The sequence below is a fragment of the Trachurus japonicus genome, chromosome 17 (assembly GCF_045865225.1).
Source record: "Trachurus japonicus isolate A0001 chromosome 17, Traja_1.0".
NCBI lineage: Eukaryota > Metazoa > Chordata > Actinopteri > Carangiformes > Carangidae > Trachurus > Trachurus japonicus.
Window position 1 is genome coordinate 31,235,538 of NC_140923.1, and position 71,058 is coordinate 31,306,595.

General features: G+C 43.8%; 4 protein-coding genes across 8 annotated transcripts in view; 2 read left to right on the forward strand and 2 right to left on the reverse strand.

Annotated features, from left to right (window-relative positions):
* Positions 1–5,483: 5,483 nt before the first annotated feature.
* On the forward strand, positions 5,484–9,952 carry LOC146971081 (protocadherin-8-like). Its single transcript, XM_085805057.1, has 3 exons — positions 5,484–8,194; positions 8,345–8,570; positions 9,096–9,952. Exons 1-3 carry the CDS (start codon positions 5,729–5,731, stop codon positions 9,446–9,448), a joined length of 3,045 nt encoding a protein of 1,014 aa, XP_085661183.1. The 5' UTR covers positions 5,484–5,728; the 3' UTR covers positions 9,449–9,952.
* A 1,406-nt stretch (positions 9,953–11,358) lies between these two features.
* Positions 11,359–21,756, forward strand: LOC146971082 (leukocyte cell-derived chemotaxin 1-like). Its single transcript, XM_085805115.1, has 7 exons — positions 11,359–11,491; positions 11,740–11,880; positions 13,365–13,505; positions 14,035–14,148; positions 17,031–17,181; positions 18,651–18,745; positions 20,729–21,756. The coding sequence occupies exons 1-7, from the start codon at positions 11,420–11,422 to the stop codon at positions 20,951–20,953; spliced, it is 939 nt and encodes a 312-aa protein (XP_085661241.1). The 5' UTR covers positions 11,359–11,419; the 3' UTR covers positions 20,954–21,756.
* Positions 21,757–22,852: 1,096 nt separating this feature from the next.
* Positions 22,853–53,189, reverse strand: sugt1 (SGT1 homolog, MIS12 kinetochore complex assembly cochaperone). Of its 4 annotated transcripts, none has more exons than XM_085805111.1 (13): positions 53,092–53,189; positions 52,930–52,975; positions 52,221–52,311; positions 51,930–51,999; positions 51,430–51,500; positions 45,332–45,385; positions 42,599–42,627; positions 42,368–42,390; positions 41,880–41,976; positions 38,481–38,588; positions 27,784–27,874; positions 26,766–26,938; positions 22,853–23,521 (listed from the first exon to the last, which is right to left on the reverse strand). In XM_085805111.1, exons 1-13 carry the CDS (start codon positions 53,103–53,105, stop codon positions 23,420–23,422), a joined length of 969 nt encoding a protein of 322 aa, XP_085661237.1. In that variant the 5' UTR covers positions 53,106–53,189; the 3' UTR covers positions 22,853–23,419. The 4 variants fall into 4 exon arrangements, with proteins under 4 accessions (XP_085661237.1, XP_085661236.1, XP_085661235.1 ...); XM_085805110.1 differs by having other exon boundaries at positions 42,368–42,393; XM_085805109.1 differs by having other exon boundaries at positions 52,930–52,978.
* A 1,556-nt stretch (positions 53,190–54,745) lies between these two features.
* LOC146971084 (ETS-related transcription factor Elf-1-like) overlaps positions 54,746–71,058 on the reverse strand; it is a 16,642-nt gene continuing 329 nt past the window's right edge. Inside the window, exons 3-9 of one of the 2 annotated variants that reach the window (XM_085805058.1) lie at positions 67,248–67,679; positions 67,006–67,135; positions 60,411–60,518; positions 60,077–60,232; positions 59,908–59,982; positions 57,767–57,962; positions 54,746–56,888 (exon numbers count right to left, since the gene is read on the reverse strand). In XM_085805058.1, coding sequence (XP_085661184.1) covers positions 56,294–56,888; positions 57,767–57,962; positions 59,908–59,982; positions 60,077–60,232; positions 60,411–60,518; positions 67,006–67,135; positions 67,248–67,304 — 1,317 coding nt within the window. In that variant the 5' untranslated portion in view covers positions 67,305–67,679 and the 3' untranslated portion in view covers positions 54,746–56,293. Of the gene's footprint in view, positions 56,889–57,766; positions 57,963–59,907; positions 59,983–60,076; positions 60,233–60,410; positions 60,519–65,842; positions 66,011–67,005; positions 67,136–67,247; positions 67,680–71,058 lie in introns of those variants that run through there. The other variant, XM_085805059.1, reaches the window with a different exon arrangement.

Consider the following 71,058-nt stretch of genomic DNA (forward strand, 5'->3'; position numbering starts at 1 on the left):
TTTACATGTTTACTAATTTCTCATCACCAAGATGTTAAGTGAACCATTTGGCCGGTTAGACTCCTCCCTATGGATCCATATAAGCCTCAGACAATGTCCCATTGATTGATGGATTATCAGAGAGACTTATGGCTATACCAACCTGCGCTTTGGCTACATCAACTCTTGCACATCAAATGCAGCTCATCAACATGCTGATGCCTACTTTTGAATGCACACGGAGGGCCATGCGCTGGGAGAGAAGAAGGGGAGACATAACTTCACATGAGTGATATCCAGACGTCTGCCATTCCCTCCCTCCATGCTTCTCTTAACTCATCCACCCCCATCTGTTCATCCAAAGCACACACAATCTGCCAGAGTGCAACCATCAGGTGTGCTCACACTCCCACACACACACACACACACACACACACACACACACACACACACACACACACACACACACACACACGCACACACACACACACACACACATGCACAGAGCCCCCAAGCCTTTCATTAACTTGCTGCTAACTTTAAGTTCCTGTTTATCTTTAAAATGGGAAGATGAGGCATTTGGAGACACTTGTATTCACTAAACATCCTGCAGACCAGACACAATTAAGAGTCTCAATTCTTTCCCCCCACATTTTTCCACACCGGAGCGAGGGGCCAAACTTGGTCCCATGCAACTCTCCTTATATATGGTTCCTTTATTCAGGCCTGATGTGTGAATCTTTATGTGCGCTCTCGCTGACCTCCCCTGAATCCCGCTCCAGCCAGAGAGCAGTGATGGAAACAGCTCGAGACAAAAGCAGTTGAGATTCAAAAGCGGTGAAAGGAAGAATGAGATGGGAGGTGGGCGGAGTTTTTTTGAGGGAGGAAAGGTCCGTGCGAGCCTTTAAATCATCATCGGAAACTCATTAGAAAGCTGGCCGGGCTTGGCGGAGACGGCCGCACAGATTGCGCGCTCCCGAGCACAATACTGGTAATGAAGTGGAAGCAAAGAGGGAGTGTCGTCGGACAGATTTCTTTGCACTAGTTACTGCACTGGCCCTAAAGTTCCCCCACAATCAGTGTGTGGTGTAAAAAAGCTGTATTCATGAGATGTTAACCGTTTTGTTTGTCGGGAGGAATTTATTCAAAGTGTTGCAGCTATCAGCGACAGATGGGCTGGAAGGTGATGGGTCGGAGCAGAAGTTAACTAAGAGAAAAAGAGATGGAGACAGGAGAATAAATGTTTAATGTAACTGGACGTTATCAATCTGGCCGCATTCTGGTGCCAGTCCGTGCCTGCTGCTCTATTCAGAGGCTCACATGCACTCCACTGCCTGTTGCAGCGCTGCAGACTACTGGTCGCCTCTTGGCACAATCAGAATGCAAAGCAGCGTGCAGACATGCCCACTGAATCCAGCACCGTTATTTTCCTTAGAGCATATTTACTGTGTCATTTAGTAGCGTGTTTGATAAGTTTTAATTATGTCACTTATTGCATCTTCTATAAAAGTAGATGTTTCACAGTGAGCTGCTGTGATCTGAGCATGTCAGACTCGAAGCTTTAATCTACTGCCTTTATATTTTTTCTTCCCATGTTCGGGCCACACATACAAAAGAGCCTTAATTAGAGAGCGCACCACTTTATCATGTATTCAATCCAATTCAATCAATGATTGTTTAGGGATAATAGGAGCTGAATGAGCGCATGTGTCAGTAAAGAGCCACCTTGTCTTTAAGACCGCTACACACAGAGGCCGCGACACAACTTTCTCAAGTGTTGCACTCTGGCGCTGATGGGCGCATTCACTCCTAATCATTTTCATCAATAGTGTAGAGGATGAGGCCATTACCCAGACGAGCCCCGGAGTGAGCTTCTCTGGTGCAGAGGCGATAATTGGATAATTAGTGCTGGGAACCAATTAGGGCTCTGTGCTTGTGATGGCACGCGAGTTAAGCAAAGGTTAGCTGAGAGGGGAAGGGGAGGGGGAGGGAGGTGAAGTGGGGGGTTCAGCGCTCTGATCGATTATCTAAGAGACCCCCCCCCTCCTCCTCCTCTCCCCCATCCCCTCACACACACACACACACACGAGACTACACATCTCCCCTTTCTCACCCTCCTGCTCTCTCTCCCCACTTTCTCCCTCCACCGCTTATCTGCTGGACAAAAGACACCAAATCGCCTATTTCCATCTCAATGAGTTAAGCCCCAACAAGAGGCAGGGATCAGGCGACCAGCTTCAGACCCCGAATACCCGGCGATCACTAGAGCAAATGGGAGCACAATGCAGAAGAAAAGACAGGAGGGAGGGTGGAGGGGGCGAGGAGAGGGCGCTCCTCTAAAGATATATTTATATATGTTAAAGAAAATGCTAATATGTCCCGTGAAGAATAGAAGGGATTTTGGAGACTCACTCTAATTCTGCTATTGTTGAACTCGCGTGCAGACGGGCGAGATTGACACGGTGGTCACGTGAGAGAATTATATTCTGAGGTGTGTCTGTGTGTGTGTGTGTCTGTGTGTGTGTGTGTGCTTCAAGTGACGGTTTTTCTTTTTCTGGGGGGGATAAGGATGCAAAAGTCTGTCCAACACTGCAAGAAAAGAAAAAGCCCCCCCATACCCCACACCACCCTGCCTTTCTATATCTTTCCAGTGCACGCGCACACGCACGTGCAGGGATTTTAATCCGCGAGGCGAGACTCAGCACAGTGTAATTTGCTTTTGATTGCTCTTGTCTTTCTGTGTGTGAGAGAATGCTGAGCGCAGTCCTGTGTACTGTGAACACACAAAGAGACGAGACGGAGCAGGATGATTCTCTCACGGAGGAATAAAAAAAACAAAAAAAACAACGGCCCCACAGTGAACACATGTGGATACACAGACACCCACTCCCCCACTCAGCCCTATGGTGAATGAAACATCTTTAGGATCAGACACTTGCAACTCCAACACGCCAATCAGTTGCATCTTATATTATTGATACCATTGCTGTTATTGACCTTTCTATCTAAGTTGGGCTGCATTATTAAAGGCTCAGTCACTGTTAATATCCAGAAGGTAAGAGACTTATTTCAACTCAGTTCCCTCCACATCTTTGATTTGAAAGACATCAATAAATGAAATGCTTTCTTGTAGCCTATCACTCCTCTTGTGGTACAGAGGAAACAAAACTCATTTCCACAATGATGTCAAAGTAACTTGTTTAATAATGTATCTGAGTTTAAACCTTAACATCTTGACGGACCTCCTAATGTTGTGCACATTAATAACATCCTGATACAGAGGCAGGACTGTGATTCTCTGCATGTGGCACAGCGCACCATCAGGAACCATATGGCAATAGAAAGTTTGATGTCAGTATTAGCTTTGTTAAAGCTGCAGTCAAATGTAAATAAATATATAAAGTATAAAGTCGGTCTCTGAAGAGCCTCTATTCCTCTCCCAAAAAAGATCAGCATAGTGATCCGGTCAGTTAACAGGGATTTTCCACAACCTGGCAACCCAAAATGTCTTCTCATTAATGGATTAAGCTGCAGCTCACTGATCTATAAAGTAGCCTATTAGTCAATTAATTATTAACCATTTATAAGCCTATTACTTACAGTTTATACACTCTATAGAAGGATGATTGGAAAGTGTTTCTATAAAAGCTGATGCTGTAGTTTAATCACAGAGTGATGTCTACTTATGCTTCAGGACAGGCCTGACTGTGTCTAACTATGCAAGCTGCTTGACTGGGTGTTGTCCATTCAGGTGTCTCCTATTTGACTTTCTGTGGCAGATGGGTTCTTTATAGAACATGCCAACTGATATTAGCCTCTACTGCAAGGCAAGTGTTGCCCCTGAAAGAAAAAAAAAGCTGCTTGTGTGCGTGAGGAGGGGGTGGGGGGTGAGGAAGGAGGAGAGGCAAAGAAAGAGAGAGAGAGGGAGAGAGAGTCCAATGGGAAGAATGAGAAAATCTCTTAAAGAGCCGTGACGGGGCCCCGCTCGTTCTCTAAATGTATTTTAATAGGAGAGACCCTGATGTCCGGGGCAATTCATCTCCCATCTCCCTGTAATGAAAGGAGTCGTGGTCGGGACCGGGGGCAGGCCTGTGGAAGGGGTGAGGTGGGGTGGGGTGGGGGGGTGATACAAAAGCTGCATGTGGCTGTGGCTCATTATGCTGCAGTTAGGCAGAGGGCTGCATGGAGGCAGCGGGGGTTAGGGTCCCCACAGACCGGCTCAGAGGCCACAATACCGGCATGGACGGCTGTAAAGGGAGACCCTGCCATGCCATTATCCCGCCGCTACTAACGAGGGCTTCATACGCCTTTGATATAATCTCACTATTGAAATCCCGATAAATCCCCCCTGCGTTTACAGCCAAATCCCATTTGTAACGGGTTCGTGGAAGGCTGTGTGAGTGCGTGCGTGACCGCCAGTGCGTGTGTATGTGTGTGTGTGTGTGTGTGTGTGTGTGCGCGCGTGCAGATGAGTGTGCATGCGTGTATATATACTATCGTCTTCACCTGCGCCTCTTGTTCTGTCAGCCGAGGCCAAGGAGAGTCGCATGTTAAACCGGGCCGTTACACTGGCTTTAATTAAAAAATCCCCTCTCTCTCTCTCTCGCGCGCGCACAAGACATCTCGTGAGCCGATCTGAGCCGAGACCGAATTAGAATAAAATCAATGTTTAAGTGGGTCTAGTCCTTTTTCTTGCCTCAGATATGATCTGATAGGCAAACAATTACTGGAATACAACACACTGGGGGGATGAATAATAGAAGACAGAGCAAATTTATGGAATTTATTAATGAGAATAAAACGAGAACCAATGTGATGATATTACCACCAGTTACACCACTTTTTTTTGGAATCTCATGGCACTGCAATTATTCAGCACGCTGAGCTGCCTCAGCATTATGTCTCTATCACAGTGCATTATATGAAATGTTATCTGTCTGTCTGAGTGGATCAAGGCACCGTGGGCTTGGAGGAAAAGGACAAAACACCTCATCTTGTTGCATCACCCATATTCTCCTATCAGAGGGGGAGAGAGGTCACTGACAGTTGAGCCCGCGCCCGTGACTATACTTTTACCCGGGTGGGTTACACGGGACACGCGCGTGGGGATCCAAGCAGCCCGTGTTTAAGCATAAATCTCTATACACTATGCGCCTATAGGGGAAAGCATCCCGAACAGACACTCCTATTCAAATGCTTTGTCCTCTATCTCAGGGACACTGCGCATCTCTGTGCTTCCCCCCGTGTGTCGGTGCGCAGACTCATTTAACTGCCCGAGGAACATAAACAAGCAACGGAAACTATAGCAGTATTAAATCAAGCCCCGCGTTTAGCCCACATATCGAGTGCCAAGTTTCTCCGCACAGTCCAGGAATCTCTAAACAGGGTTTAGAGGTCTTTCAGAAGTCCCCCTTTTTTTCCCTCTCAAAGCCCGGATTGGTCACAGTGCGGCTCATTTGCATGCCTCGCCGTATAAACCCTCCTGCAGACACTGCAGCCCTCTTGCGCTGAGAGCAGCACACCTCCAGTAGAGAGAGAGCGGAGCGCATCCAGAGCGCGCACTGAAAGACATATGGAATATTTATTACAGGCTTTATTATAATAAAAAACAAAACAACAACAAGAGTCGACAGGAGCCGAGAAGAACTTGTTTTTTTCCCCCTAGGTGCGGTTTTGTTCAAACTTTAAACTGGACTCATTTCGGACACTTTGCTGAATCTCAGATTTATTTTGGAGTGAAGGTGTCAAGATGGGAGAAACAGGGTGGAACGGGCTGTCGGTGCTCGTGTGCGTCTCTGTGCTGAGCCTTTCTGCTGTCACACAGGGAAAGACGGTGAAATATCAGACGTTTGAGGAAGACGCGCCAGGGACAGTGATTGGAAACTTGGCCAAGGACATCTCCTCGTCGGGAGGCTCCAGGACCAATTTCAGGATGATGAAACAGTTCAACTCCTCTTTCATCCGTCTGAGGGAGAGCGACGGGCAGCTGAGCATAGGAGAGAGGATAGACAGAGAGCGCGTCTGCAAACACACCCTGCACTGCCTCATCGCTTTCGACGTGGTCAGTTTCTCCAAAGAGCAGTTTAAACTCATCCACGTCGAGGTGGAGGTCAAGGACATCAACGACAACTCCCCCGAGTTTCCCCGGAAAGAGTCGAGTCTCGAGATCTCCGAGAACACGGCGGTGGGCACGCGGATCCCGCTGGACTTCGCCGTGGACGAGGACGTCGGGGTGAACTACATCCAAAGCTACCAGATCTCCGTCAACAGCCACTTTTCCATCGACGTGCTCAGCAGGGCCGACGGGGTTAAATATGCGGAGCTGGTGCTGATGAAGGAGCTGGACCGGGAGACGCAGGCTTCTTACGCGCTGGAGCTCGTGGCCATGGACGGCGGCAACCCGTCCCGCACCGGAACCACGCGCATAAACGTCAAGGTGAAAGACTACAACGACAACAGCCCGGTGTTCGACAGGAACAGCTTCTCCGTGGACCTGCCCGAGGACGCGCCGGTGGGCTCGCTCCTGCTGGACCTGAACGCCGAGGACCCGGACGAGGGGCTGAACGGCGAGGTGGTCTACGGGTTCGGTAACCAGGTGCCCTCAGAAATACGGCAACTCTTCAGAGTGGACAGGAAGACCGGGCGGCTCACCCTGGAGAGCCCGATTGACTTTGAAAGTAAGAACACGTACGAGTTTGACGTCCAGGCCACCGACCTGGGTCCGAACCCGAGCCCGGCCATCTGTAAAATAGTAGTGCAGGTGCAGGATGTTAACGACAACGCACCGGAGATCTCGATCACCCCCATGACGTCTATCACAGCCGGGATAGCCTACATCACCGAGGCGGCGGCCAGAGAGAGCTTCGTGGCTCTGGTCAGCACCTCGGACAGAGACTCCGGCGCCAACGGACAGGTGCACTGCACTCTGTACGGACACGACCACTTCAGACTGCAGCAGGCCTACGAGGACAGCTTCATGATAGTCAGCACCAACCCGCTGGACCGGGAGAAGATCCCCGAGTACAACCTGACGGTGGTGGCGGAGGACCTGGGCTCGCCCCCCTTCAGGACCATCACCCAGTACACCATCAGGCTGACCGACGAGAACGACAACGCTCCGGTGTTCAGTAAGCCCGTGTACGAGGTGTCGGTGGTGGAGAACAACGCGCCCGGTGCGTACATCACCACCGTGGTGGCGCGCGACATGGACATGGGGTCAAACGGGAAGGTCAGCTACAAACTGGCGGACACCTACTTCATGGGCTCTCCCATCTCCACCTTCGTGTCCCTGGACCCGGCCAGCGGCTCGCTGTACGCGCTGCGCAGCTTCAACTACGAGGTGATGAAGCAGCTGGAGCTGCGCATCACGGCCAGCGACGGCGGCTCTCCGCCTCTGTCCGGCAGCGCCAACGTCTACGTGAGGGTCGTGGACCAGAACGACAACGCGCCGCTCATCACGCAGCCCGCGCTCCACAACGGCTCCGCCGAGGTCCTGCTGCCCCGGGACGCACCGAGCGGCTACGTCATCACCCGCGTGGAGGCGCGCGACGCGGACGAGGGCGTGAACTCTGATCTGTCCTACGGACTGGCCACCGGCGAGCCCTCCGTGTTCTCCGTGAACAAAGCCACGGGGGAGATTTACCTGAACCAGGTGCTGAGCCACGACGTGGACGAGACTCTCAGCGTGACCGTGACGGTGAGCGACAACGGGAGGCCCGCGCTCACCTCCACGGCCACGCTCCACTTCCTCATCATCGCGGGCTCCCCGCCCAGCGACAGGACCGTGTACCAGCCGAGCGGCGGCGGGGACGAGGTGCACGCGCAGTGGGACCTGTCCGTGGTGATTATCGTAGTCCTCGCGGGGAGCTGCACGCTCCTGCTGCTCGCCATCATCCTCATCGCCACCACCTGCAACCGGCGCAAGCAGCAGGACAAAGGCGGAGAAGACAGCGACTCGTACGGGGAGAAGGGCACGTTGGAGCGGGGCAGGAGCCACGTGGCGGACAACCCGCTGCTGCCCCTCCACGCGACCGGGGGCGAGGCCGGGTTTGACGGACACTCGTACAGCAGCCAGCCCGGCGGCTTCCAGCCCAGCGGCTTCAGCTCGGCTCACCCCGGGGGCAGCGACATGTGCTCGGCCTCGGAGGACGGCAGCGAGGTGCCCTGCGTGTATGACTCAGACAGCAACAACAAGCCCCGAGGGAATAAACACGAGGTGAGGCGCACCTTTGGGACACTGTGCTTTGTAGAGAGTGGGGAGGGGGGTGGGGAGGGGGTGGGGGGTGGCATACAGCTGTCAGCACTCTGTGACATGTTCATCCAGCAGCTCATTAACCTGTGTTGTTTGTCCTCTCTCCTCCTGCAGGGCTACTCCACTCTGCCTGGCTACGGGAACGGGAAGGAGGCTGTGAGGCCCATCACCATCTGGAAGGGAAACTCCTACACCACCATCTCCGCCCGGGACCCGGCCTTCAGCGGCAAAGACAGTGGCAAGGGGGACAGCGACTTCAATGACAGCGACAGTGACGTCAGTGGGGACACTGGGCTGAAGAAGGACGGAGCAGTGGTTCCTCCCATGGGGGGGCAGAATGGTAAAGACCAAACACTTTGACAGCACCTGGATATAAACACCTGGGTAACACTTTAGGTATTCAGAAGATTGACATAAAACTGTCATAACCATGACATAACAGCTGTCATAAACATCAATGAATACTTATGACAGCTGTCCTTAAGTGTCATTCGGTAAGTTATGTCACTTTTGATGCAAAGTTGACATTATTTGAGATGTCCTTGTTATGAGAACTTGACATAATTTTTAAAGTTTGGCAATTAGGTCTGCTATGACAGTTTAAATTGTCTTCATGTCAAGTTATCAGAACAAAAACATCTCAAACAATGTCAACTTTGCATTAAAAGTGACATAACTTACCGAATGACACTTAACGACAGCTGTCGTAAGTGTTCATTGATGTTTATGACAGCTGTTATGTCATGGTTATGACAGTGTTATGTCAATCTGATGAATACCTATTCAAGTAAAGTGTTAACAACACCTGTGTCAGTTTGACTCTGAGTTTGAGTCTAACCCCCCCCCCCCCTCTCTCCACCTGTAGGTCTGTGGGCGTGCACCAGTGAGTGTAAAGTCCTGGGTCACTCTGACCGCTGCTGGAGCCCCTCGGCCGTCCGAGCCAACGCGGCCCCCTCCCCGGCCCCCACCCTCTCCTCCTTCAACAGCCTCTCCAAGACGGCCTCGCTGCCCCGGGACCCCCACCGCAGGGACAACTACTACCAGGCCCACATCCCCAAAACCACGGGGCTGCAGAGCGTGTACGAGAAGGTCCTGCACCGAGAGTACGACTACGTCCTGGTCACCCCACCCAGACCCGTGAGGGTGCAGGAGATCAGTGACATCACCATCCCAGTCTACACCCCCACCCCGACACACTGCCCCAACAACGACATCTAAGAGACAATTGCACGCACACACACGCACACACAGACACTTAAGCTCACTCTCAAAGAAAATGTATAGTGTAATTCAGATTCTTAATTTATTCATCGCCCAGGAGAATGATGTAACTATTGGAGGTTGTGGAGAGTGTGCACATATAAGTTTATATCCTAATATTTGTGTGTTTTTGTTTGATTGTACAAGCAGCATTTGAAGTCCATTCAATCATTCATTTTTGTTGGACATGAAGTGTACCATATGCAAGTTTTGTACATACAGAGATTTTATTTTTTATAAGAGTAATAATTAAGCAAAGATGTGTAAATATGAATTGTAATTATTGATCTTTAAGCATGCTGACTATTTAAAAATGGCCCCAGAAAACTGTTCAGTTTGAGGGCAGGTGACCCACAGTGTATCAAGTTGATAACAGTGTATGAAATTATTTGAATGCAATAATAAGTAAATGTACAGATTTTTTTATCATCACAATATGAGAGAAAAATAAACTTTGAAATACTGTTCTGAGCACGTGACTCGTGTGTTGCTCCTGAGATCCACGAGGTGAGGCAGCCAGTCAGAGCATCGGTACAGTGGAAGCCAACAGGCGTCGCTGTTATTGCAGCAGTGAGCCTCTGTCCTTGCAGTCCACTGAAGAAGGTCAGTTTAGGTTTTTCTTTTTTTCTTTTTTGTTTTGTGAATGTGGTTTTGTTGGGGAGACGCCAAGGTTTTCTAGCAAATCACTCACGCACAACAAGAGCGAAAACCTTCACAGCGATTCTTTTTCATCCTCCTGCGCTTAATAGATGCGTTTTACTGCCGGAGACTTGCATGTAAATACAGAGAATTAAAGATGTGCTCAGGTCTCCATGAATCATTTCCACCTGATGTGTGGAGCAGACAAGTTAGGAGAGAGAGAGACAGAGAGAGAGAGAGAGAGAAAGAAAGAGGGTATAAAGGCGCTTTATGTTTCCTGACAAAAGAAGCTGAGGCTACACACACACACACACACACACACACACACACACACACACACACACACACACACACACACACACACACACACACACACACACACACACACACAAGAGGAGGTCTGACTGTAACAGTCACACAATCACGGCTGGTTTCTGTTTAAGAACGTGACGTGCTATGAATAAACCGTCCTGCTCCATCCTGTCCGGATGCTTTTTGTCCACCTGCCAAATGCGCACGGTGCGCGCCTTACGTAATCCCCCTCCCCTATTACCAAGGATCCACAGCGTTTTAATGATGGTCCTGAACTCAGACACAGCAGATATCTGGCTAATGGAATAAGATCGAGGTCTTTCGCCCTTTTTGCAACCCGTCGTGTAAAACACAACCTCACCGTCTGCAGCGTGGAGGAAACATGCGACATTCCGCCGGAGTCACCTCTGACCCGCGACAGTCTGCTGAGGCACCGGGAGGAGGAGGAGGAGGAGGGAGGAGGAAGGAGGAGGGAGGTGTGCGAAGGTGATTCGAGGAGACAGCCTCACCCTTCCTTCATCATTTCCTTAATTGCTGAATAGATCTCAGTCTACCCACAGAGGTTGTCATAAAGCTTAATGATAAGAAATTCCAAGGATCATAGCAGGAATCAAACTCATGTAAGTTACATGAGCAGCCTATGTGATCTTCAAAGGGAAAAAATGATGAATGCTTTTCTGAAAGAAAGCAGAACTAACTTTTGGCTTAAATTAGCGGTTGTTCATAATGTGGTGATCATGAGCTGGAGGTTATATTTCACCTTTTTTTTTTTTTTTTTTAATTTAAAGTCACAAAAAGTAGAAAAACTTATGCGGTTTTTCAAAAGGGAAAAAAAAGAGGGGGGGGGGGGCGACCTGCAGGGTGAGCGGGAGTGACCATCCTCCTCCTCCTCCTCCTCAATGAAAGAGAGAGAGAGAGAGAGAGCGCAGTGAGTGGAGTGGAGTGGAGTGGGCTTTCCTCAGGTGTTTGGCTCCAGTCATGGCCGGGAGCTCAGAGAAAGTACCGATCGCCTCAGCGGGACCGGAGGACCTGCAGCAGTTTCTGCCTCCGGTGAGTGTTGGTGCAGATTACTGCCTCATCCCAGCTGCTGGGCGCGAGCAACGAGCCTCTCTGAGGGACCAGCTGCACCACAACACCTCACACTGTCACACTTCATGACCTTTGCAAAGTTACATACAGGGCTCTTTCAGCCAACGCCTCTGTTTAATGAGCTCATTCTAGGCTATATGGTTGATGTGGACTGTTCCTGTAGTCTATATGTGACAGTCTAGTCTTGTTTGTGTTTGTTTTACCTTCAGGCCTACTCCGCCGTGGCGGTCAAGCCCGCCGCCACCGGCCGCCTCCTGAAGGCCGGCATCGCGGTGCTGATCGCCGGAGCCCTGCTGCTCCTGCTGGGGGCGGTGGGAGCTTTCTACTTCTGGAACAACAATGAAAAACACGTAAGAACAAGTTATTTGACTTTTTCCACTATCACAGCTTCTATTCAAGTTCATGTTTGTATCTGCATGGTTGTAAGTTTGTCCTTGTAGGGACTGCCTCAAAATTGTTATTCTTTCTTTCTCCTTTTTTCTTTTTCTTTTATTATTGTGATGGGCCAGGAAGAAGGAAGTTATTTAGAAAACCATCCATGGCTCATTTTAGCCTTTATTATTCCAATGTTTTATTCTACCTCCCTTTGCTTTGTTCACCTAAAAGTTACATAAATATCTCCCTCTTGCACTGTGGACCAGTGTTCATAGTGCAGTCTGCCACATGCAGAGGGAACAGCTGTGTCTGTGTGCCAGGGTCTTACAGTAGGACACCGGTGATCCACATTACAAGTACTAATGAGACGTGAAGCTTTAAATCAAAGCACATGATTAAACAAGCAGTACCAATTTACCACTGTTATATTATTTCGACATATCGCTGGGAGGCTGTTGCAATTTTCATGTCAAGCGGTGAGTTCTGAGGAAACAGTAAAAGCCCCGCAGAGCTGCTGCCTTTTTTTTTTTTTTTTTTACAGTGGAACACGAGATCCAGCCCCTGTCACCACCCCAGAAAGTTTTACACGGCCCCTTAAGGCATTCAATCGAAAATCAAATCAAAGTCAAAAGTCTGATCTGCTAGATAATTCCCTCTTTTCTCAAAGCAGTTTTCTCTACTTTCAAAAAACTTTTCTGAAATAAGCGGAAGTACCACAGAAGAAAACAGCTCCCATACTCAGACCCCATAAAACATGATGTCACTTGATTGAAGAAATTGTTGAAACAAGCTCTTTTGAATTGGAAACATGTAAAATTATGTCGTCCAGTAGTAGGGTGTGTGTTTTTTTTAAACTTGTGTGAATTCAAATGAGTCAATAGACTAAAGCAGCTCTTCAAGACAGTTTTTTCGCTGTGTAAGCAAACAGTAAAATGTAAATGAAACACTCCGTTTTCATGGTAGGTAAAGCTTGGTGAATGGACTCCTTGTGTGTATGTGGTGTGTGTTGGAGGCTCGTGGCAGGGTGCAGAGGGGTGAGGGGGGGTGAGGAGGGGGGCTCTGGTCCGGCTGATGCTCCAGGGGCAAGAGGTGCAAGAGATGAGAGGGGGAAATACAGTTTTCCTGGTGTTTTTGTTTCTAATATACAGTTTGAAAATGCCATTAAGTCATGATGAAAAGGCTCTGCAGAAGGGTCATCGTCACCCAGAGGTGTAAGGATTGTATTCTTCTAAACAAGTTGGAATGAATGTGCGTCTGAAAGAGAAAACTGAGAAAAGAGAGGTTGTATGTGTGAGGAGAAGTCATGGGGTAAGACTGGAGAAGGAAGGAGGGAGGGAGGGAGGGAGAAAGGGAGAGGGCTGGGGGTGGGGTGACTCTCAGGACTCTCATACCTTACATGCCAGTCTGAAACCTTGTGTGTGCTTTGTGTGTGTGTGTGTGTGTGTGTGTGTGTGTGCAGGTCTACAATGTCCACTACAGCATGAGCATCAATGGCAAAGTGGAGGAGGGTTCGATGGAGATCGACACAGCCAGCAACATGGAGAGATTCAGCACGGGCAGCGGGGCGGACGAGGCCGTGGAGGTCCACGACTTTGAGATTGTGAGTTGAAGTGAAAATAATCAAACAATACCGGGAGGCTGGGGAAAGCGGACTCATCAACATGGAGATTGGCTCTCTCCGAGCAATCTGGACAGGAAGCTGATCAGATTTGCTGAAACTTTAAAGAGCCTTGTGGGGAGATTGGCTCGGTGCAGCCGAGGAAGAGCTCGAAACAAGTAGACATGTTATCCCCCCTTCAGGCCAATCAGTGTCAAGATGCCGTGCCCCTGCAATTTTCATTAAATTCGGACTGGTGGATTTTGACCTTTAATTAAAGTGCCCAATCAGGCCAATCAGGCCAGTGAAGCAGCAGTTTTGGCCTTTTAACAATTAAAATCTTGACCTTTATTCATACTGTCCATCATCTTTTAATCTTCAATCAAATGCTAAAATACACGCTGTCCGCTCCATGGTCAGACAGATGTTAGCTGTGATGTCACATCTAATGTGCAGATGTGTAGTCCCAGACACCTGCAGGATAATAGAAGAAGTGATGAATGTTAAACGACAGCTTTTTGTGACACTGCAGGGCATCACAGGGATCCGCTTCTCAGGAGGAGAGAAGTGCTACATCAAGACCCAGGTGAAGGCTCGTCTGCCTGACGTGGAGGCTCTCAACAAGGAGTCCATGACATTTGATCTGGTGGGTTGGTCCAGTCCGTCTTATATGTCCAGAGAAAGTATTATATCCTCTCTACACACTATGATGTGATTATCAGGGAGTTCATCAGAACCTCTTCTTCTGGAGGAGCACAACAATCCTCATCGAGTATCTTTGGAAAGAGGTCCTTCGTTTTGTTGTATTTTGCAAATTAGTTTGAGTAGTTAGATATTCTTCCAGTGGTTTCATAGATTTTTGATGTACTCCGCTGTTGCAGTCGTCCTGAATGATTAACCATTCTGCCAGAGGGTAAAAGAATCAGGATGCAGCATTACCTCATGATACGAGTCCGGGAACTTGTCCCCAAACTGGCTGGTGAAGAGGAACCAGTGATGGTTCATTTTTTTTGTTGGGCTCCTGCAGTGGAAAAAGGATATGGGTGTTAGTTTTTATTTGGTACTGGTACTGGTATTACAACATTAATGTCTAGCAAACAGCTTGTTACTCCTTTATAGATAGATAAGAAGCTATTTCAAGGAAGAACTTTTGATAGGTACATAACATGCTTTGTCTTTTGCAACATGCCAGTGTCCCTCCTGCTGGTCCTCTACCTTTAGTCCAGGTTGAAGCATCTCAACTCCTGTTGGACAGATTGTCCTGCATGATCCCCAGAGGTCAACCTCTTTATTTTGGTGATTTCCTGGCATTTTCTCAAAGGATCAGCAGAAGATAGCAAACATTCCTTACCCAGTGAAATCATCATCATCATCTATGGGATCAAATGGCACAAAACACAACTTAGACATTATTAATGTTCTCTATAAGATAAACAGATCAACAGTTCATCCAGAGCCCTCATCAGGTCTCAGTATTATTGACTAAACTGATGCTAATCTCTAATGACATTTAATAATAATGACACTCTGCAGCATATCTTTTTATTTAATGCTAATTAGCAAAATGTTATGCTAACACACTAAACTAAGAAGGTAAAGGTCTGGAAAACATAGTCTGCCTATTAAACACTAGCATATTAGCATTGTCACTGTGAGCATGTTTAGCATGGCCATACGCTTTAGCTCAACTTGCATCTGTGGTTATGCAGTTATTTGTCTCTTAGATGAATTAGGTGTGGATTGGACAGTGACCACTTACCTCCAGGAAAGCTGCTGCATGGACATGATGGATCACTGTGGTGGAAGAATCCTTTAGTAATGAATTATTACACAAATTGACACCTGCAGACCTGACAGCGTATAACCTGAAAAACTCATCACCCCTTTATTAATGACTTTCACTTTCTAACAAACCATTAAATGGGAAGCTACGACTGTTAGTAAGTCATTTATAAAAAGGGGTATAGTCCAAAAGACAATACAAATTATGCGAAGGGAGCCTGTAAATCAAGGATTTTTTCCAACCTGGCAACCCAGACGTGCTTAAAAACCACAGATTTATGAGGCAGTAATACCCTAAATGTTTAACCGGCCCATTACTAAAGCCAGCAGTTACAAGTTATAAAATTCATTTTTTTTCTTATTGATACTAAAAGTTGTATCACTATCACTGCATTGTCTCCTCCAACCTCTGATATGATGCTAATGTTTGCTGTGGTATTTGCATAATTCACCCCAGACAGCGATACATCAGTGACACTGAGGTGATTTCCATGTGTGGGTTCCTATCAGTTAACAGCTTGGTGGACTTCATTAAGATAACAAAATAAAAGCACACACACACACACACACAACAGAAGTGCACTGACTATACAGTACTATGTGTGTGTGTGGATTGCTATCACAACTCACAAAAAACACCGCCTGTGATTGTTCAATTGAGGCTGTCTGATAATTAAAATCATTTAGTTCTGCATAAGCCTCACATCCACATAAATCCACATCACCAGAATTGCCCTCGTGAACACGTATGCGCACAAACACCGACACGCGCACACAAGCACACATTTAATTATCACGCCGGGCTGCTCTTATTGCCTCTCTCTGCCTCATAAACGATCATTTATTTCACGTCTGTGCTTTTGTGTGTGTTTGTGCTATTGCCTCTTTTTTGCCTCATAAATGATCGTCTGGTTCATGTTTGTGTGTGTGTGTGTGTGTGTCTAAGTGTGTGTGTATGTGTGTGTGTGGAGACAGGGAGATGTTGTTATAATGGTTGCTGCAGGCTGGTCATTTGCTATAATTTAGAGTGATGGCAAATATGGGTTAGATAAGCACATACACACACACACACACTTAACACGCACATACACACAAACGTCCCCATCCAGACAGAGCGGGTCAGATAAACTCTTATCAGTGAAGCAGTGGAGAAGGACCCCCGCTTTTATTTGTCCCTCCAGCAAATCATTTGAGCTGGAAAAAAAAAAAAAACAGCTGCAGCATTTCTGAAAGGTTGGAGGATAACATTCCCTCAACATGTCTGTGGCTAGTGCAGCGCAGCCCTCAGGAACAAAACGCCTGTGGGCAAAACCATCCCCACAGAATTCCCCTTTTACCTGCGGGCTGTGGATACAGAGTACGTACTGTGTGTTTACGCAGCCTCTCCTCTGGAAACCTCATTAGTCTATCTGCAGAAACCTGTACACTCAGGCCATCCAATCTCCTCTTCCCTTCAGATGCTGATGAGTCCTGACACCGTGTATACAGCTAAATGTTGGGCGCAAAGGGAAAATGTATGCTACAGCCTCAAGGACTTCCTTTTTACTGCGTAATTTTATGTTGTTAAGGAGCATTTACAGCACAACATTAATGCAGATTAGATGCGGGCAGAGGGACGTTTTTAAAGGGAAAGGGCCGGTAACGAGACGAGACGCATAAACAAGAGCAGCTGAGATGTTTGTTTGCCCATCGGCTCATTTCTTCTCACGTTTTTTGTTTGTCTTGTTTTGTTTTGTCCCTCTCAAGGAGGACGAGGTGATGCCGGCCAAGTTTGAGGACGACCTCATCTGGGTGGCGGCCGACACGCCCCTCTCAGACTCCGCCTTCCTCAGCAACAAGATCAAGGACTTGTGCGGAGACCTGCCGATCTTCTGGCTCCGCCCCACCTACTCCACCAGTAAGCAGACAGAAGACCGTAACCCTACGTCACGTAAAAGGCCACGCCCCCTCACCGGTGAAAACAAAGGAGAAGTCCTCGGTGTGTTCCATAGGCGTTAATACAAAAAACCACAATGCCCAAGAGTTGTTGTGTGGTATATTGTTCGTTGAACAACTTAAAACAACCTTTCCCTACTCCTCTTAAAGCAGAAGTAAGCGGAATGTTTGTGTTAATATAAGTCTTAAATAGTTACAGTATATCTTCCGACAGCAATCACTTACATAGAGTGTTTGGTCTGAAACACGGGTCTGTCAGTCACTCTGCTCTGCTGTAAGCCGAGGAGAAAACTTTCCTTGTATCCTACAACCTTTATCCAATGAGGAGAGAGAACGGCATAAAGAGGCGATCCTCTCTGTGTGTGCAGCCAAGGGATGCACGTGAATGTGGTGACGTAGGGACGAGGGCGGGGACTGCTAACTCCATCGGCTGACAGGAAGTTAGCCAAAACGACCGGATAGCTTACTTCTGCATTAAGAGAGTTGGACAGGAAAAGAAGAGATTTATGGCTTCAGGCCATACAAAGAATGGACAAAAATGGCAAGCTGTGGGACCCGGCTAGTCCATGTGCTTGTGTGGTAAACCCTTCAGGGGGGGCGACCGCCATTCCGAAGGTCCGCCATTCCAAAAATGTCCGAAGGTCCGTTCTAGAAATGTACATAAATGTGTGGGCTAATATACAAGGAAAAAAAATACACATATTACGGGTTTCGGACCCTGGTCGCCCACACTTGAGGTAACTGTTCTAACCACTGTACTATGGCAATTCTCCGGTAGGCCATCTGGACATACATTCACTAAATCTTAAATTTTTTCGATACAACAATGTGATATAGCTGTCTGCCTGACAAACGTTAGCCATTGCAGGAGATTTTCCAGGCCGGTTAATGTTAGAAAGACGAAATCAAGACGAAATCAAGACGGACTACGGCGGGATTTGTATTTACCGCCAGTCAAAGCCAGCAGTTTGTGTTCACCGGAATGGGGGCGTGGCCTCACTTGCTACTGTCATCTATCACATGTCTGATGGGAAAGTGAAGTTGAAACCTGGAGGTTTTATGTCTGTGTGAGTTGTTGTTTTGTGTTTTTTTTTCCCTCGCAAAACAAAGAGGATGTGGGTCAAACGGTCTCAAGCATTTCCATTTAACACAGCAGTTGTTAAAGCCTCAGAAGGAAAAACAAGCTAAAAAGAAAAGTCCTTTTGAAGTTTCCCGAGCCACAGAGTGTACAGTTTTTTTTAAGCGTGCTGGGAGGTCGAAAGTTCTCAAAGCACAATTTTTATTCTACTTCATCTGTGGACTTCAAAAAAAAAAAAAAAAAAAAATGCAGCCAGAGAAACGGGGCTGTGCAATCAGGAGCTGAGCCACATTAGTGCCACTCTGCTCCTGAATTTGCTCTGCTGTCAGATAGTGAGACTGTGATGTGTGCAGGCGGACAGAGGAAGAGGAGGGCCGCCCCCCGCCAGCGCCGCCAGGAGGAAGAGGAGGACGTGGAGGCAGAGTTCAACCCGGAGAACCCCTATCAGGTGAGTCACACAACACAAACTCACACTCCCTATTCATCCTCTGTTGTGCGTGGCGGCGGCGGTTGCGCTCACAACTGTCCGTTCAGATCTGAGGGTCTACCTGAGGAGGCTCCGGCCGCCACAGTTCCTCACAGCTGTGCAAGCGGGCGGCAGATGCCGGGGTCACGGCGCAGCGGCCCGGATTGTCACTGCAAATCTGAGTGTATGCGTGGGTGTGTTTTCCGAGCATGGCCTTTTTTTTTCTGTGTGAGGCTGTCCAAAGCTTTCCTTTCAGCGTTGAGGCTGTATGAATAATTCCACAACACCCCCCCTCACCTCCTCCTCCTCCTCTCCCGTGGCCCCTCTGCCCTGCCGAGCAGACACAGACTACCATACATACATACACCCTCCCCTTGTGTTGGCCCCCCAGTTTTCCTAATCCCTCTCCCTTCACACTCTGAGCATCCCCCAACTCTCCTGACAACCACGGAGGGGGGTAAACAGCGAGCACTGCGCTGAAAAAAGAAAAATATTTGACAACAAAAACCCACATCTGACAACGTCCCCTCCTCCCCGCCCCGCCTGTCAGAAATCCGTTTTTAATTGGTTTGAAATGAGCTTCCTCCACCATATTAAAGGGACATTGTGTAACTTCTCCTGTTATCTATTCACGAAAATCGATTATTTGGTTGAAAAGTCTGTTTTTCATTAATCAGTAATCCCCCCATCAACAAACTGAAGTGTTCCTTTCAGCTCTGAATTTGCCGTTCATATCATTCATATCTACATGGAGCGGGTAAGCTCGGTGCTGGCTGCCATATGGTGTCGCCATGTTTTTACGTTCAGTGGCAGCGTGACGGTAGGAAACCACGGAAACTCAGCGGAGACACCGGAGCTGTCGGCTCAGGTCGAGGTGGCGTCTGTGAAAAGTCACCGCGGTAACGCAGTGAGGAGGAATGGAGCGTTACACTGATGCTGCATTCACCTGCAGTCGGGCAGACGGCCGTCGCTAACAAACCAGATGTCATTTTAGTCACAGAAGTCCAGAGAAAGCCGGTAAAACGTGGGTCAGGTAAACAATACCACATCGCCATGACAACATATTGTCACGTGTATTGTTTTGCCTGGTGTTGACATTTACATAGAGGCTTGTTTACGCCGTTACGTACAGCGGCTGTCGTCCGTCTGCCTTCTGCCCAATTCCAGGTGAATGCAGCATGAAAAATACGATTGAGTTGCTTGCAAACTACAACCACAACGCTAGATGGGAGTAATTCCTACACAATATACCTTTAAAGGGATAGTTCAACATTTTGGCAAATTGGCCCATTGCCATAATCGCTATAGTCATAGCAGTAAGTTCGTTAACTTGATTTGTTTTTAGAATTGCATTTTTAGAACGGCGGAGCGGAGCAGCAGGCTGCTCAGAGCTACGCTATGGAGGCTAAAGGAATTTCTTGGTTTCCCTCATCAAACTCATCAAATACACAATCCCAAAACTCCAAAACGCTCTGGTGGACAAGTTGTGACCTGCACATTCACCACGCTATGAGATAATAATGGAACGTTACAAAACGGAGCCGTTTTCGAGGTAAATACAGAGTCCCTGAGCGCAACGCGCATCAGCGGTTTTGCATGAATTTACCTCTACAACAACTCAGTCTCGTAACGTTCCGTTATTATCTCATAGCGTGGTGAATGTGCAGCTCACAACTCGTCCACGACAGCGTTTTGGAGTTGTTGGATTCTGTGTTTGATGAGTTTGATGAGGGAAACCAAGAAATTCCCTTAGCCTCCGTAGCGTAGCCCTGAGCAGCCTGCTGCTCCGCTCCACCATTCTAAAAATAGCTTACACTGACAATTAAAGGTAACGAACCTACTGCTATGACTATAGCGATTATGGCAATGGGCCAATTTGCCAAAATGTTGAACTATCCCTTTAAGACACAGTTGCTGGCTACAGTCTGACCCCCTCTCCCCCCTCCCTCTGCTGTCTCCTCCCAGAGAGGTCTGGAGGGCGAGCAGGAGAACATGAACATCGACCCCATGCTGGACCACCAGGGCGTGTGCTGTGCCGAGTGCCGCCGCAGCTACACCCACTGCCAGAGGATCTGCGAGCCGCTGGGGGGCTACCACCCGTGGCCCTACCACTACAGAGGCTGCAGGGTGGCCTGCCGGGTCATCATGCCCTGCAAGTGGTGGGTGGCACGCATCCTGGGTCTGGTGTAGACCCACCAACCCACCACCACCACCACCCGCCGCCATGACCTTCCACTCTGGTGTCCAGCGCTGAAGGAGCAAGGCAGGGAGGGAGGTACACAAAGGGGGGAGGGGGGGTTCAAGGGAAGGGGGAAAGTTTAGCTTCTCATTTACTTTTAGATACTTGTTGGTCTGGCGAGAGCTGTAAAAGACGAATGGCATCAGTAACCATGTCCATACATTATAAATGCATGGTGCAGAAACTAGGACACACACACACACACACACATACATATGTAAAGGTGCACCGTCTCTGCACACTGCACAGCTTCTCTTATTAAAAAAACATACCTGTTCTCCATTCAGGTCCCACTGAGCCTCTGTGAAGACAACACACAGTGGGTTACGATACCAAACAACCTGTTTCCAAATCACACGCACCGACTCGTATCGACAGCGGGTTCGAGTTGTGCCCGGGTTTGTCGGTGGGGGGGGGCAGGTGGGATTGTATTTATAGAGACGGCCTTTTCTTCCATCCTTTTGCTTCTTGATGTAAATAAATGTATAGGGCGCGTAGTGTTCCAGTAGCAGTCAGCTGGCTTAAATAGCATCTGTTGTTTGTTTTACCTTTTCATCACTGTAGTGAGGGATATTTTTGACTCCTGTGTTTTTAACTCTTTCCTTATTTTGGTCTCCACGAGTAGCTCTCATTAAAACAATGTACTGTACTGCTTCCGCTCACAAACTTTCATCCAAGTGTATTTTTATCTGCATTGAAGAAGCTATCTCAAAGTGCAATATCACTGAATAAACTTTTTTAAGTAAACTTTTAAGTCTCGCCATTTTTTTTTTCATGCTTTTGACCGAATTACTTTCTATCCCATTTGTAAATACATATTGCTTATAACAGAGCAGTGGGTTTATTTAGGAACACCCCCCCCTCCTCTCATTCAGACTCAAAGACACTTTTCAGTTTTGAGAAGTGTCACATCTGGTAGCTGCTCCAAAGGGATGAGCAGAAAGAAGTTTCAGAGTTCTTTAATGTGAGAGTTGCAGCTCTAGAACTCTTTAATGAGACTAAAGACTCTGTAGCCGTCACGCTCCCAGATCTTACCCACGATGCAAAGCGCTTAGCTCCTTTTGATGTCACAGAGCCGCCTCAGGCGGGGGTAGGGGGTAAGGATGGGGGCGGTGTGTTTGTGTGTGTCAGGGATAGTGGAGGAGTGTGTGTTTGTGTATGTGTGTGTGAGAGACAGTGTTGTGAAGCTGAGAGTTCCATCCAGAGCCACAAATGGGCGTTTGATCGTCACGAGAGATGAAACGATGTGTGATGAATTTAACACTTAACTCAGTGTGAGAGGCTTGATGATGCGGTTAAGGAGGCTGATCCATATTAATGCTCCCTCGCCTTGGCAGGACGCCCCCTCACAGCCACAGCTGCTGCTGCTGCTGCTGCTGCATGGATGTGGTTGGAGAACTCCTGCATCTCCCAGCGTAGATCCTCCTCCGGCTGCTGCATCCTCACCTGCCCGCCTCACGGCCGCAGGCAGGGCTCTCTGACTCCATACCGATCGAAGTCAGATTCATAAACCATGTCCCGGAGCTGTCAGCCATATCTGAACCGCCTGCTCTCATATCACCAACGCCACATTTCATCCCTCCCAGCGGATAATCACAGAACATGGCTCCCTGTCATAATGTATTGCTGTTTTTGTGTCTGATGGACGGATCTTTCCAACCCGTCCAAAACATTTTCCAGAGACAACAAAACCACAAAACATGTGACAAGGTTGTGAGCCAAACAACAAATCTTTTATTTACACTGAAGCCGGATTCACACTGAGCCACTGGCTGACACGTCACACAGTTTCCAGACTAGTCAGGGTATTGCTGTTGACTTTCTAATGTACAGAACAAAAGCTGTCGAAGCCAAGAAATGCATTCATAATTATTTAAATCTCATTTAGTTCTTTTTTTTTTTTTAATACTTTTATTACATTTTTATACAAGTACTGATAATTGGGTTGTGTTGTATAAATCTCCCAAATAGAAATTGCTGAGGGCGATTTGAGAAAAATATCGGCGGCAGAAGAGAGAAAAATAAAATCTGATGGTTGAATTTGAGCATTTCATCTTTTTTAATCCAGACATTTGTTCCCTTTTCAGTCCATTAACCTTTAAAAAGAAAAAAAAAAGTCAGATAAAGTAAAACAATCCATTCAACAGATTGTTCAGATTAACCGACTCCATCTGGTAGGAAGCTATTGCAGAGAGTAGGCCATGTGTGGTTTGGTCAAGTGACGGTGGGAACGCTGAGGCTCCCTGCACTAAGGCGCAGTGAAAACACCAGAGCAGAAAAAGAAAAAAGCGAAGGGAGGGGTGGCGGTATGGACGGTCACGGAGCGACAACGACTCCTGATGGAGCTCAGGTGGGTGAACGTGAAGAAAGATGATAAAAAAAGAAAAACTGGGGTGAGGGTGGGGGGGGGGCAGAGCTCAGTACTTCTTGAACTCCACATCGTCCGGCGGATTCATTTCCACTTGTCTCTTGCCCACATCCTTCCAGTTGGTGCTGAGGACCGTCCCACCTGACTCCATCTGCACAGGGAGAGACACAGAGGGTGGGGGTGGGGTGGGGGGTGGGGGGTCTGTCATTACGTCTGTGGTTATGCAGCAACACCTCCCTGCTTAAACACGCCTCAGCATAGATAAGTCCACCGCAGCCGCTCTCCTCCAGTTATCGACGTGCAAAAGTTTCTCTCTTTAGGCCACCACAGTTTTAATTTTTAATTTTCTTCCTTTTTCTCATAATGAGCTGAAAAGTCAAAAGATTTCAAAGTGCTCATCTCCATACGAGCTGACCTTTATTCTCCTAAAGGTCCGCCGCTCTAGGTTGTTTAAACCAAATGCAGAAAATGACGACTTGACATGAATGTTAAAACGTTTTTTCACTGGGATTCCAGTTTTTTAGTGTCCCGCTGCACTTCAGCATCATGAAATCAGAGGTTAACGACACAGAATGCTGATTCACTCCCATCATTAATCAACATTTAGCTGCAATCACACAGCCTCACGCATTATTCCGCACAAATAAATCCACTCTTAAAGGAAGCTCATTAAGTAGACAGCCAGTGACTGCAGGCTGCGTGTTCCACATTTCTTTCACTTAAATCATGCAAGCAAAAAAAAAAACAGCTCCTTAATTTCAGAATTTGTGTATTTTTCTTATTAAGTGTGATTATTCTGACCCAACTTCACACTCAGCTGCTCTGTTGTAGAATCTGAGGAGACAGTGAATATACTGGAACAGCCGCAAAGTCTGTGGCTTGGTTTGAATTATTGATCAGTAAAGAAATTCAAATGTAATAGGTGGTTATTCTGTGGAACGTTACGGAGACAATTACAGTTCAGTCATTTTAGCTCGGTGGGTTTACAGAGCACCAGAGCAAACAGACCAGCAGCTCATTCAAACAAGAGGAGGAGAGACACGGGGTGGATGGACAGAGGACGTCTGCAGGACGCTGAACTCTGCAGCAGAGAGCTGAGCCGGTTTCTGTGTCCACGTCTGAAACTTCACGTTTAAAGACTTTTCAATGACTTTCCAGCTCCTCAAACTCAAAGACCCAACGTGTCACAGTCTGCTTTAGTCTTCAGTCTTGGATAACTTTATAATAAGTACACACTATTAAGCATTAATACTGAATTCCTCATTTATTATCCATGAATACTCATTAGTATGTAGTTTATAAATAAAGTTGGTTGTTATCAATGATGAGTAAAACATTTTTAACTGTGTTTATAAACTACATACTAACAGGTATTCATGTGTTATAAATGATGAATTCAGTATTTAATGCTTAACTAATGCTTAATAGTGTGTACTTATTATAAAGTGGCAGGCAGCCCTTGTTCGAATCCCGCATCGGGTGGCCCTTTCCTGTGTGTCATTCCCCCTCTCTCTGCCTCCCTGTTTCCTGTCTCTCTCAATAAATGCATGAAAAGCCAAAAAATATACAAAAAAAACGTTTTTTTACCGTTTTATGTTATGAATGAATGAATGAATTCCTGATTGAGTGATTGATGATGAATTCCTGACTGTACTAAATGTGCACATGATCGAAACTAAACTAAACTAACTAAACTAAGGTTAATGACTGTTGAGACACAAGACTTTTGTAACAGCGAGGACTAGCAGGCTGCACAAGAGCTCACACACAACAATTAAAAATAGAGAAGGAGGAACAGGTTGTGCGTTTACTCTCCCCGGACTCCGTGGTCTCCTCCCTCCCACACAGCACAGCAAATACACACTCAGACTTAATTATGAGTCAAAGAGCTGAGAGACGTGCAGACAGCAGCACGGAGCCCATTCACTGACATCAAGTTGAAAAAATCTCACATGAACTTCAGTTTCTACTTTTGCACTTAATATAGGAGTTCAAGCACGTTTAATAACCTGTGTCATTTTATGTCTGTTTTCAAAACCTTGAATTTCTTTTTTCAATTCCACAAACTTTCAATGATTTCGACAGTGATGAACTGTCTGCACGGTGTGGGATATTTGTAGCTAAACTGAACTCTGAACACGTTTTTAATGATCACCGTCGCATTCAAGACTGTTTTGTTTGTTTTCTTCGACTGTGAATTTATTCACTAGTTTATTACTTATTCACAAAGTTACAGCACAATTTATGACACTGGGAGAACTCGATGCAATGTTAAAGGAGACATATGGTGAGTTCAAGACAACTTGGAAGTCAGAAAAAAATGAGCTCCGAGTTGTAAAAAATGAATTGAACGGCATGGAAGTCGGAAATTACAGGTCGGAAACTTGGGTATCATTTCAGAGCTCCGACTTTCCAACTTGACGTCACGACAACATCAAAACATGGCAGCCCTCGTCTTAAACGGTTAGAATTTGAAAATTTGAAGTTATTTGTTGAGGTTTTAATGCATATTTTTGTGTATTATTGTAGTATATGAAATACGTTTATATTAAGCTGCGATTGCTGTATTGTGTGAAACTGTGGTTCTAACATGTAACGGAAATAACGTTTAACGGTTATCTAGGCTATAACGTTATATGTGCACTCATCTGTGGTGTCTCCTCTCTTCTTCATTTGCCTCCAAAATAAACATCACTTACTGCTGCATATATTTTTCGTATTCAGCGTAAGCCACAATATGCCAAACTTCCTTCAGGTATCCATGTTTTTTCTCTTCTGAGTTCCTGCAGCATGAACGCAATTATGTCGGAAATTTCCGAGTTGAGAATTCTGACCTCTGAGTTGTTATGAACGCAGCAATATTATGCCCTCTTTCCACAAATTAGAATAGTACCCAGGTGTCTTAAAGACATGTCTGTGACATGCTTTGGTCAAAATCCCCCAAGGATCAAACATCACAGCTCTTTTCATCCTCTCAAAACAGCCCTGTTCAAACAGCTGCTTTCAGAGCCTGTCCCTTTAAATGCAAATGAAACACTGCTTGCCCCGCCCCTTCCCAGGTAGGAATGATATTATGCAAATTGAAGTCCTAGTTATCACTGGAAGACAATTGAGGGAACAGCTTGTTAAACCACATGGATTTCAACCTAGGGAGCCTGAACATTACAGACCTTTTTGTCAATTCTCACATTTTGGGGTCCAGAAGGCAAATCTATGTTAAAGAGCCTTCAAAAAGTGATATTTCCATAATATGTCCCCTTTAAACATCAAAACTGCACCGGTCAGTTCCCTCTCTCTGCTTCCTCGTGTGTGAAACAACATCATGTTTTTACTCCGGGTGTGTGTGTGTGAATACTGGTGAAAAACGCTGCACGCTGATTAAAGTTGAAACTTACAAAGGACTTGTTCATGGCCCGCTTGACCTCGTCCGAGCCGTCCGTGTAGATCTGCTGGAAGAGCTTGTTGAGCGCCGCGTCTCCCTCCAGCTTCTCGTTCTTCTCCTCCTCGCCGAGGTCCACCACTATCTTGTCCCACTTGCCGGCGCAGTGGGAAGACGACGGGTACTGATCTGATGGGGTGAAGGGGGGGGGGGAGACGCTGTCAGAGGGATGCGAGAAGCTGCTTGGCAACACATCAAGCAGAGTTCCTCAAAAACAATGCAGGTGTTTGGAAATACCTTGGAATTTGATCATCTAATCACAGCGCGGATTTATTAAGCGGCGGGACTGAATTCATTACCATGGGCGAGATGCTGACGGATCACATTGTGATTTGATTTCTATATTTTCTGGATGCGGTACGCCCACTATAATCCCAACCAGAGATGGAGAGGCAGAGCAGGGAAATGTAATCCAGACCCAGATTTACATAAATACGGCAAACCAGACGCGCTAGTCGACATATTCAGGCCAAGTGTGGACATACAGCAGTGTGATCCAATAAAGTCACACGTCAAACATCATGTTAACATGTAACACTGGCCCCGGCTCTGAGGAGGCAGGGTGGGCTGGAGAGGGAGAGACGGCTGGCTTCCCTCTTAACTTTTACTTCACCTTCTCTATACACACACACACGTACGCACTGAAAAACACACACGCTTACATAAGTAATTAATCCTGTCAGTAACAGGAACGTGTGGGCTAAAAAAACGGACTCATTTTTTGCTGTCATACCTTTCCCTCTCCCTGCCTACTTTCGCCGTCAGACTAATGAAAGACTCTAGTGGGGCTCGACTGCCCACTCTCATTTTAGTGCTGAAAAGACAAACACAGGCACTCATATTGATCTTTTCAGAGAGAGAGAGAGAGAGAGAGAAGTAGAAGATGAGGGAGAAAGGGAGAGATAGAGTGATGAGGAGGATAGTTGGGGGGAAGGAAGGTAATAAAAAAAAAAAAGCCGGAGCTGTGGACTGACTCGGATTGAAGTGTTTGATGTTGGACTCCTGTCCTTCTCCCTCCAGCTTCTCCCATCTGATGGCATCTGTCTTCATCATCTTGATCTCCACCTGACAGAAGGAGAAGGGGAGGAAAAGAACGAGAGGGAACAAGGGGAGATAACAGAGTTTAACAAAATGGCCTTCTTTCTTTTTTGTGTGTGTGTGTGTTCGGTGCGAGGGACAAAAATAACGCTTCCATTAGAGTGACATCTTAAAAGTACAGGACATCAGATCATTATTATTGAGGCCAGAGAGACTCGTCTGTTCAGAGGCGACGTCGACTCGAGCCTGCGAGATGTGCGTGCGTGTTTATCTCTTGCGCGAGCGTGTGTTGAGTGAGTGAGAGTGTGTGTGTGTGTGAGAGAGAGAGAGAGACATCAGGGATATGCGGGGGCACAGCTCAATCTCAAACCTCACTGACAGACATACTGCACTAACGAGATGCCTGTCAGCCAGAGGGCCAGTGTGAGAGACGGAGCAGGGAGGAGGAGAGGGAGAGAGATGGGGGGTGGGAGGGTGGGGGTGGGGGGATCCTAATTCCACACAGCAGCATCTGATCCAAATCATTACAGTGGGAGAATATGGGAGAGCAGGAAAACAATGAGCGGAAGACGGACACAGACACACTTTTTAACGCTGAGCGGCGTTGACAGGGTCATAGCAGCGAGACACGCGAGGCTGCGGCGCGATGCGATCCCCCACACCACCCTCTGCCACCCATTAATGGCGTGTGTGTCTCTCTATGTGTGTAGGTTTGATATGAAAGACAGCACTGGTAATGTTGGTGCAATTAAGGAACATTTCTGCTCTGCTGGGCGATGTGATGATTCATTTATGAGGGAGCCAGGAAAACGAAGAAGAGGGAACCAGGTTAGAGGCGGCGGGCGGAGCGGAGCGGAGGGGAGAAGCCTGACTGGCAGCGAGTGAGCGGAGAGAGAGGCAGATTGAGGAGGAACAAGACAGCGTGATGGGATGTGCTGCCTTTTCCCTCTGCGAGGTGATGAGCTGGTGCGAGTGGCAGCGGACTGATAGATCACTTTGGTGTGTGTCAGCGCTTTTCCCGGCCCCCACAAAAGGCGGCCCCATCGCGCACGGCCGAGCATCTGTGCAGTGTCCGAAATTCACTTTTTTGGGGCCTCACCTGCACAAAAAGGAGCTGAGGAGCTAAAAAAAGATCTCTCTCTGCTGAGACTAGAGTACAGGTTATACCGTCCGAAATTATTCATATTCATCCTTCAAGACCAGAACGGGAACGTCACCATTACTTCCCACTTTCCCAGAGCCAGTTTTTTTCTGCACAGAGTCAGGATGAGAGTTAATTAAATATTTGGCTCGCTTAATTATGAAAGGGAGGTTCATGTTTTGACATGAGCCGCAACAGACCTCTTAGCACGAGCGCAACAGGAACGGGTACACCATGTCTTTCATCCTGCTCGACTCGCATACTTGAATACACGAGGGGCCGGCGCCTCAGCAAGAAGAAGTGCTGATCAGATGTTCGAACGGCTTCACAAACTCCTCTAACCTCTCTGACGTCAGCGTCGAGCTGCCGCATCCCGCAGTTTCACACGCACTTCTATCTCGAGCTCGTCTTGTCCTTTCTTCACACAACTATTTCTGTCAGTTTTTTTTTTTGTGTGTGTATGTGAATACCACCAAAACACTTTTGAGTCTCCTTCAGGAGAGACTGTGTGAAAATATGCACTTTGAAACAGCGAATTATGTCTCACTCGTCTTTATGACGACTGGCATTTCAACCTTCTTTCAAAAACACGGCTGTTTGGAACAGTTATAAACACTTTTGCCTTTCAATGAGGTCGGAGATTCTTTTGTGCAACTAGGCGCTTTCAGGCACAAACCAGGCACTTACAAAACTGATAATAAAAAAAAATAAACCCTGTAATGAAAAAGGAGTTTAGTTTTGAAGCAACTAAACTGCTACTGACAGCAGAGCTACAAAGGCGGGTCATATTAGTCAACCGCTGTAGAGCTGAAGTGGAACAAGTTATTTTGAGTCACTGGGATCCTGGAGGTAAAGGTTACCTCCAGTTCCTCTTCTGCAGAGACTGCCAGATCACCTCAAAAGAACCAAAGTGGCTGAATCATCAATACAAATAATGGGCAGGTGCGTTACAAAACATGGCTGAAAGCAAGGGAAGTTTCTGAGGCTGAAATTAGAGATACTTTGGTATAAGCTGCTGAAACACAGAGCTTGGTGAGGTGTAGGCTACACCTGAAGGCGGCAGCAGAAAATACAATAGCCCCGATACAGAACAAAACCACTAAATATGTGGATCTGTAATGGAAAGCAAAAGCTAAATGCCTGAGTTCACTAAAATGAAAGAACGGAAATTCACTACAACTGCAGTTCAGTTGCATTTTGGTGCGTTAAACTGATGAAAACATTAAAGGTCCAGTGTGTAATATTTGTCAAGATTTATTGGCAAAATCTGAATAAACTACCAATTAATATATTTGTAAGTGCATAATCGCTATGAAATAAAATTTGTTTGGTTTTCATAGCCTTATAATTCCTCTTTTATATATATACAGTATATATATATATAGCAAGGGTCTTGCTTAGAGAGTGTCGCCATCTTGCACCGCCATGTTTGGACGGAATGGAAAAGCCAGCCAACCAGAGAGCACGTTTCAAGAGTTTCATGTTCATAAATAAATAATAGAATTATTTAATAGATCAACAATAGAGCCTGAAGAAGCCACAAGCGAAATGCGTTGCTCTGAAATAAACTAAAGATCCTCATAACCCAGTCTAGTGTGCGGTATGTTCCCACTATTTGTGTTTTTTTCTAACTAGATAAATAATAGAATCAGAATGCTAGATGTCACTGTTTTCCCTCATTTTACACACTGGACCTTTAAATAGCTCAAATCAGTTCACTTTTGGATTTTGGGTCAATTGATGATAAATTTGGAAAGTACGAGTACTACTGCAGAGTAAAGACAAACTAATTAACCCAGTCTAATAATCTAGTTTACCATGGCAACTGCTGTGCAACGCTGATGTAGTGTATAGGGCTCGAAGTCAAACTGATCCACAGAAAACAGACGACTAGTTTAGTAACTGACGGATGGTGTTGACTACATGACAGACACCAAACAGACTCTGTTTCACCTGCTCAGTGGGAGAATGTGATGGTTTTATTATTACATGTCAAAATAAAGTGATAATCTTTGTTTTTTGGACCATTTGTTGTTTGTACTATCTTTTCACTGATGAACTGTCCCCAAATAAACAATGATCCATCAATAAATGTGATAAAATTGAATAAACATAAATAATATAATAAATAAAAATTGGTTAGTGGCTGGTTGCACTGTTTGTGTAAGATCATAACTGACTGTGGTCAGACAGCCAACAGACTTATTCTATCAAAAACTTATCAGACCAAACACTAAATTCTTCACCGTCTGATCCCAAGTTTTGGACTGAATCTAGTGTCTGAGGTTTGCTACAGCTGTGATGAGCACATCTGATTGGTTTCTTCTCCATGGCAACAGGGGCGCTGAGACTGATGGGTACCACAGATTGATGTATGAAAAAAAACATGTTTTCCCAGAAACAAATAAACACTGATGCCATAACGTACAGATGTGCTACTGTTGAACTATCCACAACACAGCGTTTCTATGGTGATCCACCAAACCCCGCTGATCAGCTGTCAGGGTGGCTCCTCGGTGTCGGAGCAGTTCATGTTCATGTTTGATAAACTGATTTCACTCCGTTAGTGAGACAGTCTGCTTATTAAATCATGTTCAGGTTTTTTTTTTTTGACAGATACACCTGAAATGTGGTCGCAGGTCTTTTGAACTCTGTCAGGGGTCTCACGCTTTGAAAACTTCAGTCGGTACCAAAATGTTGATTTTCCCAGAGACGAGTCTACTGGTTGACAAATAATGCTAATTGAAGTTCAGCCTAATATGCTGTTCACCCAGTGGCTGTAATCTTGATGAAGTTAGGTTTTTTTTATTAGATTATGTGTTTAGATGTTTGGGTTACCCCTGTGAACACACTTTGATGTTCTCATATTGACTCTGAAACAGTCCTAGTCCAGTTATCCATCCGGCGGAGTAGCTCAAGTTTTAGGTTTTAATGAGGCTCATAACAAGGCTGCAAATCACAGGCCTGTCACACTGCTTTACTGGACTTGTCCACCATCAATGGGAAGTTTATGGCTGAAGACAAAGTCTGAGGACAGGAGAGAACCAAACAGCGCCGAGTCAGACCAGGCAAATGAAATGTAACCATCTTAATATTCCAGCCAGTGCTGCAGGTGCCATTTATCGTCTTGAACGTTTTTTTTTTTTTGTGTGTGTGTGTGGTGCGAGGTGCAGCAGAGCTGGAGCCACGGCGAGTCAAAGTGTGCGCGCTTGTGTGCGTGCTCCTGGGCCATACAACATTAATCTGCTGCCACATCTGTGTTTCCTGGCTTTTAAGGGAGATGGCAGGCCAGGCGCCGTGTGTGTGTGCGTGCGTGTCTCTCTGTGTGCGATTCTATGTGTGTGACAGGCGAAGCGATGGCTCGTAAAGGGATGTGACAGCAGAGCCACATACAGGGGCCACCACCCACAGGACCCCAGGGGCCGGACCGTACACACACACACACACGCATGTGGGCACATGCTATTTACAGAGGGGCACTGGGGTCCCGTGTCGCTTGTCACATGTGTTTGTAGCCATCACCCCCCCCCCATGACTCCTCACCCAGCGTCTTCTCCCCTCTTTCTCCAAGATCCCCGCGGATTTCAAAACAAACTCATCTAAAAAGACGCATAAATGAAATAAATATAAACATTCTTAGACATTGACAGGCATGCAAATTAAAGAGGGGAGACGCCACTTTAGTTATTTGCCCAAAAGAGATGAGTTTGGAGCTGAATGAACGAAGCGAGTGCGGATTGGAAATTGCGTCTAGTGTGTTAGCTCGCTCGCACGCGCCCGTGTGTGTGTGTGTGTGCGTGTCAGCCGTCTGTTCTGATCAAACACACTGGTGTGTAATTGGCTCCCTGTTGTCGCGGTGACCCCTGCGGTTGGAATGTCTGTCGTGGTGGAGGACAGGAGGAGGTCGCACTGAAGATAATGTGCTACAGACGACACTGACGCGCACACACATGCACAGCAAATATGTTGTGTAGATGGCACAAGTGTGTTGAAAGATTACTGTTCAGCCTCTGTATTTGTTTGTGAGTGTGTGTGTGTGTGTGTGTGTGAGTGTGCGCGCCCATGCCCGGCTTAGCCTTCCCCTGCTAAGTTGTCTTTAAAGACAGCGAGGAGATGAAGCGTAAACATTGTGGAGCGAAGAGTGCAGGGCAGGCTATTACAGAGACAGACAGACACACATTGGTCGGGAATCAACAGCTCCGAGGGCAATGCATTTTTTTTTTTTTAAGCGTTCATTAGGGATGCATGCCAATCTGGAGGAACTTGATTTGCTGATGCCGTTGTTCATTTGAATGTTTTTTTTCCCCCCAGTGTCTCCTTGGCTCCAGAAAAATGAAACGGCTCCAAAAAAGATTCAAATGAGACTCGAGCAAATGGAGAAAAAGCTGCTGCTCACTTTGTCATGAATCAGTCACATTGTTGTGCACGTGGAGCAACGTCACCTGTAGTTTATTGAGAGTTGAGGAGATTTTATGCGTTTTATTTGGAAGTGCTGAACGCTGTAATTACTGATAAGAACTCATGAGCTTGGTGCTGTGTGTGTGTGTTCTTGTACTTACTACGTTGTGAGGACCGGAAAGAGTTTTTAACCAACAGAGTGAGGACATTTTTGGGAAGTGAGGACATTTTGGCCGGTCCTCACTTTTTCCAAGGGCTGTTTGAGGGTTAAGACTTTAGGTTATAATTAGGTTTATATTAGGTTAAGAGTAATGGTTAAGGTTAGGCATTTGTTTTGGATGGTTAAGGTTAGGGTAAGGGGCTAGGGAATACATTATGTCAATGAGTGTCCTCACAAAGATAGCATTACAAGGATGTGTGTGTGTGTGTGTGTGTGTGTGTGTGTGTGTGTGTGTGTAGGTGTGTGTGTGTGTGTGTGTGTGTGTGTGTGTGTGGGGTCCATGTGTACCCGAGGAGCCCAGTGGACCAGGGAACAGTCAGGGCTTTGTGGGAGAGGAGGAGGGTTGAACGCTCTCTCTCGTTATCCTAGAGGTGTGTGTGTGTGTATGTGTGTTTTATGAGTGCAAGACAGAAGGTAGGTGTGTGTGTGTTTGTGAGGGGGCACAGAGAGACCGACAAACTAAACACAAAGAAGGTAAGTGAGGAAGAAAGACAAAACAAACAGTGGCTGTAGAGATGAGAGGGAGGCTGAGACCGTCCTCAGCTGTGGTCTCTCTAAGACTGAGCCCTTGTTTAAGCTGCAACCCACGTGCACCTCTGGTATGCAGTGTCTGCTGTTGCCATGGAAAAGTGAGAAAGTAAGAGAGTGGTTTTTTTTTTGAGAGGGGGCAGTTTCTGTGCAGGTCAGCTTCTCTTCAGCACAGTGTGGCAAGTGGACATAATGCACACTATACATACAGACACTAGGTTGTAGAATGAATCCCAACACCTTTTCACTGCTTGTTCATAAATTAGAGAAATGCATCTAATAAAAAAAAACAAACATGTTCAATCATTTCTTAGTGTGTTATACTTTTTATGCCTTACTCTAAAATTCATGGCTGTTGTTTCATCAATGTCAAGTTATGTCAAAACACACACAGGTTTAATTAGATGATTAACTGTGAAATGTACATGTTAACATCAAATTGATTGCTTAGTTAAGTTTCATTATTGTATTTGATATATATACAAAATTAAGAGACCACTTCAAAATGATCAGTTACTATTCATAGCTATGTGTTTGAGTAAAATGAACACTTTTGTTTCATTCTATAACCTACTGACAACATTTCTCCCAAATTGGAAATAAAAATATTGTCATTTAGAGCATTTATTTGCAGAAAATGGCAACAGGTCAAAATAACAAAAATACATTGTATAATGCAAAGAATACAAGTTCATATTCATTTTAAAACAACAAAACACTACTTTTTAAACTTAGGAAGCATTTAGAAATCAAAATTGGTGGAATAATCCCAATTTTTATTCGCAGCAGTGTTTTTTTATTTATTTATTTATATAATCTTCCTCATAATTAAATATGATTTGGTTCAGGTGATCAGCTAAGTAGAGTGAGGTGCTTGTGTTGGAGTTCAATAGACACTGGAATCCATGGCTGCCATAGAGAAGCTGATTTACATTTTGGAGTGGCCTCTTTCTTTTTCCCAGAGCTATATATATTTTTTTTTTATGAATCTAAAGAAGACATTGTCTTTGCACATCTATGGCTGTGTAGCAGAAAAAGCAATAATCCAAAACCAAACAAACAAATCAATCAACTCCCACTCACTGTCAACACTGATGTTGAACCCATCAAATTACTTACTTACATTTTGGTCAAGCAACCTTCATTTGGAGCTTGAAACACGGATTCATGTAATGGTAAAGTGCTGAGAGCTGGGAGTTGATTGTTTCTTTTTTAATCTTTTTAATTAATCAGTCAAAGTGTCAGATTTGCTTAAGTTTTAGCACCCTTTGGCTGGAGAGGAACTGTGTGTGTCTGTGTCGTCTCAGCAAACATTTACAAGGTGCGTCTCTCGCAGCATGACACGAGCGTTTAAAGAAAGATGACAACAACGGCTAATGAGGGGACACGTGTTCTTGTTCTTAGGACGCGTAATCTTCCCGCAGTCAGTTATGTCAGAAAGATTCTCTGGTGTAACTGAGCGTAATGCAGATGAGATCTACCAGAACCATGAGGAAGGTTGTGGTGTGGAAACAAACACAACTTTATCTTTGTGCTAAAAAATGGCTTCCTGACACCGGACAGCGAACGGCTTGACCAAAAACCATCAAGAGCTGCACTTGGTTAATTATCGGAAAATAAAAAATCAAATAAACCTAATAAAAAATATGGATATAGTAATACCTGACATGACTCTTATAAAGAAACAGAGTGAATAGTTCCAGATGAACAGGGGGCATGGTGATAAGAACTTGATATTTGCTTTATGATCAGCCCTGACTCGTCTTTATAAATGACATTTATATAATGCACAAGGTATTTATATAATGCATGTGACCGCATTTACCCAGGTATTCTGCTAAGACGCCAGCTGTATCGATACCACATCTGCTCCACTCCTCTCTGCTTGTGTAGGTGGCCTGTTACATTTGGCGCATCTCATTTTCATTTCCCCTAAAGGTCGTCTGTCGCCTTTCAGAACTAAGATAAACAGTCTGAAAAGATTGAGATATAATAGTTTCGTGAGTTTCTCCTCACATGGAGTTTTACTTTGGTTAGCGTAAATGGGGAAGATGGAGATCACAACAGTGTTTTGTAGAGTTGAGGAGAAATCCCAAAGGCTAAACTGGATCTGAGGGGGCTGATCCAGGGTCAGTCCGAGACCCGACTGCTGCGTGAGCTACTGCTTTGTTTAAATATACATATACATAGATCAGAGTGTCAATTCAGTAAGACCTGCAGCGCAAAAGCCCTGTTACAGAATCCAACCCTACCCTAAACTAAATAATAAAGGTGCTGATCGCAAAACAAAAACACAGCACTAGTGAATCTGCCCCGACAATCAACAGACCTTGACATCAATAATTGCCACAGTTCGACACCCAGCCCTGAATCCAGTGTTTACCACTTGTGTAAGGAGACACAAAGTGGTTTTATAGACTCAACCTACAATCTAATGAATGGATTTTTTTGTTGAGCTTTTCATAAAAAGGGTTACCGGTATCTCCTGGGATGCTTCTGAAGATGTTCTGTTTGAAAAACTGGAATAATAGTTTCTAAAGATTCAAAGGATGCCAGGGAAGAAAGCAGAGATTTATGTTGTACTGTATTGACAAGGCCAGGCTGATCGATGCCCTAAAAAAAAAACAAATCCCTCCCCTCCACTACAATCAAAACAACTCGCACAAAAAAACCTGCCTTTTGATCCGCAGGCTGAGACCTGACAGTGGTCTAAAGCCTGAATCAGCACACACTTAGCCAGCACACTCATTAGCCCACATCCTCTATAATACACACTAATTAGTCAATAGTAAAAAGTGCCCTACCTACTCATTAGGCCCATAATCACCTTAAACAGTGCTGAGGAACTCTCAGCGACTACGGCCCTAATAAATGTGTGTGTACGGTGTGTGTGTAGGAGTGAGGATTTGTGCATATGTGTGAGTCTCCTGTTCGCTGCTCAGATGAACTGCGCTAACGTCTCCACAGGAGCCGGGCTGTATACAGCCAGAGTGGATTTTCTCATTTCTACTCCAGCTACTGGAAGCTTTACCAGCATTAAGGAATTATAGGTGGTGACAGCCTACTTTATACCGCTTTAAATTATTGAAGAGATTACGATGTTAATCTCAGAGAGGTAACCTCAGTAATGATCAGTCTCTATTTCAGGGAGCAGCTTAAACCTGCATCGGCATCTTCTTTCTTCTGCGCCTTTGAAAATGCAATCTGACGTTGGATTACTTTTATTTCTAATGAAGAGACAAAAAAAACAAAACAATCGATAATTTATTAAAATGATAAAAGCCTGAATACACGACGCACACACACCAACATGTCATTCGATGCTCTAGTGAAACTGCAGCTCAGAGAAGTAGAGAAGTGCCTCCATTTCTCCAGTGTGTGACGTTACTACATCATATTTTCTTTATAGCGACATAAAAAACCTTCCCTGACATGTTTAATAGTCGGCTTCTTTATTGTTGAGAGCTACTACGAGGATGACAAGGCTACATGCAAGATCCAATGACTTTTCATTGACTTTCAAAAAACTTAGCTCAAGTGTTTCCATGACCTAAAAAAAATGATGCTTCTTCTTTCTTGTTTGTTTATGTTGTTCAGCTGAGAAAAGACGAAAAGTGATAAACAGATTTATTTTCTACTACAGCTGGGGCCCGCTGCAGAGAAAAACATCTGAGAGCCCACATCTAATGCGAGTGTATGTGAGAAACAGGTTCTTCATATATTCTGTACAACGACTCGTTCCTTATTATTTCACGGCACGCCCAGTGTTATTATCATGTTATGACCACGCTTGACCTTCAAGGACCCTCCACATGTAGTGTGTTACCTCCTTACACTGATGCCTTGTGAGCATCTTTTGAAGTTGTTTTTATCTAGTGGTATTGTCCTTTTTTTTTTTTTTTTTTTTTTTTTTTTAAATATGTATATCATATTCTAACTAAGATAAAATAAAATAAAAAATCCATTTCAACTGTGACACTTAGGACAAAAGCCAGAATTGTTGTGTCCTGTGTACTCCAACATCAGAGAGCACACATCACAATGCTTTGATGTGTCTTAGTGCACAATGTACCATTTAACACATCTGGTGTTTTATCTGAAAGCGTGCCGGTCTGACACACACTGTTTGTTCCTGCTTCATGAGCGTGTCATCTGCCTGAGTAAAATGTCTTTCAAGCCTGTCAAAAACACGTCAGATTAAAGAAAAGGTGTGCCACGCTGTGAAATATTCATGGCTGTTAATGTCGTTGCAAAATGTTGTGAATTTTAAAACTTCCTATCTGGAGAGGAGAGTGTCCGGCTCTAAAGCATCTGATGAGCATGGCTGAATGGGATGGGTGTGGTACCTTGGTGGTGAGGACCTTGAAGTTGCTCTTCTGGGGGATGATGGGATGCAGGAGGTGGAGGTGGAAGTTGTAGTTCTCCCCTGACGCCAGCCGTATCTCAGCTTCCATCTGAAGACACAGACACCAGGTATTAGTCGTTACGCCTCAGTGTTTGTCACAAAATTCAGTAGTAAGCAGTTAGTTAGTTGTAACCAGTGATGGGTATAACGGCGTTATAACAGCGTTACTAACGGAGCTACACAAAAGAGTCACTGCTTCCCTGTTATAACGCTGCTACTGTTACTGACAACAAAATGCGCCGTTACTTGACTCCAGAAAGTCAAAATAATTATACTCCCATTTGAAGGGATACTTCACCCAAAATCAATAATTCACCAATTTTCTACTCACTGTCATGCCAAGGAAGGGTTCGGGGAACTTTCAGAGTCATCAAAACACTTTAGGAGTTCCAGGGGTGGTCCGGCTGGCAACAGGTTTTCATATAATGGCGGCGGATAGAGTTCACTTTTGAATCGTCCAAAACACACACTATGAAACATCCAAATACCTCCATACTGTGTCCTGAAGCCGCCACATGAAAAAGTTGTTCGGAAAAAATGTATTTGATCTCTGTTTTTAGCCTTGTTGTAGCAGTAGCTCCCAGTGGCTGCGCAAAATGCGCGAGATTTGCTGAGATGTTTTTCCATGTTTACACATCCAATGGTTTACAAAGACGAACGAACATCTTGCAGCAAATCTCGTGCAAGCGCCCAACATCAGCAGAGCCACTGGGAGCTACTGCTACAACAAGGATAAAAACAGAGATCTAATCAACTTATTCATGTGACGGCTTCAGGACACTTGGGTCAGTACAGATGAGCAGTATGGAGGTACCTGGATGTTTCATAGTGTGTGTTTTGGACGATTCAAAAGTGAGCACTATCCACCTCCATTATATGAAATTGCCAGCCGGACCCCCCCTGGAACTCCAAGAGCGTTTTGATGACTCTGAAAGTTCTCCGAACCCTTCCTTGGCATGACGGTGAGAAGATGATTGGTGAATTATTGATTTTGGGTGAAATATCCCTTTAAGTGTACAAATACAGATATTTTTTTTAGTCCATCAACTGGTCGGAAAAACGCCAACCAACCAACTTACTAAAGTGGGGTTAGGGGAGTGAGTCCAAGTAATTTCACATATTTGAGCATTTTCAGGGATGAAAACGGGTCAGGACCAAAAAAGAGAGGAATTGTCTGGCGTGTGGGGGGGGGGGGTGCTCACCATTAACAAATGATTACATTACAATATCATGGAAAAGTCCATTTCCAGTAGTTCAACCCCAACCAAGTATTGAGTGCATATAGATGGACATAGTTTTCAGAAGGCCAACATTTCTATATTAAAAATGCTTAAAAAAAATCCTTTGCAATATTTCAATTTTGGAGATACTGAATTTTAGGTCTTCACTGAATGTTAGTCATAATTATTACTATTAAAATAAACTGAATAAATAAAGACATGGGATGTTTCATTCAGTGTGTAATGGACATATATATAATGTGTTAGTTTCACTTTAATTGAACACATTCTACATCGCGGAGGCGACGTCTCTCCTTCACCTCTGAAACGTGGGCAGAGCTCCGTGGAAACACCTGCCTGACACAGCAACGTAGAGAACCGTGCATGTCCGCGGCGCACAGCTCCACAGACATGCACGGGGGAAAAAACGGCGTCGCCGTCGCACCGACTGCACGCGGATACGCGCCGCTTTGGGTAACGAGCGCGCACGTCGCGCGTCTACATCGGAGGTCGGCTGTTATCAGTATAATCAGAGACAACCATGAATGAGTTTACCTCAGTTTCACGTGATTGTCACTGTCAGCCTGTTAGAAAAACATTTTACTGACCCCAGCTGAGACGCTGAGACCCCCCCCCCCTCAAAACAAAAACTCTTCGGATCTGAACGATTCACACAAGTCACCTAATTGGTCATGAAAAAAGCGAGTTTCGCTTTTCGGCGCGCTGTTTGCATCCCTGATAAAAAAGTAACGCAATAGTAACTTTTCCTGGTAATTAGTTACTTCTATAATGTAATAACTCAGTTACTTATGGTGGAAAGTAACGAGTAACGATTGCCTTTTTAAAAGTAACTCACCCAACACTGGTTGTAACATACAAATATGTAAATGAGGGTTTACCACAGGTGTTGTCATGACAATGGAGAAGTTGTTAGATTGGAAATGTAACGAGCCCTGTGCTGCAACTGTGACACCAATCTTTTCGATTTGTTTAACGGCGGTCTTAAGAAAACAGAAAGTTTAGGAGAGAGGAGGGGTGAAGGTGTCAGTATGTCCATGAGAATAATCATCTGATGTGGCTGGTGTGACGGCCAGGAGTCTCCTCATCCTGTCCCCTTCAGCCACACACTGACCACTGATGAGCTCCTAACAGCCTGTCACTCACTGACTGGGTGGGCGTTTAGAGGGACAGGGGGTCGGCTGTGGCCCAGATCCTCACACTACTTACACCCTCATCACTTTCCAACTGTTGGAACCCTGTGTACATGTGGTTTTTTTGGATCATTGATACTTGATTTCAATCTGTAATGTGAAATTTATCACCTACTACTTCACTAAAAGTGGACTTTTCCTGATTTTGGACTGAATTAATTCACAAAGTAGTTCATCTGGGATAAAAGCTTCGAAAGTTAGCTGAAGTAGCTTTTGGGCATTTCCACAAAGCTATCAAAGCCTTAATATTCATTTCCAGTAGAATTCCTGCTCTGTCTGTAGGTATACAGCTGCTGCGTGCTCAGTCGCCGGGGAAAATAACTGAAACCACTGCCTTTCATCTTTAATTTCTTTTGTATATACTGACCTAGTAAAAAATATATGAACTTATCTGTACTCCACACCACGGAGGCAGCTTAACAAGTGACTGTGTGATTCAGAGCGAGTGAACTATTTCTTGTGAAATGGGGTAAACTCAGTTTGTTATTCTATTAGGAAAGACAAAGGCGTTCCCTGGGGTGCCCTGCAGTTACCCCTCTGAGAGAGGGAGAGAGGAGGGGAGAGACAGAGAGGAAAGGAGAAAAAGAGAAAGAAAGAGGGCTGTCCCTGGAGGGCTCTGTGGCTGATCCTAGATCAGTTATGCCTTCTATCTACAGACAATTAGGAGGTTGGAGAAGCAGGGGAGGGTAAATTGTTCTTAGATCTGTACTTTAGGGGCAATGTTAACAAGGCACCACTGGAGGCATAGTTGGGTCCGTGGGGAGTGTGTGTATGTCTGTGTGTGTCTGTGTGTGTGCATGAGACCCATCTAATGGGCCCCCCTGAGGAAACACCCACCAGCTAACCCATCTCTGTTCCCTCACAAACACACACACACTTCTCTCTCTGCACTTAAGTGTGAGTTTGTACCTCTTTGTCCATGAATTTGATAGAAACACCATCCTTGGGTACGTTTTTCGCCATGACTGTGACAATGACTTGAGATTCTGTTTGATACCAGTCGTGTCTGTGAGGAACACACACACACACACACACACACACACACACACACACACACACACACACACACACACACACACACACACACACACACACACACACACACACACAGAAGTGAGCAAAACGTCAGCTGAATAACACATGACTTACTGTATGAGAGCAGAGCAGTATTCTGACCACTAACCCCCCAAAATCTGACAATAGAGAGACTTCACACAACCCACAAAAACAAAAAAAAGCGGCTCATTAGCACCAACTGTATTTACACACACAGAATGGGGCAGGTTGATGCACCGAGGCTTCATTAAATATTAAACTGGGATAATAAATACACAGCAAAAAAAAAAAAAAACATGAAACTGACCTAGATGAGGCATGTTCTACATTTACACACTTACTTCACGTGTGGCGCTGCTGGTGTCTGCTGGAGGGGTCGTTCAGCACCACAGACAGGACCACAATTAGAGGGTGACAAAACAAAGAAGGGGAACACAAATGAGTGAAAACATAACAACAAAAGCAGCTCAGTAAAGCTCCCCTCGTCTGAAGCAGGAGCAAACACAAGATTGATTCTGTCGAATGATGGCGAGAGCAACACTGCCCCCAGGTGGCCGAGCACAGAAACTCACCCTGTTGACGCTGCCGTTCTGTGGATTATCTGGAGGGAGAAGGGGGAAAAAAAATCATGTGTGGCAGGTGAACACATTTATTACAGTCCTTAACTGCCTGAACCAAACTCTATTTGTTTCAATATCATATTATTAAACTGAATGCTAACCATTCTCATATATTTTGGTCATGTATGAAAATACAATCATTTTGGGAGGGGGTTTTAAGAGCCATTGGTGAAATTTTTGATATAATATTCCTAATGATCCTCGGTATGTACAGTATATCTAGGACTGATACCAGACGATGTAATAGGTAGAGAAGACATATACCTGTTCAAGATCCTATCACTTGCAGCTAAGAAAGCCATTACAAGGTGTTGGACTGAACCACTGGCTGGACATTGTAGAAGAAATTTGATCAATGGAACAAATGACCTACAGTCTTCGAATCAAAACAGAGCTGTACGCTGTGAGATGGACAAAATGGCACCGTTATGTGACAAAGTAGTGTTTATCCCCCTTGTGTTTTTGTATTTATGTATCTGTTTTTATTGATTGGAAAAAATAAAGTAAAAAAAAAAAAAAAATCTGAATATACTACCAATGAATATATTTGTATAAGTGTATAACCGCTATAAAATAAAATCCGTTTGGTTAGCCTTATAGCCTTATAATTCTTCTTTTATATATACATATAGCAAGGGTCTCGCTTAGAGACTGTCGCCATCTTGCGATGCCATATTTGTACGGAATGGAAAATCCAGCCAACCAGAGAGCACGTTTGAAGAGTTTCACGTTCATAAATAATATTTAATAGATAAATAATAGGAATGCTCAGAATGCTAGATGTCACCGTTTCCCCCTCATTTTACACACTGGACCTTTAAAACAACCCAACTTTGAAGCTAGAAGACTCTTGTCTATCCACAAGTTTCCGAACGTCATCTATGGTCAAAACCGGAAGCTGGTTTTGCATTTCCGGTGGAATTTCCATGGTTTTCAGTCGTTGTCATAGTTGCGGTAAACGCATGGATCTATTAAAGCAGAAGTAAGCGATCCGGTCATTTTGGCTAACTTCTTGTCAGCCGATGGAGTTAGCAGTCCCCGCCCTCGTCATGGATCTATTGGTCCTCGTCCCTACGTCACCACATTCACGCGCATCCCTTGGCTGCACACACAGCCCTTCATGCCGTTCTCTCTCCTCATTGGATAAAGGTTGTAGGATACAAGGAAGTATACAAGACGTTTTCTCCTCGGCTTACAGCAGAGCAGAGTGACTGACAGACCCGTGTTTCAGACCAAACACTCTATGTAAGTGATTGCTGTCAGAAGATATAACTATTTAAGACTTATATTAACACAAATATTCCGCTTACTTCTGCTTTAACTCTGGCTTTTAACACGGATGTCAATTTGTGTGATATCCATTGGTAAAAGCTGGTGTGATGATCCATGCGTTTTACAGATTTTCATTGAAAAAAAAAAAATCCATTCATTTACCGCGACTACCGAAACCATGGAAACATAAACATAAAATTCCACCGGAAGAGCAAAATCGGCTTACGTTTTTGACGTTTGGAAAAAGGTGGATAGATAACAATAATGATAGCACCTAGATACACCTCCACATAGACACACACACACACACTCTCTCTCTCTCTGTGCCCTGCCACCAGTTTGTTTACTGGTCCTTCCACGCCCATTATAAGCCCTGTGAGTCCAAGCAAGCCTGATCACCGTTTACCAGCATGCTATCATACATTATTCACTGACTTCATTACACAGCCAGAGAGCACACGGAGGGGAGAGAGAGAGATGAGATGATAGGAGGCGTGTTAATGTTGTCTTAATGAGGTCGCGTTTGAAATGGTGAGGAGCGGGGCTGTTAAGGGGAAAAAGGCTGTGTGACTGCATGTGTGTGTGTCTGTGTCTGTCTATCTCTCGTTGTGCGTTTTGACACTAGCAGGGAGCCACATGTGGTGGAGTAACCAGGTGTCGCCAGTGTGTTGGTTGGTGGTAAACACACTGTCACCAGAAAAAAAAAAGAAAAAAAAAAAAGGGATGACTGCTCCTGGTGTGAGCATGAGCAAGCGCAAGGAGGGTACTTTCAAGTTTCTGGGGTGGGGGTTGATGTACACCCTAGTGTGCATTTGTCTATGCGTGTGTGTGTGTGTGTGTGTGTGCGGCGTCTTTGAGAAGCCTTGTGAAGGGGTTGGGTCTCGTCGGGGGCTTTCAAACATCAGTAAAGTTAACTCTGATGAATCACACCGCTCGTGGGAGTACGTGTGCACGCGGGTGTGAAGCGTGTTTGTCAAAACTCATGCTCTTGTTTACTTGAGATGATCCAGAGGGCCCAGGCATCAGCAGCAAACAGACACACACCACCCAGACATGGCATGCATCTTTTATTGGACTAAGCAGCTCTGCCTAAACACTCCACCACCAGTGTGGCTTCACGGGTGTGTGCGTGCTTGTTTGTTTGATCAGACTGTGCCGTTTAGCTGGGTGTTTGATAGCGGCAACAGAAAGCAGTATGTAGATGTTTGAGCCGAGCTGGTAATGGATTTGAAAGTCTGAAACTTTTTGAGTAAACCTGGCAGAGGGGAATATTGTGTAACGTGTTTAATAACCTTTGGGGATTGGGAATACATTAAAATAATTACACAAATTACAGTGAAATAAAACGACTAATGAATGTAAAATAAAAGAACATCCAACTAATACAGATAGAGATGAAATTCTGCTACTTACCACTCATCATTTCCTCACACCGCTTTATCCAGATCTCATATGATTTGTCAGAAGCTGTGGAAATCACAAAAAAAATAATTAATAATAATAATGGTAATGTTCCGTCTTGCTTTGATACAAAATAATACAGATTTGGAAAAATACAACATTAATAGAGAATTTAGTGAAAAGATTTAAGAGCTTCAGTGAAGTGCTAATGAAGTCTACGGTGATTTGACTAAGTGCTGGAGAAGGCTGAAGTCATTATTATAATAGGTTTGTTTCCAAAGCTGAAATTACTTGGAAGAAAATGAGCAAACAGGGGAGAGTAAAAATAAGTAAAAGAAGTTTAATACATTATTGGGGTTATATAAGCAGCAGAAGAGATGAAAGGAGAAGAAAAAGAGACTCATTTCTGGTGTTTTTCACCAGCCCATCAATTTGATTTTGACTAGAGATTCGTTGAATAATTATGGCAGGATATGTGGACCACTTGCCCTGGTAATGCTAATACAGTCTGTGGTGAAGAGAGAAAACATAATGACAGCCTGTTTTATAATGAAATAAATAAATAAATAAATAAAAACACGTCCATTAAACATCAATTCATGCCTTGATGACAGTGATGCTGTTGCCATAACTACAGTGTTTTCTTCCTCATGTTCTGCATCTGTCACTTACAGAGATTTTGTCACAGTGGGTCTGTTATGAAAACGGTAACGGTGTTTAGATTGGACTACATGGTTTGACTGGCTCATGTGATCTGGAACAGCACAAATTAATAGTTAGTGGTTTTAAATTCTATTATGTCCTACGGTGAGATCTTCTTGGATGAATCCCTCAAGACAAAACCAAAATGTACAATAGCTCTGTTGTAACACTGTCAGCATGTGACCTGACGTTACTACACTAGAAACAAAGTCATTAACCTATTCAGCCCTGGAAGGATGTGATGCAACAGCTCCAGCTACAAAAAGCCTAAATTAGCCTTTTATATTAATTTTAATAAGGCTGTACTCAACATATGCCTCAGGGTATTTGAAGGATATTTGCTGATTTGCCATTTTTCCTTGTTGCCTTGCTTGTGAGCTTGTACTGTATTTGTATCTGAAAGCCACTGTACTGTGGGTGTGCGTGTTACAGTTTTGTCGAATTTTAGAATGGAAACACTTAAGATTAAGGTTTGTGCCAGTGCATACTATGTTCAGATGTTTTTTCTATAAAGATATAACAAGTTGTATTACACTTACAATGTGCAAAATAGAGCCATGCGGTATTTTCTTAAATTCACACCGACTCTAGCTGTGATGGGAGATATGGGCTGGGAACCCAATGAGGTACGGTGGAGTGTATATATGGTGCGTTTATGGAATAGGATACTAGGATTAAATCGTAACAGGATTGCAAGAAAAATCTGTCTGAGTAGGACACCGACACTCTGACTAATGGGACATGGGATAGGGACATCTTGCTGAGAGCTGGATATGAAGACCATTATTATAACAAAGAGAAAGTGGAGATTTTAACATATTAAAAGAAATAGTTTTTCAACAAAGTAAAGATAGATGGGCATAGGATATTTGGGGTAAACCAAAGCGGTACTTACTGTGAAATAAAACAGGTATTTGGCCCAGAAAACTACGTTTTGTATAATTTATCTAAAAAGAAAAGATCCCTGTGCTCAATTGAGAGCTGGTATTCTTGGTCTTCATATTGAGACAGGCAGATATGTCGGCACAGCAGAAGACGATAGAATTCGTCATTTATGTGACGTCCAAGAGGTGGAGAATGAAATTCATTTTGTGTTCTACTGTCCTTTCTATGACTCTATAAGACAAAAAATGTTTAGTAAGGTAGATCCAAATAATGAATTTGTGTGGTTAGTTGATGCTGAGAAGCTAAAACTTCTTTTTCAGTTGAATATTATTTGCATTTTCTTTATTTCTTGAAAAGGGTTGGGCAACGAGACAAAGTGCGATATGTAGTTGAATAGTGAAAGTAATCTGAAATTGTTTATCTATGTCACACCTGTGTGGCAGGTAACACCAACAGGAAGGACTGTCTAGTCTTTTTTTCTTGTATTTGTCATTAAATGTGTCTTGTAATCCCATATGGGATGGGCCACAGTGGTGGGATGACACGAAAATAAAAAAAATTCATTCATTCATTCATACAATGTAATGTTCAACGCCCTTTTTGCCACTTGTTTCAAGTTTGGATAGTTCACCCAAAATTGAAATTTCACTCATTATACACTCACCCTCAAGTCTATTTTTCAAGCTTGTTTGTAGCAGAAGCTCCTCTTTCCGGTTCGTCCAAATTTGACGAACCGGGAAGAGGAGCTTTGAGGAGGTTCAATACAAGACGGACATTACATACGAGCAGCATGGAGGTATTTGGATGTTTTTTGTTGCGTCTTTTTGTTACAAAGACAGTTGGTATCCATTTGCAACCGTTATATGGACATGCACTGCTATGCCGAGACCCCCTGTAACTCAGAGAAGCCATGGAGGACTCTGAAACTTCTCCCAGCCCTTAGTCGACATGAGGGTGAGTAGGGTTGTTCGGTATACCGGTACTAGAGTGGTACCGGGGTACTGACGCATTTAAAACGGTACCATACTGCGCTTAGATGGGACCGGTACTTTCATTTTGCGCCGCCGGCAGCGGTGACGTCGCTGCGTGAAGTCGCCGCATTGTAATTTGAGCCGCGGCGAGCGAGTGAGCGAGCCACAAACGAAGCAAGGTTTTGTTTTTTAAATTACCATTACAGCGCCACCTGTGCCTGTGTTTATGTGTGTGTGCGCCGCGCGGGAGAGAGAGAGAGACGGGCCGCTACAGACTCGTTAATTAATGCTAACACTGCTGGTTGATACGGTAAGTTTCGTTTTTACCGCGCACCACCACTGGCATGGAAATTTAATCCTGCAGCAGCAGTGACTTTGTATTAAAATAAAGCCAATAATGACATTTTTTGTGTTCTCTTTTTATTTGGAAAAGTACCGAAAAGTATCGAAAAGTATCGAAAAACATGTTGGTACCGATACCGGTACCAAAATGTTGGTATCGTGACAACACTAAGTGAGTATATAATGAGTGAAATTTCAATTTTGGGTGAACTATTCCTTTAAGACAATGACAGGACAGAACTTCCTGATGTCATGAATTAGCACGGGATCACAGGATATTGTTGTCTTCGCTATTAAACAAATCAGTTTGCGATTGTATCATAAGATTAAGATTTCTTCAGTGTTCTTTGTTCAAGAGATTTGATCAGGAGTCCAATTATCCACAGAAGTCTCATTGTCTCCAAAACAAACGCACTCACTAATTAAATCTCAATAAAGCAGTTTCACAATAAAAATCTGTCTTTCTCCAACATTCTGCGGCGGACAATGCAGGTCAGGTGGGACTGTGAGAGGGGCTCTGTGCTCAGCTCACTTTTCTGATTATTGAATGAAGGATGTTAGTCCTTAGTTTGAGAGTTATACAGTAAGGGCTATAAGGTTATTAAAAAGTGATGGTGAAATATCCAGCAAACAGTGGGTGCTTATGCAAAACTCTGTTAAAGAATAACCACTAGAAGAATAAAAACAAGGAGAGCAGGAGCAGGAGAGACTGGCCTGATGAATGACTGTGATAGATTCAGATTCTTTAACTGGCTCATTGTTATATTCTTATAATGACTCTGAAATTGACCTGAAGCATACTGACAATTGATGAAGCATACTGACAACTGATTTTTTCTACCCTTGGTGCAAGTGAAACCACCATCACTAACAGTGCATGGTTGAAACAATACGTCCACTTCCATTGTTTATGGAATCACGCAGTCTAAATGAAGTGCGGGAGTAAATGTATGCCAAAGATGTTGAATCTCAACAAAGACAGTTTAACACAGACCTGCCTTAGTTGTGGAGGGAAATTGGATTTAAAACTTAAATGACAAACTGTAAACTCCGTCATGGTGAAGTTGAATATGTCAGAAATAAATAGTAGTCAACATGAAAGTGCATTTGGTAAGACACCATGCGGACCAATTGAGTTCATCCTTCATTTATATCAGAAACACGTACTTACTGACAGTTTTGCCAGTGTCAACTTTAGTATAGCTGTATATTTTAAAATGCATTTAAAGAGATAGTTCAACATTTTGGCAAATTAGCCTATTGCCATATTAGCCTATTGCCATAATCTCTGTAGTCATAGGAGTAGGTTTATTACCTTTATTTATCGGTGCATGTTGTTTTGAGATCCACGGGGCAGAGATGCCAGCTGCTCAGTGAACACAATGGAGGTGAATGGTACCGGTCCCCTGTCCCTCATCAAACTCATCAAATACACAATCCACTCCAAAACACTCTCGTGGGGAAGTTGTGACCTGCACATTCACCACACTATGAAATAACTCGACCCCAACCGTGAAAACAACTCTGTCTCGTAATGTTACATCATTATTTCATAGCGTGGTGAATGCGCAGGTCACAACTTGTCCACAAGAGCGTTTTGGAGTTGTTGGATTGTGTATTTGATGAGTTTAGCTGAGCAGCTTGCGTCTCTGCCTGATCTAAAAACAACATGAACCAATAATTAAAGGTAACAATAGGAGAATTTTCCAAAATGTTGAACTATCCCTTTAAAATTTTAAGAACTAGAATAAAACATAAAATGTATCGACTATAACAAGGTCACCTGATATAAGAATTATAAATGAATAGTAGTAATAAAACAAAGAAATAGAATGAAGTGTATTATGAAGCCTATGTACAGCCACTTACCACAGTAATAAAGAGAAAGTGAAGTGAGTTTGTTTGCAGCCAGATTGAACCAGTTAGTTTTATTCAATTAGATTAATCTAATTAAAAATGCTGCCACTATTTTACCCGCACAATATGCAGTATATTATGCATATAGAATGTTTTCAGTACCCAACAATACATTTAAAGATATCTACCACACAATCAGAAAGGAATGGACTATCTGTAAGGTACAGTACTTGCATAAGGAATAAATACAATCTGTATGAAATCATACCAGTGCTACTAGATTATGAGCACAATGACTAAAGTTTCACACAATCATTATGAGCAGCTACAGATTCACTCCCACTGTGTGATCACTCAGCAACAAATTGCTTTGAATCATCAACTAGTGCATCATGTTCCCAGACCCTCTGCTCATTTTCAAAGGACAGAATACAAAGGTAACATTAGAGTAGTGCAGCTCCTTAGGAGGATGGTGTGTAACAAGTGAATGGCCGAAAAGAAAAACTGATGTGGTGTGTACAAGAAAAAGATTAGTTGTAAATATGGCAGTAAATGAATAGTCTGGCCGTTTAATAAAGGCTGTTGCTTTTCAAGTCCAAGCATAGTCATACGTTGTTTCCCCAACTGCAGGAACAGAGAGGCTAATGCTTACAGTTCATTTTTGGTTGCTAAATCAGCTACACTCATAGGAAGTCATTACTGTGCATGTGTTTAGTGTCAACTGAACTCCACAGGCTGGGACAAGCAACTTAGCTGAACTGTAAAGATATTCCTACCTTACGTCCTTACCCAGCAACTGATAGTCAGGTACAAGCTTAGACTAAACTCACATTGTCCTGCTCACATAATAATTACATTTCAGATGAGTCTATTAAACTGGAAGGAGGATGGCGACCATAGAGGAGCTGAGGTTCCTTAAGTAAATTAGGTATGCAAATTGGTCACCTTTTAAGCTAATTAAATGTTTATCTCAATGCAGGAGCCACTGTTAAATTTTAATTTTCTATACATGGCGTGAGCAATTTTCTGCATCATGGCATTTCATTTTGATTTTAATATCAACAGATAAATGTCAAAAGCTGTAACCTAAGACACAAAAGACAAATGTGAATAATCCTATCTATAATGATTCTAGAGTCATTTAATTTGAAGGAATTCTGACGAACACAAGCCAGCTCTGCATTCACATGTCATTATGTAAGAGGAAGCTAGAGGATACAAATTTGTAAACATGTTTACTCATTGAGAAGAGTGAAGCAGACAGGTACGGCTGGAAACAGTGGTTGGTAACTAGCGGGATGATGAGGAAGTTTGCGCTCGTGTCTCCAGGCCAAAATAGGCTGTACTACTCACCATCCAGCTGGTGTCCCTGAGTGAAGGCTGCATGTGCTGACTGATACTGGTTCAGGTGGTACTCTGCTATTCTGCAGTTAGGGGAGAGACATACGCCACACACACAGTCAGCCTGGATAATCTTGTTAAAATAAAAGTAGCTTTCTCTGACAAACAAAATTAGAGTCACATCTCGTTTTGGCTCTTTAGCCTTTTTCTCTTTGAATTTTAGAGTTGAAATTAAACAGTCAGTTGATCTCAACAAACTATTAACTTCAGAGACACAAATTGAAATTGAAAACCAGAAAAGACTTGGTTCATTTTCATACTTGAAATAACTGCAGGTAAGCGTGCTACAATAATAAAGGAATTTTATCTAATTTATCTCTGCAGATCTAATGTATACCACAGAAACTAACAAATCTAACTGGGTGATTCAATAATGGCCTCAGCTTAGCTTATATATGCCACTAGAACATTTACAATTATCCTCATTTCCTTTATCACATCAAACTACATACCCTGTTCGCATGAAAGCAAGGGGGAGGCTTGGTTTTAACTGTTGTGCTTTCTTGGCATCATCAGCAGCACCTATTGAGAAAAAAAAAGAGTTTACTATTCATATTATACAGTATATACACACACACACACACACACACACACACACATATAATATAATATAATATAATGTAATATAAAACACAGATATGTATATTTTCTGAAAGAAATAAAGTATAACCATACAAACGATACAAATGTTTCTATGACCATTTACATATCACTTTTGTCAACACAATGCAGTGCAGGCTTACAGCTGTAGTTTTTCAGGAGGATGTGGGCATAAGAACGCTGACAAAACCACTCTGCGTTGGTGACATCCCCTTGCAAGGCCTCGTTCAGTGCCTAGAAGAAAAGAGAAGGTATTTCAGTGATCTCTGAAATACTTTTTTGTGGCTAAAAGTAGGGCAGGAAGATGCTGACACTAAAACTGACATGGCTGTCTCCTTTCCAATTCTGGCTCTCAACAACTGGTATTCAGGAGTAACCTAATATTAGCTTTTATAGCGCAATCACCATCAGGTACAGTAAGGTGTGTTTTTGTTTGTTGTTTTTGTGTAAAGTGTTTTATGTGAAGTAAGTTACTACTTGTTACCGACTTCCTGTGTAAATCTGTTGATGATGACACTGCAGGCATGTCCACTTATCAGACTCGCATATCTAACCACTGTTAACCAGTATCTCCTGATGTTTTAGGCATGACGCCTTTCATAAGGTGCAATAAAGTAAGTTATCGTGCAACCTTTAAAACGTTGTAGTTACTTCGGGACATGGACAGTGATGCTCTGTGTCTCTGTAAAGTGATGCTAACAGGGTGTGTTAGCTAACTCTCCTCGCTAATAACAACCATCGGCAGCCTGTCACTGACACCGGTTAACCACAGCCACTCAGCAGAGAGGGCGACCAGGTGTTAACGTTACCCCGGTACGGTCGGTGGTTTAGTTAGCTAACGGTTGTGTTTACCTCCAGAGCTTTCTGTGGATCCTCGTCAATGAAGCTATCGGAGAAGCTGCTAAAGCAAAACAAACAAACAAACCGTTACCGTTACAAGCACCCGATTGGAGGAAAATGTGCTAAATAAAGTGTTTTAAATGGAAAGCGTGTTAAGTGTTTGTTTTAACTTGCCGTTCGGTTGCCATGGGCTAGCTGCGGCCGTGGATACTGTTCCTGGAGTGACAGGAAAGTTCTAGACGTGCAGGCTGGAAAACGTGATAGCAGCAGCAGCAGCAGGAACACAGGAACAGGCCTGTCAACATCCGACTGCACACGGCGCACCGGCCACTGCTGCCCCTGTCGGCCTGGAGGGGCAGTCATCTGGGGACATATTATGCTCATTTCTGCTTCTTGACATGGTACCTTGATGTCTAAAAATGATGTTAGTAACATGCTTTGGACAGAAAAACCAAAAGATTGCGCACAGCTGGGTTCTCTACACACCAGTTTCACAGCCCTGCTCTAAACGGTCGGTTTAGAATCTTCGCTCTGGTAGCTGAGGTAACCATGGGAGTGAGGGCTTGAATATTCACGTCACCCGGCTTGTGATGTAATAAGCCGGGTGAAATTAAAACGGCTTGTTAAGAGACACATTTTCTGACTATGGCAGTTTACAAAATGTTGACATAGTTGTCAAAACTTACGTTTAAGGGGTGAGGAGGCGCTCTGGATACGCAAATACACTAAAGCAATGAAAAAGTGAGTTTTGCATAATATGTCCCCTTTTAACACGGAAGTAACGTGGTGACTCCATGGTAACGAGTCTCAAAGTAAAGAGTAACAGCCGGCTTTAAATTGATTATAGTGGCAAATTATCATCAACAATATCAAGTATCTGAGGTAATCGACACGGCCAAAACAATGCAGTGTATTTTTTTTTTTTTTTAACAAATGTGTTTATTGATATTTCAAGCTTTACATACTTAAACACACTTACAGAATTTTTCTTGTTTAGTTAAAAGCTTTAAATTATTTTGTTCCATATCTGAGTAAAAAAGTAGAAAAGGCAAAAAATAGGAACAGCATGAACAGAGAACCTATCAGCAAGGTGGTTCATATTCTTATGACAGTGTCGGAGGTCTGAAAGTTAAAATAAATGATTGAATAGATAATAAAAATATTGATAATTATGTAGAAGTCAAATTGAGTAGAATTTCCATGGTGATTGATACTTATGAAATGAAATCATAACAAAAACGGAAATACACCCTTTTACTTTTGAGGGTCCAGGCCTGTAGGTGTCTATATGATGCTTCTTCTCTGGAAGAGGGTCTGGCGAGCGAGACTAATATGATGCTGAATCGTCTAGGTGTCCTGTAATGTTAGTCCAAAGTAAGTAATTAGTTGAATAAGGCCATGTCAAGGTTGAGCTTTGCTGTTATTTTTTCCATTGTGTATACCCTGAGAAGTCGTTCTTTCCATTGATCAACGGTCGGGGGTAATGGCTTACACCAGGACATAGTTATCTTTTTTGCCACCATTATGAGGACTAGGTACATTTTTTCTTTACATAAAAAGTCACAAGGAAGCACTCCAAGAACAAAGATCAGCGGGTCATTCCTTACACTAATTTGTAAAATGTTAGAAAGTTCCGCTCGGATCAATGCAGTGTATTTTATTATGTGAATTGAATAAACTTTATTGATCCCAAACTAAAGTCTTGCATGTAAAATCTCAATTTCTAGAGGAACTAGAAAATATATCACTTAAATACAGTGGAAATATTGTATATGGTATCCCACTCTGATGTGGGTGAATAAGTGAGCAGGGGTGAACTCCAAACAGATGATGACAAAATTAGTTCATTTTTTTTTTATTTACCATAATCTTTTAAACACCTCGGTACTGCATGAAAGCAAACACAGTTACAAAAAGCAACAGAAACTCCACCTCTCCCTCTGCTACAAGCTTACAAATCCATACCAGTAAAACTTACAGATAAAGCAAAGTGAGGGGATTTCAAAATAAATGTTTAACACAGTAATAAAGTGAAAACAGTTTTGCATAGGGGGGTTTCCTGGGGGAGCAAAGGCACCGTTACAAACATCACATAACCAGGTTTAGCCTCACAGATCCCAGTCTGAATCTCACCAGCTCAGTTTTCATTGTAAGTCAGGTGGAACTTTATCAGCTGGCCTTTGCGAGACTAAACCGAGATCAACTGAAGAGAAAACAAAGAACTTAGCATTACTTCATTATAAACGGCCAGCTGTTTTACTCTTTTGCATAGAGTATAATCTGTGCAGCAAAATAAATGTTTATAAACCTGAGGGAGAAAATGGCAACAAGGCACAAAGTCAAGCATGTTCACAAACATACAGAATATGACGCACAATACACAAAGATATGCTTCAGAGGTCCATATAAGCATTTAACTGTATATACGTGTAGTAACTAAACAGAACATGTGCATTGCAGAAAGGCTACTCTGAAGGAGGCTGAAGTATAAGGCTATGAGACCATTTCACTGGTGATTGTCAACAAAGGCAGGTCCACTGTACATACTTCAGCTATAAACAGCAGCAGTGCTAAATTCCTATTCTAGAAATACAGTGATCCCTTGTTTTCAACATTTCATAATACAAACATAATAATTCAGTAATCTTAAAAAATAGAAATAATAATAATAATATGGAATGTTTTCCCTCAATAACCTCATGATCACCAGGGACAGTGGAAACAGGGACAGGATAGGTCTAAGATCTCCAGGCACTTAAGAGAAGAAACTTACAGCAGGGGTAAGCATTAGTGCATCGAGCCAGAGGAATGTTTCAGCATGTGACAATAAAAAAAATAAAATAAAATAAAATAGAGCAAAAGTAAAGACAGAGAAGGAGGGCACAGTGTCCTCATCAGGTAATTAGGTCCAAGACACTGGAGCTGAGGTGCAAGCGGCGGGTGTGTCTGCAGGAGGTGCAGAGAGGCTGTGGATTCCAGTGCATGTCTGTCTTTGGTGTTTCACTGTTTCGTATAATTAACAGTTACAGAAAACAACAGAAGGCTGAAATAAAGGAGTTTAATAGGCTGCCTGTCTCCTTAGAACATAAACTGCTCAATGCCGTTCGTTTTGGTTCCTGCCAATTTCCTCCCAACTCGGATGTCAGTAAGGAAGGACTGATCTAGAATTACATTTGTTACCAACTTTAAAAAAAAAATAAAAAAAAATCTAAAATATCAAAATATCAAAATAAGCCTAGATCAATAATCCCAGTCTTACACACTTTAGAAATAAAGGCCCTGGTGTGTCGACATTGCTGCAGCAAAGTGCGGCTCTGTAACTGGTCCTGAGTCAGTGGAGTGTGTGAAGTGGGTGGTGGTGGTGGAGCGGTCTGTTCTACTGGTCAGAGCTGGTCAGAGGCACCAGATGTGGAGTCTCTACTTGAGGAGTTTTCTGGCCTCCGTGTGACGCCTCCACGGCCTGGACGGCGGCGTCCTGTCTCTCGTACAGACTCCCCAGCAGCTGAGCCGTTTTGAAGACCGAGGCGTGACCCGTGGGCTGCAGGGACTGGACCTTCTCCAGGTTCTGGAGGGTCCGCAGCATCTCGGCGGACACGATGGGCAGATGCTGCTCCTGGATCAGGCTGGTGCTGGCCGGCCGCAGGACGGTGTCGCGCTGGCCCGGGGGCCGGGGGGCCGGTCTGGTCCGCTGGGGGGCCGGGGCTCGGACAGGGGTGAACGGCGACATCTTCTTCTGCGGCGGGTGGGCGTCTTCGTCCTCAACCGACCGGTCGCTGGAGGATATCGTGCTGTCGTCGGAGTCGTCGCTCGCGCCTTCGTCGTTGCAGCTGTTGTCGTCGTGATCGTCGTCGTCTTCTTCTTTGGCGCCGTCTCCGTCTGTGATGTAGATCATGTCTTTGGGCAGAGAGGTGAACTGGTAGACGAGTCTCTGGCCCTCGACCTTGTTCAGAATCCCCCTCTGGTAGTAGTACCTGCATGAGACAACATTCAACATTAACAAACACAAAGAGTTACTAGACACCTCATCACCTACTCATAACCCTGTTTCCCTGAGATGATTGAAAAATCTTTCAAAACCCTCTCAGGCTTAAGAAACTGTGGAGAAGGCGAATCAGGAGCGTCTTAAGGAGCTTCCAAACTCACAGGAGGGACTTAAACCTACATGTTTGCTTTTGAAAAGGAGGAAAACAATAAAAGCTTGCATTTGCTGTTTTTTCCTCCTTTTCTTGGTTTTCACTTCTGTCATGACACATTTAAAATAAAAAGACAAAATGCCCACAAACATAACACAGAAAAACATGCACATTAACTGAGCAATTATTCATCTGTGTCAGATCATCCATATATTACATATCTACTGACTACTTATTTACCTCATTCATATCTGCCAAACTTCTGCCAAAAGCAATAATTACAGCACTGACGCTGAGCGATGTTGTGATGAAAGATGTTCTCATTTTATTTATTCATTTAAAAGCACTTTATAATTCTGTCTCTCATAAAAGACAGTACATGTATGAATGCAGCTGGCAGTGTGTTGTGCTTTACTGATGTGTTTTTAATATCTATCATTATATTACAGGCAGTTAAAAAGAGCCACATCACATTAAAGTGTTGTTCAAGATTCTCTTCAGCACCACAGAAATCCAGCATTAACAACATGCACATGTGCCTTTTGTGAAGTTGTGCTTTGAGGAACACATGTCAACATTTTACTGTTTAATCTTCACAGAAATGCTCAATCATTATTGGGAAACAGTGCCCGGATCTGCCTCCAACAAAGGATAAGAGCAGGAAGCTTATGAATGTGTTATGATTTTCATAATAAGTGTTTCTGAGTGTTGTGTACCTGAGTGCTCTGCCCATTGTCTCATAATTCATGTCTGGCTTGTTCTTGTGTTTGCCCCAGAGTTTAGCCACTGCTTTAGAGTTGACCAGTTTGAATATCCCTGCGTGGGGATTAGTCCATTTGATGTAGCGGGGGCAAACCTGTCGGTCCTGCAACAACTCCATGAGGAACTGCCACAGGTACAGGGTGTTTCCTCCTGAAGCACAAACACAGGAAATATTATAGAGAAGGAAAGACAAGGACACAACATGGGAAATTGCTTTTGAAAAAGCTGCATAACAGTGACTGATCCCCTGTGAGCCATCCAAAGCCCCTTTCAGACATGGTATTTGTTACATTGCTGTGTTCATTTATCTGTTTAAATGCTGCCTTTTTGTCCTTTCAACACTGGTGTCTTTGACATTCATGTCCTTGATGGCTTTATTTAGACATGGCAGTATATTAACAGAAAGAACCACAGGCCCACGTGACACTTGGCACCTGGTGCATGTGAAGGTGCTTTGAGTCAGAGCTGTGAAAAGCTTCTTGTTCTCTCCCAGGCTGCATCGCTGAGGATTATGAGATTGATTTGAAGTGTCATTGTCAAAACCTTGTGATTCGAGTCTAATGTCTCAATTCAATTATAAATGAGCGCCAGCTGGAATCATGCATCTAAGGGTTAAACCGCATCTCCATCAATTTCTTTAAACCATGACCCACTAGATAAAACCAATTATTAAAAAAACATGGGGAGCACTGACCACTTTTGGGTAAAATGAATGAAGTCAAAATTGTAGTTACACCTCAATCTAATTATCTCTCTGTTGCTTCCTCTGAAGATCTCTGATTTGATTTATTGGCAGGACAATAACATTATCAGTGATTTTCAATGAGATAAAACGAAGCCCAGAATCAAAATGAGTAGGATGTGTATGGACAGGGACAAAGGAAGATGAGCATTACCGGATGTCAGGGTGTATAATCTTTCGAGATAATCAAACTAACTAAACATTGGGTTAGAGTTGATCCAGACTTAGAGTGGGCAACCATAGAAAAGAGGCTGGCTGCACGTTATTGTCTAATTACCTTTTTATCAGAACAGTTGGAAAATAAAACTCAAAATCCCATGCTGCCTACTCAACTGTGTGTGTGCTATGATGCATAAAGCTTGTCATAAACCAGGCATATGCGTCCTCACTGTGGAATAACCCAAAAATACATACTAGTGGGAAAAGAATGGAACACAAAAGAGTGGCAGCCTGATTTGGATCTTCAGGGGAATCATAAACTTGTGAATAATTTGTGGAAATGCTTACAAATAAAACATCACTGAGGTTCCCATTACCTCAAGAAGTTCACTGAGCTTCAGTATTATACAAAACACTTCACAGGTGACTCCTGCAATATTCTTTGATACAGCAGAAAGACTCATGAGTATAGGAGGAGCTCAGATATTATATCTAATGTGGGCTAAACATCAGAGATGCTGGAGGGAAAGTCATCCACTGTAAAAGTGTAAAATAAAAAATAACATTGGATGCTCACTAGATTTCACAAAGTGGTAATTGATGAAAAACAGGTGCATTAAGTATAAAAGCCATCAAATATAATCTTTGTTTTGTGTCAATTTGCTATTGAGTAATGGTCGCCAAATACATTCTCATCAGCATTAATTAATATAATTAGCTTTGATGCATATTTCACTACATATTAATCAACTATTCATTCACTTTGCATGAATATTTTTTAACATCTGTCTATCTGTCCCTATGTCTTTTTCATTACTAATTAATCAGATGATTATTATCTGAATGAATCAATTAATCACTTCATCCGTAAAATCCCAGGAAATAGTGAAAAATGTATTCATGTTTTTCATTTATTTGCAAGAGACTGATTCATCAATGACATATTTAGCTAATTTGATTTTGATCTTTTTACATCATCTTCAACTGACTCGATAATGATCTGTTGTACGTACCGTTCGCCAGGTAATGTACACCTAATACTTCAAATAGTGAGATTGTGTTTAATTACAGCAACTCCTTCAGAATGTGAGCAAGATGTGCACTCAATTTAATTTATTTTGTCTGTGCCTCACATGTTATGAAATGAGGTACATGTGTGACAGTGCCTTAACTCATGTTCTTGTTTGGTAATACCTTTGTTGTATTTGTCTTTTTTTACTGTAATTTCAGGTGTGGGAGACTCTGCCCTCCGATGTCGAGCTTTTCTACCTGCAAAAGTAGATGAAGAATAAAAACTGTCAAAAAAAATATTCCATCTATAATTTACTTTCAGATAAGAAAATAAACACATAATGTGACTGACCTCTCTTTTTGGACTGCAGCTGTGCCACAGGCTTCTCTGTGTGCAACGAGTGCCACTGTGACTGGTCAACAGGTCCCACAATCCCTTCTGCTGACACAGTCACCTGGGTAACAGGAGCAGTGATGACATCACCCAGTGATGGTAAGAAGGTCTGGGCTGCAGGGGGCATAAACAGATGTAATGAAAGAGAACAGCACTGTGGCCATCATGTCTAAAAATAACATCACACAGCCAAACACGTCCTACATCAAAAAGCAGAGGGGGGGACACACTGTTGGTGTGCATATGACCAATGCTAATTCAGGTGTGTGTCTGTTAGTGCGTGTGCACTCACAGTAGTGTTGTTCCAGGGAGAGCGTGTCAGTACAGTCCATGTTGAGAAGCGAGTCGGCAGCAACAAGCGTCTCCATGGTCTCCTCTTCTCCACTTTCACATGGCTCCACTGCAGCCCGCACAAACCAGAGGAACACACACACACAAACACACAGCAGGCACAGGAACATTATTAAATATGAGAAACAGACTAGAAGGTCAGTTCACCCAAAATATGAAAACAAAAATCTCCTCTTGTGGTATCTGGCCATGTTAATAGTTTTCTTTTCTTTTCTTACATGTGCATCCCACCTGCCATTGAATCAGGGAAGAATTTTATTTGCGGTGCCACAGGTTTCAAAATGTTATTTTCAAAAGACTCCAGCACGGTGTGAGAATAAGCCACTACACAGGGTTCCTACACATTTGAAATTTCCAAATTCCATACTTGTTCCAGACCCTAATTTCCAGAAATAAGAGTAAATGTGTGCATCATGTAAATAAATTATGCAATTAATCATTTGTTTTCATTATTCTGAATGCGTATGCTATTATGCAACCAAATAATTTCCAGGAGATTGTAGCTAGGTACAATAGCGTGTACAAAATAATTCACCCAAATAACTTAAGATAAAACCAAACCTAGATAAGTATTAAGATAAATACATTTCCATACAATAGTTTGCATTTTCCATACTTTTCCAGACCTGGAAATGTATAAAATCAAATTCCATACTTTCCATACTTGCGTAGGAACCCTGACTAGACATTTTGACATGTCACAGTCAGAAAAGCACAGATGTAAAGAACAAAATGGATAACTACTGGATTGTACTGAGCTGCAGGTTCAGGGTCCTGGTATCACGTCACCGCTGCTGGGTCACTTGAACAGAGCTGACGCCTCGTTAATGTTATTAGTGACACCTGTGCTCCTCTGACCTACTCTACTGCTGTAGGGAAGTGGTCTCAGACTTCTGCACCTCACTGTAATATATGTCAAATCTCCATTGGCAAATGTTTGTAATGAACAGCAACAACCCAGTCAAATTGTTGTTGTTGAACATTTTAAAGGGATAGTTCACCCAAAATCAAATTTCACTCATTATCTACTCACCCTCATGTCGACTAAGAGAGTCCTCCGTTCCTTCTCTGAGTTACGGGGGGGTCCGCGCAGCAGTATTTGTCCATATAATGGTTGTCAATGGATACCAACTTTCTTTGTCCAAAAAGACACACTAAAAAACATCCAAATACCTCCATACTGCTCGTCTGTAATGTCCCTCTGGTATTGAAGCCCCAACATGAGAAATTGTTCCGCTGGTCAGTGCAAATCACGCGAGATTTGCACTGACACAGGAAGAGCAGTGAACCGAGACACTGGGAGCTTCCACTACAAACAAGCTTAAAATATAGACTTATTTAATTTTTTTCGGAATAATTTCTCATGTCGGGGCTTCAATACAAGAGGGACATTACAGACGAGCAGTATGGAGGTATTTGGATGTTTTTTGGTGTGTCTTTTTGGATGAAGAAAGTTGGTATCCATTGACAACCATTATATGGACAAATACTGCTGCGCGGACCCCCCCCCCTGTAACTCAGAGAAGGAACGGAGGACTCTGAAAATTCTCACAGCTCTTAGTTGACATGAAGGTGAGTAGATAATAAGTGAAATTTGAATTTTGGGTGAACTATCCCTTTAACATAATTTCTTCAAAGTTGCATTGGCCCAAAAACAGACATTTGTGTTCAGTCACTTCATCTGCAAGCAATGTCTGCATTAATCTTCTAGAAAATGTACCGTGTTACGATTATCTACCCATATGTTGTGTCATTAGAGGATTTTATAAATGTAAGCACCACAAATGAAATTCAGGTCACCTTAGTTTTACTGCAGGTCCACTGATGGCAGACGTTTAAGTGGTGGGTGTCTGAAAACATATAACCAACCTATCTACAACCACCAGAGCAGCAGTTAGTACTTTGTTGTGTGACACTAAAGACCTCCACAGCCTTATCAGATGGGTTCAAGCACCCATTCATTGTGCCCCCCTCAGTGGGTGGGATGGGCTTTCCTGGAATTGTTCAATACTATCGTACGGCTGACCGAGACAGCGGAGACTGAGCTGGATCTGCAGCTGCACAAAGGAGTTCATACGAGACACAGTGATCCAGTTACTGTGCTTAGCTTATGTATTTTGGTTTTTCTAGTAGGTTCAGTCGAGTTTGTATTGTACCACCAGCACCGGAAGTAGCAACATTAAAGGGATAGTTCAACATTTTGGCAAGTCATAGGGGTAGGTTCATTACCTTTAGCATGGTGCATGTTGTTTTGAGATCCGCGGGGCATGACGCAAGCTGCTCAGCGAATACAATGGAGTTGAACGGTACAGATCCCCTGTCCCTCATCTAACTCATAAAGTACACAATCCAACAACTCCAGAACACTCTTGTGGAGAAGAAGTTGTGACCTGCACATTCACCATCACCACACTATGAAATATTCAACTAACATTACGAGACAGAGTTGTTTTCGAGGCAAATGCAGCCGGAACTACTTTACAGACATGGCTGCTTGGCAGAGTGATTTCAAAAGCGCAAGTAGTTCTGTGTATTTGCTTCATGTGTCATAATGTTACATAATTATACAACATGATTATATCATAGCGTGGTGAATGTGCAGGTCACAACTTCCAGAGCGTTTTGGAGTTGTTGGATTGTTTATTTGATGAGTTAAGGCGGGCTTACACTGCACGACTATTCGTCTGTTCACAGCTCAAACTGCACGAGCTTCCCTCTTCAGTCCTACGTCTCAGATCAGTCTCAGACCACCACTAATTGCACGTCGTTCTACGATTGCTCTCCACCACGATTACCCTGCGATGCCACTGAGATTTGTGCTGCTCTATAATTGCTCGATTGTAAACCTCAAATTGACATTGGTTCCTGATGTTGGTTCCTATAGCAGAGTCCATGGTGGAAGATCAGACCGACAAACACACAGACAGACAGCGTGCATCACCTCCAAGGACGGTGCTGCTGGAAAAAAAATTAAAAAATTAATAGAACGGCGCTACTCTCTCCAGCCAGCTGACGTGTAGCTCACCTGCAGCTCTGCAGCTGTCAGAGGAGCCTCACTAGTTCTCTCTCTCGCCTGCACTTTGAAGAGTTCAACATGTGAAGATCTAACTACCATCTGAACACTGGTCAGCTGAGCCAGAGCACAGTGGACGTGGCTGGTATAGGCTCGCTATTTTATACTGTAACGGCAAGAAAAAATAATCGTCCTCAATTGTCTGATAGTGTGTGTACATTTGTCGGGCTGATCTTCCATCACAGACTGCGCTGCATTACTGATCATCACCCGGTCACCCTGTCTCTCTACAGCTGTGGTCTAACTTCAGCTTGTCACTCCCCTGTCCCTCCTCTCTCTGTCTGCCCGTTCTAACTCCATCTGACGACGTTCAGCATCACATTCAGGTTCATAAAGGCTCTGTGCTCTGTGCTAAAACAATCTGTCATGGCAAAAACTTGTTGTATGTGCAGAATCGTGACGTAGGACCCCATACATTGTCCGTCACAACGAGAAATTTTCTGGCATGTCAGAAATTTGTCGGGAGGCCGGCGACTCGTTTTTAGGACGTCGGGACGTGACGCAGAGCCTCACTAACTATGCGTCTCACGACCCCGCGATCCCTCTACGATCATGCAAATTATGCTGCGACTCGTCTGGGACGACAAAATCGTGGCAAAATCGTAAGCCCGCCTTCAGATGAGGGTCAGGGAAAATGTACCCTTCACCTCCATTGTGTTCGCTGAGAAGCTCGCATCTCTGCGGCGCAGATCTCAAAACAACATGCACCAATAATTAAAGGTAATGAACCCACTCCTATGACTACAGGGATTATGGCAATAGGCGAATTTGCCAAAATATTGAACTACCCCTTTAATATCTACTGCTTTTAGTTTTACATTTTGATTTTTCAGACACTGTGATGGTTGGTGGGAAATGCATGCGAGTCCCGTGCGTTCTTCCAATTTGCAGTTGATATATTCTGTCTATTGAAAGACAAAAAGATGCATATTATGTCCCAAGTACTTCAGGTAACTGCAGTGCTGTATCACTGCACTTTAGGTAAGACAGAAACATGTCTCTTTAGGGGAGAGTGACCCCTCAATGACCCTCAAAGCAACTATCCGATTAGTTATTTATTCTGGCTCCAAACAGCAAAGGTGTTTGCTCCTCCTCCCCCTCACTGAGCGTCAGTACACAGGTCAACACACAACACCAACACCTAACCTAGTTTTCGCCTTCAATGGAAACAATGGTGGCACATACAGTATGAGCAGGGGTGCAGATCCGATGTCAGGATTGGGGGGGGACACAAAAGTGATTTTTGCCCATATGCAACTCATACCATGCCGCCATAAATCACAACTTCATAGAGGCTCACTTACTCAACTGTTATATTACTAAATCATAATCATTCAAAAAGTACAGCACAGGGAATCATTAACTGTGCTTACCTTTCTTGTTATCACTGCTTACTCAACTGTTATATTACTAAATCATAATTTTAAGGGTCTCGGGTATGTAATGTCTACTCATGTTATCTTTCGTCTCCTTCAACCCTCCCAGATCCACAATTCTTCTCCCCATCTTCCTTTTCTCCCAGTGTATGGGACTACTTAATGCATGATTAATTGATATGGATAGATATCAAAATAAGAAGCCTTAAATTTGAGGGGGTCGTTTTTTTAACGCCTGCTGATGTCATCAGTGTCTGTGTAGTCAGAATATTTGTCAAATTTGTTCAACTATTTCAATCTTTTCTTTTTAGATGTGAATCTAAAATGAGAAGAATGTGAAGTCTGAAAATACATTTGTTCAATTTTGAATAATTTGGGGTATTTTTATTCGGGGGGGACAATTCATGTTTTTCAGAAATTCTTCACCCATGCTCCTCCCCCTCACTGAGCGTCAGTACACAGGTAAAACACACAACACCAACACCTAACTTAGTTTTTACCTTCAATGAAAACAATGTTGGCACATATGAGTTTTTCAGTCCAGCCACACTTGATGCTCAACATTATTAGACATTAGCTGTGTATGTCTGAGCACCGTGACGGGCTGAGAGGCTACAAACATCCCCTAGCTAGCAGCTGTTTGTCGTGGACACTAACTTAACTCCTCCGGTGGCCGAGAAAAAAGCAGCCGCCGACCTGCCACACCGACTAACCGTGACACCCGCAGCACGGCAGGTGGGCTGCTGCCGTCAAACAGCAGTCACACACCGTACACGGTCGGTGTGTGACTGTGAGAGCCGCTCTGCAGCAGCCGCAGCTCCGTTAGCTCCGTGAACCGAGCCCCGCCATGCCCAACTTTATCTGCTCCCAGCAAACACACAGTCACATCGGAGGAAAACAACCGGCCAGAGCGGCGCGACTTACTTTTACTTCCCAGCACTGGTGAGGACACAAGCTAAAGCATGTGTGCTGTAGCCCGCGTTGACCACGTCTACATCCTAATTTAATTAATTAACTGTCCTTTTCCAGGCACGAGCCAGGAATGTTTTGTTTCACTTCCTGAATTTTTGCGGAGGGTGGTCCATGTGCGAGGGGGCGAGAGTGCGCATGCGCGGTCTCTGGCGCCTTTTACCAAAGCTTTACTACTTGGTGTGACCTGGCTGCCAGTGTGACTCATTTTTACAAAATACAAAAACATTGTAAAGTGTACATAAATTCAACGTTTTTATAGCTTTCATGTTGATGGATTTTTAATAGACTTGATATATTGTTTGGCTTCATTTTCAAAGATAAGAAAGAGTGGTTTTTGATTAGTGTAGGCCTAACGACTTATGAATATGCCATTTGGCTAACTGCATAAACATATTGATGATATAGTATTGATTTTCTTTTGCAGATGGATTGTCAGTGAAGCCAAACAATATATGTTCAAAGCACAGGGAAAAGATATCAGGTTGCTAATATCTTCCCATAATTTGGTTGAGAAAGGGCAAGACCAAAATGAGAAACATCTTTAGGGTGTCCTACACAGAGAGAGCAGTTTAAATCTATATCTTTTTTAAATCATTGTTAAAAAAAAAAAAAAAAAACTTTAGATGGGTAAATTCTGTGAATTATTTTAAAAGATAGTTATTTTACCTTATTATTAGCCTAATTAGCCTAGCCTATATATCTATCAGGTAAGTTCCAGATCTTTTTTCCAGTTAAGGTTATTAATAATTTGTTCCACTAAGTTATGGAGTTGATACGACTTCTTTCTGAAATAAAGAGCGTATTACGGTTATTTGCGTGTTGAGGAGAAACAAATTTGGCCAATTTCAAGTTTGGTTGGATTAAAGGGCAGTATGTTGGGTTTTGTCCTAATGTACTTTTAAATAACATAATTAGTGTGACTCATGATTTGGTTAAACTTCAATAAAAACTTCACAGAGCCAAAGGTCACACTGTTGAATAAAGCATTAGCATGGAAGTAGCTTAGTGGACGCCAGGTGAGCTCCTATCATGAAATCTGAATGTGACAGTAACTGGGGCACAAATGTGTGTGTGTGTGTGTGTGTGGGTGGTGTGTATTTATTGTGTGTGCTGACCTTTGAGCAGCTGCTGGTGGTGATCCTCCTCGGTGTGTGTCTGTTCACACGCTAGACCTGCATATGAGAGCAGGTGTGGATGAGGAACCTGCTCTACAATCACCGCAGGGTAATCTGAGTGACCCCCCAGCTGCAACACACAGACACGCAAAGGAATCAGATGAGATTGCATCAGAGCATGATTTTGTCCAGTTTCAAAGATGAAGTCAGATTATTTTACACACAAATAGACATTTACTCACATGTGAGATGTTATGGTCACTGGCGAAGTCAAAGATGAGCTCTGACTGCTGGAGCATGGCTGCTGAATATCTCAGTCACACATGCACACACATACACATACACTCTAGCTGGGTGAAAATAGCATCACAGTTTTCCCTCTGAAGACTTAATGTCTGAACTGGTCTGATGTGTTTTTGTGTCCAAAACAGGCCCAGCTTCTGCCTGATGGCCGCCGGCGTAGATCTACCAGATGAGCTCCCCCTCTACGAAGCGACGACACAAGGCCAGTGTCTCTCTCTCTGTGCAGGGCAACTCGACAGTGGAAGAGTGATGTGAGTAAACTAATTGACCAGAGACACAGAGGCGTCACAGGAAACTCATGTTCGCTCGTTCTGCCTCGACTCTCGATGAGGAAGTGGGGGCTGCTGAACTGTCCTGTGGTCGGCCTGAACCTGCCATAGAAAGGAGGAACAAGAGCAAATGTGTGAGGTGAGAGCAAAAAACACCCACAAAAGAGTAGCACAGCTGCAGCCAAGGAGACTTTTTTTTTAAATTCAAAGACATTCAAATAAAGAACTGGTCACTCTGATCTGAGATATGCAGCTAGAGAGCAGCACAGTGTGCTTCCCTCTTTCATATATCTCACTCTTTTGCTCTTATCTTGTGTCTAAAAGAGGCTAAACCAGCAACAGGAAGGAAGCGTTTGCACTGCAATGTGTGCACGGGCCGTGTGTGTGTGTGTGTGTGTGTGTGTGCGTGCGTGCGTGTGTGTGGTAGGAGTAGGGGGGAGGCATCTGGTAGTTGAGCACGAAACATCATGTCTTCGCGCAACGTTCAAGGTTTTAGGGCCGTTGCATGCACATTCCTTACAACATGACTGTGAAGTGGCCTCCTTAGAACAAAGCTACAAAACAAACTCCTCTCCGTTACTCCCCCTCGCCGCCTCTCCTCCGCACTTGTTTTTCTTCCCCTCCTCTCTCTCTCTCTCTCTCTCTCTCTCGTCCTCTGGCTGTCACATCACTGTTAATTCCATTTAATCAGTCTCAGTCCTCTCTGTTAGTCTGCGAACCGTCTCTGCTCCTCTGCCCCTTCGTGTTTGAGTTATTCTGAGGTTAAAGTCAATTCACGCTCTTCTTCTCCTGCTGTTGCGTAGCAGCCTCCCACTCCCAAGTGTCACATTTAAAAACTGTTGGCACACCTGCACTTACCTTCAGCTCCTTTCCGTCCAAGATCACGCCAGCGTTTAGGTTTTGTATGCAAACAAATCTCGCTGCGTGAACAAATTGCTTCTAAGGAGTTAATTCTAATCACAGAGCTCCTACATTTTAATCCCATTAATCCTCAGTTTGGCTGAAAAGCCTCGGTATAGTTTTTCATTTTCTAAACCCCGGCTGTCAAACAAGAGGGAGAGTGCGAGTGAGCTTCTTTTGTCTTTATGTGTGTGTGCGTGATAGAGGCACAACATGTTTGGGTCAGTTATCACACAGGAAGCACAGCTCAGTTAGGAGGCACCGCTTCCTGAGTTCCTGTGCCAAACCACTGCCAACATGTCTGCCAGCAATGGCCCTCTCATTTTCCACTTCCTATGATGTGTGCAGTCATTTGGCACTCAATGATTTATGTAGGACATGGGAGAGATGGAGTTTACTCTTCAAAGCACTGTAAGATTTAGGAGAAGTGGTCCACTTTTTCTGTAAAATGCAACACCTGATTTTTTGAAATCATAGCCGAACCTTCAGTTGATTGATTAACCAAATAGATTTAAAACATTTGTGTGCGTCTTAAAAAGTTAAGCAACATTGGCTGATTTCAGCTTCTAGGATGTGAATATTTGCAAGTTGGCTTGCTTGAGCCAAAGAAGCAGTTTGAAGATATCGCCATGAGCTCTGGAACATGTGTCTGTATTTCACAATTTTAAACTATTTTCTCAGAAAATGATCAGTAGTTATGTAACAAGCAGCGATGGGTTTCATCGACAGTAAATCTCATTTTTGAAGATAAACTAACAAGAAGTGATTTTTTCTTCATACACCAACAACACTCACTTGTTTGTGTTTTCTTTGTCAAGTTGCTTGTTCAGGGTAATGAGCTAATGGCCTCGCTGCTTCCCACTTCCCAATCTGAAAGTCTGGCTCTGGATGAACGGTGAGGCGAGCTGCCATGCTTATTTTCGTGGCTGTGAGCGTAATAGAATTACCGTTTTCGTGCTAATGAGTCACAATGGCACAGTTCTGTTTCACCAAATGACCCCGTTGCACTACATTATCTTATTGCCCGTCTCACAGGCATCAATGTGTGGTTGGGCTAAAACTCTTAGAAACTAAATGAGAAAAAATTGAGTCTCCTAATAGGAGCCAAAGCAACTGCACGCAATGTTTGGTCTCAGCACACAGACTGAAATACACACCACAAACCTGGGAGTGATTCATGAATTTCAGATTTAAATTTAAATTCTCGTTCTAACAAAGTCATTAAAGATCTCTTTCAATAAACTTTAATTACTAGTAGTTTAGACTGTTGTAATTCCCTTTTTATTGGATTACCTAAAAAGTCTTAAGTAGTCCAGAAATGTGTGGTCAGAAAACTAACTAATGAAAATAAATCACATTATCCCCCTTGTATTGACCCAGCACTTTCCTGTCTGATTTTAAAGGTCTTTCATTTGCGTGTAAAAGCTTAAATGACCTTCAACCTCTCTACATCAGGGATCTTTCCCTCCAAGATCCTTCACACCTTTTTTAAATTGCTCCAGATGTGTCCCATAAAAGTACCAGAGTGGCTGCTGCTGTTTTTATGCCTCTAAGCTGCTATATCACCACAGCAAGCTGGATAGGTGTTTCAAAGGAAACTCAAGACATATCTTTTTAATCAGGCTAATTTGGAGCAATAGCCACTGGTTATCACACATTTTATCCCTTGTGTTTATTTCATTTCATTGCTTTTTTTTAACTTCAGTGGTTTGAATAAAAGGTGCTGTATTGATAAAGCAGAGTTGAACTGAGGTGACCTAAGATTATGCTAATGAGATACTTTTTGTAAAATCATCAGGATCATTAATGTCACATGTTGCCATTTTTGATCTTTTACTTTCTTCGACCCTTAGCCGCTGTGAACTTCATATGTTCATTGTTAGTGCTGCCCTGCAGCCCACTGCTTCTATACAAGACTCTCTAACAGTATAGAGGCTTGGTTCATCTGCACTCTGGTCACATATGTTTGTCTCTGTGGCCTTGGCACTGGGATCTGAGTCTGTGAAGTGTCTGCCAGACCCCTAAGGACACTGATAAGCCCCCATAACATTCATTCCCCAGTTTGCGTGCGTGTGTGTGTGTGAGAGAGAGAGACAGGGACTCAACGACTGAGATAGAGCGGGCGCGGGTGTGTTTGACAGAAAGGGGCAGAGAGTGTGTATGTGTGTGTGTGAACTAGGCCAGGCTGATAACAGTATATGGCAAGTGAGGGAGGCACTGATAAGCCCTTCTTGTTGCTTGGGGTAACCAGGCCTTGTTAAATGAACACAGTGAAATATGGTGTGTGTGTGTGTGTGTGTGTGTGTGTGTGTGTGAGAGAGAGAGTGTGTGTGTGTGGCGGAAAGGGGGAGATTTGGAGTCGGGGAATGGAGTAGGTCACAACGCACCTCTGTTTATACAACAATGCTAGTGTACATGTGTGCGGTTTTACATGTCATTTATAGTAAATCATACAGCTACGTTTTTTTTTTGGGTTTTTTTTACAAAACACTTTCTAGCGCTTCTGTAAAAAGTGTCAGGCGGCCATGCTCAGAAACTCAACACACACTCTCTGAAAAAATACTTTCACTTTCCCTTCAGC

Excerpts from the sequence above, each read along its gene's own strand:
- LOC146971081 (XM_085805057.1), top strand. The coding sequence starts at position 5,729 with ATGGGAGAAACAGGGTGGAACGGGCTGTCGGTGCTCGTGTGCGTCTCT. Across the intron at positions 8,195-8,344 it reads CCCGAGGGAATAAACACGAG|GGCTACTCCACTCTGCCTGG; the intron begins GTGAGGCGCACC and ends CTCCTCCTGCAG. Across the intron at positions 8,571-9,095 it reads TCCCATGGGGGGGCAGAATG|GTCTGTGGGCGTGCACCAGT; the intron begins GTAAAGACCAAA and ends CTCCACCTGTAG.
- LOC146971082 (XM_085805115.1), top strand. The coding sequence starts at position 11,420 with ATGGCCGGGAGCTCAGAGAAAGTACCGATCGCCTCAGCGGGACCGGAG. Across the intron at positions 13,506-14,034 it reads AGGTCCACGACTTTGAGATT|GGCATCACAGGGATCCGCTT; the intron begins GTGAGTTGAAGT and ends GTGACACTGCAG. Across the intron at positions 18,746-20,728 it reads ACCCGGAGAACCCCTATCAG|AGAGGTCTGGAGGGCGAGCA; the intron begins GTGAGTCACACA and ends GTCTCCTCCCAG.
- sugt1 (XM_085805108.1), bottom strand. Across the intron at positions 41,977-42,367 it reads CCAGCAGCGCCACACGTGAA|ACACGACTGGTATCAAACAG; the intron begins GTAAGTGTGTAA and ends TGTTCCTCACAG. Across the intron at positions 38,589-41,879 it reads TCAAATTCATGGACAAAGAG|ATGGAAGCTGAGATACGGCT; the intron begins GTACAAACTCAC and ends CTGTGTCTTCAG.